Raw genomic sequence first — 54,037 nt, 5'->3', positions numbered from 1 at the left:
CGGCGCGAGATCTTGGGCTGCACATCAATGAAGGCAAGACAAAATATATGGTGGCAACGTCAGCACCGAAGACGAATCAACCAACAACATCAAACCGCACTGGTCAAACACGAACAAGAATAAGGATAGGAGAATACAACTTTGAGACCGTTGACAATTTCTCCTATCTAGGGTCGAAAGTCACAACCGATAACAACTACGATGATCAAATCCGCGCACGGTTGTTGTCAACCAACAGAGCCTATTTCAGCTTACAAAGACTGTTCCGCTCCAAACGTCTCACCATAGGGTCAAAGCTCTTACTGTACAAGACTATGATCTTGCTAGTCCTCATGTATTCCTCGGAAACTTGGGTTCTTAGCAAGAAAAATTGCGAACTCTTGGCCGCGTTCGAGAGAAGAATCCTCCGAAGAATTTTTGGCCCCCTACATGAGGATGGACGATTCCGTAGCCTACACAATAACGAAGTCTATGAGCGATACCATGACCGTCCGGTTGTGGATAAAATTCGGCTCAATAGGTTACGGTGGGCGGGTCACTTAATCCGTATGGATGAAGATGATCCCACCCGGAGAGTCTATAAGGGCAATATCTATGGTAGAAAAAGAAGACGAGGAAGACCCTGCCTAAGATGGAGCAATGGCGTGGGCCAGGACGCCAGACAGCTTTTAGGGATATCGAATTGGTGGACCTCGGCGCAAAACCGGGATGTCTGGAGTTCCTTATTAAGGCAGGCCTAGACCGGATACCGGTTGTTGCGCCGTTGATGATGATGATGAAAAAGTAACAAAACTATGGTAGAGAGTTTAAATCACCCTCAAAGATATAATGGGCAGAAGGGAGTCCCCAGACAAAATTACTCACATCATAAACTCGTGGGGTTTAAAATATGACGGCTCTGAGGGATCGCTGCCAATAGAGAAGTTCCTTTTCAGAGTCGAATCTTTGACTCATTCGACTCTGCAGGGGAACTTTTCTCTTCTCTTGGAGTTCGCCTACACTTTGTTCTCTGGGGAAGCGGCTGACTGGTATTGGGAGTATCGGCAAAGCAACCCTGACGCACAATGGACGGATCTGCGGGACGCTCTCCGAGATCAATTCCGAGATCGTCTGCCGGACATTGATCTTTGGGAGCGAATGAATGAATGAATGAATTTTATAAGGACGTCCGACGTTGGGTGTCCCGACTCCAACAACCGCCTAAAGAAGCTGAGTTAGTGGAGACTTTACGGCGCAATCTCCGGCCGGAAATCATGCGGGCTATTTTCCCCATTCACCTAGCGACAATTCGTGAATTGCGTGAATGGGTTGAAAAGTTCGAGAATGAGCAAGACCGCTTGGCCGTACGCCAATTGGCTAAATTTTCGGGTCCGAAGCGACATTTGTCGGAAGTGGACGCTACCGAACCTTCTGGCGTACGCAGCAGCTTGAGTCGCCATGACATGCTCGAAGCAGAGGTCGAAGAGGTACAGCCCAGGGGTTGTTGGAATTGTGGGGAGTTAGAGCACCAATGGCAGGATTGTATGGGGGAGTTGCGTCGATTTTGCTACGGTTGCGGAACTCCTAATATCATGAAGCCACAATGTCCTCGCTCCCTCGGGGAAGGGAGTCGCAAACCTCATATGCCACCACAACATTAATCTCCTCGACTCTCGGTCCGCCTATCGTGTTGAAGCGTACCGATAAACCAGATTTGACCTACCCGGATTTGACCCCACCACCCATTGTTTCAAGGAAACCGATGCTTTCGGTTCTGAGGCCGTTGCACGTAAGACTGCAACAATACCAAGCGGCCAGAGAACGGATTTTCGGAGTAGCAGAGATGGCGACGAAAAAACCGAAGCGTTCAACTCTTCGCTTACGCCACTATTGGATGCGAATAATGCGCAACCGTCGTCTTTACTACTCTGCCATTCTCACGAGTCGGCCCAATAATGATATTCGCCCGTATGCGGATGTCACAGTCCTGGGTGAGCGTGTTTCAGGACTGATTGATACCGGAGCCACTGTAAGTTGTTTAGCTTCGGATTTCGCCCGGAAAATTATTAACGACGGTCGGTACAAGTGGGAGAGATTACGCATCGATCTCAGGACAGCTGACGGGACTAGCCACTCGACAGTAGGCAGAGTGTCAGCTGACATCACGTTTCGTGATCGGACGGAATCGATGTCGTTCCTCCTTATCCCGTCGTTAACGCAAAATCTTTACCTTGGAGCTGATTTTGTGCGCAAGTTCGATCTCGCACAGGACTTATTTGTACCTTCCATTTGTTCAATCGAAAATGTTGAGAACGTCAATCAACATCAGTTGACGACACACCAGCGAGCAAGGCTCGATGCTGTCATTGGCAGTTTTCCATCTTTCGAGTCGGAGGGCTTAGGACGTACAAGTCTCACGACACACGTCATCGATGTCGGCGGTAACAAACCGATTAAACAGAGACACTTCTCAGTCTCTCCCGCCATCGGAAAGCTCCTCTACGAAGAGATTGATAGGATGCTGGCTTTGGGAGTCATCGAAGAATCGCAAAGCGCCTGGTCTTCGCCAGTTACCCTTGTGGTGAAACCTGGTAAAGCGCGACTTTGCCTTGATGCACGTAAAGTGAATAGTGTAACAGTGAAGGACGCTTATCCCTTACCTCTCATCGAGGGGATTTTCAGTCGTCTCCCGAAGGCTAGATTCATTACGAGTCTAGATCTGAAGGATGCGTTCTGGCAAATTCCTCTGGATGAGGCGTCCAAGGATAAGACTGCCTTCACCGTCCCAGGTCGGCCACTCTATCAGTTTGTGACCATGCCGTTTGGGCTCTGCAATGCACCTCAAACCATGCAGCGACTGATGGATAAGGTTATCCCTGCCCACTTACGTCATCAAGTCTTTGTATATTTAGATGACTTGCTGCTTATTACAGAGACCTTCGACCAGCACCTGCTGCTCTTAAGCGAAGTGGCTCTCTGTATGAGACGCGCTGGCTTGACGTTGAACATCCGGAAGAGCAAGTTTGTCATGAAGGAAGTTCGATACTTGGGGCACATCATCGGTAACGGGACGATTTGTACCGATCCTGACAAGGTACACGCCATCAAAGATTTTCCGCGGCCGAAAACCGTCAGGCAACTGCGGCGGTTGCTTGGGATGTGTGGGTGGTATCAGCGATTTGTGCCAAATTACGCTTCGCTGACTGCACCGTTGACAGACATGCTTCAGAAGAAGCGTCAGTTTTGCTGGTCTGAAGAAGCTATCTCGGCCTTCGACGCTCTGAAAACGAGTCTCTCCTCGGCTCCAGTTCTGCACAGCCCCGACTTCTCCAAGCCTTTCGCCATACATTGTGACGCAAGTCAACATGGTATAGGAGCGGTGCTGATGCAGAAGACAGAGGAGGGACATGAAGTTCCTATAGCGTATATGTCGAAGAAGCTTACACAGCCTCAGCGAAACTACACTGTCACTGAGCAAGAATGTCTGGCAGCGGTGGAGGCAGTGCGCAAATTCCGAGCATATGTTGAAGGCACAACATTCGAAGTGGTAACTGACCACGCTTCGCTCAAATGGCTGATGAACCAGTCCGACCTTCACGGCAGACTGGCCAGATGGGCATTGAAGCTTCAAGGATTCTCGTTCATCATTAAACACAGAAAGGGATCACAACATCTGGTCCCGGATTCTCTATCTCGAATGTATTCACCAGCGGAGGTGGATGCTTTGGAGAGAAGTGGGAACAATGCAGACGTGGATTTTGATTCACCACATTTTCAGTCTGCGAACTATTTGCAGTTAATAGAGCGTATTAGGGAGAATTCCAACAAACTCCCTGATCTGCAGGTATGCGATGGATTGGTATACAAACGAACCAATCATGCTTCAGGAGATGAGATGCAGGAACAACAAGCTTGGAAGCTTTGGATTCCGGAGGAGCTGACGATGGAGGTGATCACCCGTGCCCATGATCATCCTTTGAGTGCACATGGGGGGGTTGGTAAAACCTTGGGTAGACTGCGGTTGTGGTTTTATTGGCCTAAAATGGTTTCATAGGTCAAGGACTATATCCGCAATCGTGAAACGTGCAAGACGTCAAAAGCTCCCAACCAAACACTCCAACCTCTAATGGGAAAAGCGCTCATCTCCGATCGGGTATTTCAACGTTTGTATATCGATTTGATCGGCCCATACCCCAGATCTCGCGCCGGAAATATCGGAGCAATAGTCGTTCTCGATTCTCTCTCAAAGTTTTCATTTGTGGAGCCGATTAAACGGTTTACCGCAAACGTGCTGACCGAATACTTGGAGAAGAGAATCTTTCATGTGTTTGGAATCCCTGAGTCGATCACATCTGATAATGGAGTACAATTCAAATCCGTGGCTTTCAACGATCTTCTGAACCAGTATGGCATTCAACACATTTACACCGCTTTATACTCCCCGCAGGCAAACGCCTCGGAGCGAGTAAATCGCTCACTGTTGGCTGCTATACGCGCTTATATCGGTCCTGATCAAAGAGATTGGGATAACAAGTTGTCATCCATCAACTGTGCCTTGCGTTCAGCGAAACACGTCTCGATAGGGACATCACCCTATCACGTCGTTTTTGGGCAAAGCATGGTCACCCATGGGAGTACCTACGCCCTTTTACGACGCCTGAACGGCTTACCTGATGCGACCATGGAGATCTGTTCTCAGGATAAACTTGCTATTCTGAGAGCAGAGGTTCAAGGGCGAATCCTCCAGGCAAGAGAGACACAGGAAAGGGGTTACAACTTGCGATCCCGAGCTCGTGAATTTCAGGTCGGAGATATAGTCTATAAGCGGCTCTTCAACTTAAGCAGTGCAGTAAAACGATATAATGCCAAATTGGATCAGAAGTTCGTGAAGGCGAAGGTCATCGGTCGAGTCGGAATGGTTCAATACGAGCTGGAGGACATGGAGGGTCGTAACCTGGGCATCGCTCACGCGAAGGACCTCAAGGCCTAATGTGGGTTTGGATCTCGTTCTACCTTTCCTCGTAAGCGCCAACACTCAGCCGCTATCAGCAGTGAGGCCCTCACTGGTCTTCAGCTTTCTTTCCTCGAGCGGGTCTCGAAAACCCAGCTGCCCTGTAGTGACCGCGGCTGCGCGACGGGAGCGAAATTTCATTCGGCTCTTTCTTAATTAAATTTGCTTAAACAATGCATTTAATAGTGTGCAATTGCCTTAATGTTCGCCGCAGATTGCACATTATTCAATGCATTCGAGCGAATTGATCTTGATAGGAGGCGAATGATTTGCCGCATCTGCAGGCGCATGCGCATGTTGCCGCAACATTGCCGAGTGAGAAAGGCTATGTAGCGGGAATAGAAGCGGTGCACGAACAAAGCACAGGGGGAATGTTGCTGGGTGAGTGTAGAAGAACGGGAGTGAGGCTTTATCTTGGAGAAGTTGGTCTGGTTGAGGTGGAGAAGGAAGGTGCCGCTAGGACGGAGAAGGAAAGGAGACGAGAAGAAAAAAGGGGAACTGGATTCGATGTTGAAAGAGGAGATGGGTTTTTGGGTGGCTTTTGCGTGAAAATAGAGAAAGAGGAACTAAAAGTGAATTTGGAAAATCTTGGGGAAGAAAAGAGGATCATTGATCCGAGAAGGTGAAGACTTTCGCGAGCGAAAGAAAATAGTTCAATTAAGAAATCTAACACCATTTCGTGCTAAACTCTAACGCGTGAATAAGTTAAAACCGTGGACGAATCGTTCAGTCGTTAATAAATGATAAATGCCCAGTGATTGAGAGCAAAAAGAAAAGTGGAAAAACAATGGAAAAGACCGTTATCGATATCAAATGAGTGAAATTAATATTTAGCGGCATAAGTAAAGTGTCGGAATTCCCGCGCTGTGTATAAACCATCACAAACACCTGAAAGTGAAGTACTGAATTATAAGATAGAAAGTGAATTAACGTTAATTTTTCTCTAAGGACTATATATAATAGTTTTGTTATTATTAATATATTGAATTGAAAAAAAAAAAACAAAGAAAATATAGATACTAGAAGCATCAATCCGAGCTCGGAGTGACATCAGAGTAAGTTATTCGTTTATTTTCTTTTCTTCTTCTATTTTTTTTTTATAATTTTTATTTTATGATTTTTATTTTATTTTACATTTTAGTTATTTTTATTTTAATTTTTTTTTGTAATAATTTTTGTCTTAATATGTATTGAAGCTGAACAAGTACAATAATGATTGCATAATCTGAAGTAGTTTGAGCACTTCCTCCCCTTAGTTCCTCCTTACTCCCGCAGAATTCCTATGAAAGGGACATTCTCTAAACGAATAACTGGCCGGAGGATGTCGAGGAAGGGTGGGAACCTCACAGGCCGCGCCTCGTACAAGATCTGAGGCGGAAGAGACGGCAATCGAGACGGTGATCCGTCGTGGATCTTCCCCTCCTTGATCGCGGCACTCGGGTCCGGAGACTTACGGCTCCACGCGCGCGGTCGAGCCGTTTTTTTTTTATTTTCCAATTTAGCTCGCGTTCTGGTTTTCATTTGATAGGCCGTCGCGAAATCCTACTTAAAATCGAATTTAAAATCCGGTGCGGACCCACGCATCGGAAAAGGCACGTTGTTTTAAGTAATGAAGCGTGAGGGATCAAAGCGCTCAAAGGACCCCCCCACATTCCCGAGCCTGGCTAGCACAGAGGCGTGCAAGAACGTGTCAACCGAGCACTTTGATAGAGTTTCAATCTTTGTGGGCGGACCTTCACGGTCAATTTTGCCAATTTGTTTAGCTTTTTGGGATAGCTCTGCCCTCTAGGTCGTTATCGACCACTCAGGATGATCGACTTGATCTCCTATTTCCACTCTTACCATTACAAGCTCCATAAATACTCAATAGCATTTAATCTGAAGACTGAGGTGGTGTCTCTAAAAGATGAGGGCAGTTAAATTTAAGCCAACATCTAACATCATGTGTGCTTGGGATCGTTACCTTGATAGAAGTAAAAATTACTTTCTATTCGTAATTATACCGTTCAATTATATGAAGGTTTCTGGCGCCTGCAGCTTACATAGAATCCCCCACCATCATAGAAACTCCACCATATTTTACAGTTGTTTTGAAGTTTGATGACGTGTAAGCGCTATAGTGCTAGTTTTGTGTTTTCACTGAACATTAAAACCATTAAACACATTAGCTGAAGTGTGGAAGTGTGAAGTGTGCCTTCAAGTGTGTTAGAGCACTTCATTCAAGACCATAACGGTACACTACAGGATAGCCTATAGGGGGCAATGTGGCCAGCATTGCGCTCGCCCGAGATTATTACCCTGATTTGACTCAGGTACTTATTCACAGCTCGACTGGTATCCGACGTTAGATTACGATACAAATTCCACTGGCATCAGTGAGATTTGAACCGCGACCTTCCGAACGACAACCTCGTGCTCTAACCACTCAGCTATCCGGATACATCGTATATTCGTACATTAGGGGTAAATCCTAACATTCCATATATGGTATTTAGGTTATGATTCAACCTATTGGCATAACATATAATTCATTATTGAGCCGTAAGGATTTACAAGCTATAATAGTATTGACGCAAAGTTCGTTCGTCTTACTACTTCCTATTTTGGTTCCAATTTCTAGATCTATAGCTTTTATTATTTTAATTTGTTCATTAAAGAATTTAATGTCCGGTATGTGGTTGAAGTAAGCACCGGGATATTGGATTTGCCTGACGGATACCTCCTCCGTTATTACTCTTCTTCAGGCAATTTTGATACTATAAAGTACAGTTTAACATTACATACATTAAACGTTTTTAATAGATTGTCTATTTGTACGGAATTTTTCCTAACATTTAAAATTTTCTAAGGACCAGTTCATTTATTCATGACTGTTTAGTATTTTTCTGTGGAATTAATACTTCTTAACCGTTTTCATAATGGTAAAAGTTGCCTTTTTGGTTCAAACTATAGCACTTTTTCAATAGCCGTTGGAGTTTTCAAATTTTACCTGATTGTGTTCTGTTGATAATATTCGCCGCATTAACATATTTAACGTCTTTTATATATTTCCTCATACTTTTCCAGCGATAACTTCACCTCAAAAAGTCTTCGAGGTTGTTTACTCTGCGATGTCCTCCTATAACACCTTTTTGGAGCTTGTTTGAGTCATTTTCTTCCACTTAGGACAGTTACGCCAATTATTTTGAGATTTAAGGAGGTCATCCCATTTGTCGGATTTTTGGAATCGAATTTTCACACATGTCACATGCTAGATTTATTTCGATCGCCATAATAAAGCTCGTATTTATCGATCCGAATGACGTTCGAATGACTTCGCTAAAAGGACAAAAATTGAAGCCAAGGCTGTATATGTGTTCCTTCAAGAAACCTAAAGTTTATGGATTAGGTATAGCAGATTAATGGTCAGTTAAAGTTTTATGGCTAAAAATCGCATTCTACTTTTTAAATGGGTTTTTCTCGAAATCGCATGTTGAAAATCGGCTGCTACAATAGCCCAAAATCTACCCAAAGAAATTCTTTGAAATTTCGAGGACTTATTCAGAACATATTTCTACGGTCGGCAAACTAGGATAATTGCAATTCATTCAGTAGTTTTTTTTTATTCATTGAAGAAACTTTAAAAAAACACCAAAATTCAAAAAAAAAGTTTAACAGGGCACCAAAAATTTAGTTTTTAATATTGGGTTGGAGAAAAAGTAATGTCGTATTTGTGACCGAATTTGAACGCTTTATGTTAGTATGTTAACTTAGAATTATCCCATTTAAGTCAAATATGCGCCGTTCGTTCGCAAATTTGTTGCCATTTAGAAGGCAACTCCATTATCCCCCTCTTATAAAACCCCCCTTCTTATTTGCAAAAAACTCAGACAGCCAGTTTTCGCAAGCCTCTTTTGAGGCGAACTTAGAAGCACCAAGAGCGTTTTGCATGGACCGGAAGAGAAGTTTTCATTACTTATCTCATAATGTTTATGTAGAATGGTCTTGAAAGTGATCCTTCTGCGTTTATCTGGCCGCGTACATTAGTCAAAGTCAACCTAATCAATCTTATCGGGATGCTGAATTCTACCATGCCCATGTACAGTTTCATCCTAGGCATACTCTCATAGGCAGCCTTGAAGTCAATGAAAGAACGATGATGTAATATACCATACCAGGTTTTCCATTGCTTGCCGAAGATAGAAACGTAGAACCAAAACAACATACTATAATGTTTTTACACCGTAATTATAGTATTTATTGTGAATGTACTCTAGGAATAAGAAAATTAAGAACATTGCTCGAAGTGACCTTTAGACGATTGGGCCTTTTGATATCCCACCGCACATTTCAATCCTTTCCTAGACGAGTCGATATTTGTGCGTCATTTTGAGCACACCAAGGCCTCTAAAACTAACCACAATTTGCATTCCTGTGGATTAAGATCTGGACTACCATTGTCTGCAGAAATAAATAAAACTAAACGGCTCCCAAAATAACTGCATGGTAAAATATTTGCGATGTTTTCACTCCTTTTTTGTAGAAATAGATGCTGGTAATACAATCGTAGCTAATACCCCACCAAACCTTTCCTGAAGGAGGGTGATGACCTCGGTGAACTCTTGGTGCAAGTTTTGAAGCTTCTTTTGATAATTGTGCATAAGCTCTGTCGTCCTGCTTATTATAGGGCGAAAAGTTATTCGTCAAAAAAGGATCGTTTAATGCTTGCTATTTGCGTACTCTTGGAAAAGCCTTTTGCACCCTATTTTTCATTAAGCCTTCTCCTGACTCGGCCGACAATTGCACTGCCTGGACGCCCTATTAGGATCCGTTGAGTGGCCTTAAAAAGTTCCGCTGGATAACATAGTTCCGGCATATTATTCTGTACCCATCTGCTGGCATTTCCAGTGCTGATTTGAATCAACCTAGCAATGTCTTGCTGCAGTCACGTGCACATATTGCGAGAAGCGCTCGACGGATCTCTAATGCAACAAGGGGCGGTGAGATGTTGTACCTGCCCCTGCCGTTATTTCGTAGTAGGAGCGGATGATAATGACGTTGATTTTCTCAGTCCACTTCATGCGGTCCCCATGATTAGCGATTTCGACACCGTGCTGTACATTACAGGAGTCCAATTTCAAATTTCTACCTTTTCTCATTTCTGGATTTGCATTTTATACCAAACTGCCAGGAGCGTTGATAGCTTCCTCAGAAAGTAATCTAAGGCGTGATCTTCTGATTGTGTGTTCTGCAATGGAGTGACGAACGACCCCGAGCACACCTCTTGTGAAAGGTACCGTCCGGCTTTCGTCAGCAGCTTTATTCAGACATAGGGGAGCTCCCTTCAGACAACATTGTCAGATAGATACTGAAAAGCACTGGCAGATGTGTTCGTGCCGCACATTATGTTAGGCCTCTTCTTATTACGAAGAAGATTGAACTCGACCGGCGAGGAACTGGGAAAGCTCACGCATACAGTGAATTACATCTTTTTAAGGAGGGTCCCCATACATGCAAAAAGGGTATGCAAATTCTTTTTTCTTCAAATATAGCCAAATGAAAGGTCCCGGTTAGTATTTTTCGAAGCCGGTCTTTTCGATCCCCCGGACTCCCCACCTTTGCAACAAATGTGCACCCTCCTTTTGCATGTTAAATTCGACGTAAAAGAATGTAACTCACTATATATGTGAGCGTTCACAGTTCCCACTTTTCTACCGAATTTGGTGTCAATCGCTACAACCGTCTCCAAGAAAAATGCGTGTGACGGACAGACAGACAGACAGTAAACTGATTTTAATAAGTATTTGTGTTTACACAAAACCTTAAAAAGCCAAATCAATATATTCTATTCTATTCTATTTTTGAGAAACCACAATTAAAAAATACTCTAATAATTGTACTCACCGTGTTACCATATCCGTTGAAAAAAAAAACAAACGCGACGCTCATTTATTAATTATAATGGTTTAAAAATTTCATTCTCACGAGCGAAATGGACTTCACGTGGCGTCACGGAGCGAAGAATTTGAATCTTATTTAGGTGAAAGTGTATGGTTTAGTGTTTGTTCTTGTTATTTTTAAAGTAATCAGTTTTTTGCAGAAACCCGGAAAATTGTTGCGTGAAAGGACGATCCTTTAATTTACCTTACATTTTGGCAGTAAAGCATATATAGCAAATTTTGACCAGTGCAACGTCTTTGAAAAGAAAGATGTCAAAACGGAAAGTCCAATATGCTGTTTGCCACATATTAATTATACTAAGTAGAATAACATCTGTCACAATCGATTACTTCAAACATATTTTCTATTTTTTAGCGTGAAAAATTAAATTAATGCAAATCTTCGCCATATTGCTACATAATTGATTTACAGGTGCAATCGTGAAAGTTATAGAGGCAATGCAGTGAAGGGAGTGCAGTTAATGTGCAAAGACAATATTTGCATGGCTTTAGCGGAGATACTGCCCGAATACAGGTGCACAAGAAATTTCACTCGCATCTTTATCTGGACAACGATAAAACGTGCGTTTCTGGAAGATTTACAGGTCGCAAAAAAATTGAATTGCACCGAGCCGGATTCGAACCTCGGCGGATTGAGTATTCTACAGTCTTCTCTTGTGACTTAATTTGAATTATGACCTAAACACAACAGTGGAGTGACTGCCTCCGTTCGCAGTGGGAAAGCCGTCAAATGAAATTCATTACACGGACTTGTATGAGGCAATATACAATAAATCGGGTGCGCAATGCGGCACGCCGAAAAGTTCGGAAAATCGAGTTCTTGCGATGCGTGAGAGAGAGTTTGTTACGCCATTTGCAATATGGCGGCGCTTTTCGTTTAGGAAATTATCGTAACCACTAATTGAATTTCAAAAGCCAATTAAGAATGTCACTAGCATTATTTCCGAATCTTCCATTCATAAAAATTGAATTTAAGACGGAGGTAAGTGCATTCTTGGCGGCATCAATTGCATGATTGAATTAACATAATAAATGCATACAGGTCCATCTTCCGCGTACAAATTCGTTACATTGCAAATAGTATTCACGTTTATGCAATTATCGAATGCATCTTACTACTGGTTTGTCTGCGCTGCCCGCTTCCCAAGCACCGCGCATAGTACGCGTCAACATAATTATGTTGAATTGTTAAATGGTTGAAGAACTTGTAAAACAAATTACAAATAAATATCTAAGCCGAATTGAAAATCCCAGAGGTGGATTCTAATGAGAACTGCACAAAATTCTCAAGATTTTCTTCCAACTGAAACATGAACAAGTCTAAAAAGCGGAAGCTGAACGCTTCAGATATAAAAAGGTTTATGTTTCCCTATCTGTGGAGCTTTGAGTGCGTGGCAGTTGCACTTGTATAATAATTTAAAATTGAACTGCGTCAGCAGCTAGCGACACAAATAATTTGCTTTGCAGAGAACTCTATCGATTATAGCTAATTCCATGCGCTTCATACTAGCAGGTCAGCATTATTAACAAATGTGAAGAAGTTCAATAAAAGCAGACATAAAAAGGGCTCACCTAATAACAGCAAAGTGGTAAAAGGGCTGGGGAGAAGTAACTTGGAATGTCAATTATTTTCGTTAATTATGACTTCGGCATCTTATTTGCATGGCTTCAGGTACAGTAAATTCGCGCGAAATTGACAAGTTCGAACTGCTATAACTTTGACACTAATGGCCATAATTTCATGAAACGCATGCGTATGCTAGACATTGTCCTATATGCTGCTGCAAATTTGGTACTTACTTAGGAGATTTTTTTTCAGTCAATTTCTATTATAGAAATTGGTAATATACTATTAGTAAGTTTATTTGAGTACATATCGAAATGGGACATATTTTGAGGCCTAGATTTGATATAACCACAGTAGTTTCCGAAAATGAGTGACCTGAATTAGGAGGTAGTTTGTTAGCCGAAGTCTTAAAATGAAAGATTACCTTCGAAGATATTTTTCCTTTTTTTTGGCTTAAAGTATTTGGTAATATGTGCAAATACGTGAAGATAAAACAGAACAGCAAATAAAACACTGAAGAAGGGGACAGTTGGTCCCCGAAATACGTATTTGTATATATTACCAAATACTTTTAACCAATAAAAAGGCAATCTTTCATCGAAAATGAGTCCTGTCTCACTTTAAGTGTGCACATTTTGACTCCTTACTCGCGCACATTTCAATTTACATCAAAACTAAACCAGATTCTTAAAATGCTATTCGAGACCTTTCATTTGATTCCTCTCATGCCTATATATTTAATGAAAACAATTTTTATATCAACTTTTGCATTTACGGAGAGCTCCACTTTAAACTCCACGTAAATTTATGTCACTCACTGTATGCGTGGGAGTTCATAGTTCCCAAATATCCTCCAAATTTCTTTCAGTTCGGTTTACCCATTTTGGAGAAAAATGTGTGTGACAGAGAGCCAGCCAGACAGACAGTGAATCGACTTTAATAAGGTTTTGTTTTACACCAAACCTTAAAAATGAACAATAGTGATATAAAATTCTGAATTTTAGAATAATTCACTCATATATCAGTAATTAAGATTGTTTATTAAATGCTAACTCACATTGAAGTGATCTTCACAACATCACAAACCTGACCGCAAAGAAACCAGGGGTGGGGCGGTGGCGATCCACTTCTTCCAAATATCTCCTTTCGGAATAGTTAAAAAAACTTTCAGAGGGGTTTTAGTAGAATTATTTGTGCAGCAAAACGCGAAACAATATTCTACCGTCTTCCTTGACATTTTACGCGCGAAATTAATTTCGACACTTTTATATTTTTATGAGTAAGTGCCAGTTGTCGGTTTACTGAACTTTCTTGGCACGACTTGAGACGTCATGCAATATGGCGCGGGCTTTTCAGTGCGTTTGAAATTTGTTGAAATTTAAAATGCTGTTTTTTTTTAAGACGGTTTTTGTGAATTTTGTTAGATTACCCGATAGAAGTGATATCCGTCTGTTGTAATGCTCCTGAATTTGGACCGAAATCTGGAAATTGATCTTTTGTCAGAAACGGGCCCTGAGATCAAGAAAGCGCGACTTGCAATAGTTGACAGCAATATTGAAGTTCATACAGAATCTCTTCTTCATGGTTGCAGAACGAGATTTCGCGGTACAAAGAAGTTGATATTGCTTTTGCGAATATATGCCCGTAATTACGATTAATTTAAATAATTTTGAATAGAACTGTGGCTAACCTATTTCGCCATCTGTCTTCAGGTAGCAACATTGCGATTTTATCGTTTATTCAGCAAATATCCTTTGCTATGGCACCACTTGCGAGTTTTAATTTGTTAGTCAGGTCGTCGGTACTTCTGCTGCTTTGTAGCGCTCATTATAAGTGTTTATTGTAGGAAATTGCCGGCTAGACCCAAATATTTGAAGAGTACAGTTCGTTAGAACGCAAAGATTAATATGTCTGGAACTTCGCAGAAGCACCGCAATTTTGTTGCTGAACCGATGGGAGACAAGCCCGTGACGGAACTAGCCGGCGTGGGAGAAACCCTTGGTGGACGCTTAGAAGCCGCGGGATTTGATAAGGTGAATCAGCATGCATCCTTAGCTTTGCTTTAATTATTTGATTTTGCTGTTGTGCGGATTTCGCAGTGTTTTGTGATACACACTCTAGTTCGGACTTCCATGAGACCTGTCACAGGAGTCTCGTGTTGATGGTTTAGTTGACGGTTAATTTCAAATATCGGGTGATATCATCGTCAGATGGAGTCTGTCAAATATTTTATATAAAAACCAAACGTGGGCCAGGTCAACACTTGAACGATTTCTAAAAGCTAAATATTCCTTCTCCTTTACCGCCCGTAATTATCGTAGAGTTCCATGTTGTTCTCTATTTTCAGTCTTCATGACTCGACCTTGAGAATCTGAGCTAAACCAGTACTACTGCTTTCTCCGGACGTTTCGAAATCGGGCAACAAGCAATTTGCTTATACTGCAGGAATTAGCAACATGGCTCGTGTTTCTTATCCGTGCCTCAGGGAATTGCAGAATTCGCCTGCTAGTACGAACTAACGTAACGAGTTCAGTGCCTTGGAAAGCTAATTATATTTTAATTGGAACTAGCTGCGCTCATTCGAGGTTACCATTGAAGTCAATTCAGACCCTTCTGTCGTTATGAATTTCAAATTTTCTAATTAAGCCCATATGGCCTAAAATTAAAGTTCATTCAGAATTTCCTGACGACTTTTTTGATACTATCCACTTTTCGCTCCAGGAAATTGCTAACGATTCATTTCGGGATGACGCATAAGGTATTCCATAGTTTCGGTGTTTGAGGGATTCAAATAGGTCGTGTTCTTTGCCCTTTGGTCTCGTAGATGCAGTTTGGCAGGAGAAATAATCATTATTTTTTAACGAACACTAGATGTTGCAGTGAAATTTTGGTGTAACTACATTCTATCCAATTAAAAGGAATAATGATCAGTATAGAAGGCTTGTCCATTTAGAATTAATTAGAAGCGGATGCCGTCTTAGGAATTTCACTAAACATCCGGTGATGTCTTTTGCGATGAAAAAATATCGATAAAATCGTCCTTTTGAATCCGATTTTCGGGTGTCATTCTAAAAAAAAAATCGTATTCTAAGGTTCGGATTTCAGTTTTTCATTACTAATTAGGCGAATAGCAACGTTCGATTAAAAATTCAAAATTTTTAATAACAAATCTGTTTTAAACTGAAGTATGATATTTTTTTATTTTCCACCCCCATTTGAACCCCCATACTGTAACAAAAAATTGCTGTTCATTTAATGTAATTTTCAAAACTATGTGACATCTGGTATTCGTTAATGAAAAGACGGTATGATCAGTTTACTGAACAAAAAATCTCTTTTTGAAGTAATTAATCAGGTCATTGTGAGCGAAGACTTTACAGTAAACAATTATCGAATAATCAATTGGTTATTTCTTTACTAGTGCGCTGACTATCGTCACAGCTCATATCCCGAAGGCAGGCTCTCTCACGCTCCCGCTCGAAAAGAAAGATTCCGTGTGGATTATAATGACCAAATTTTAAGAGAAGTTTTAGGGAGGGTGTAAACTTTTCGGATAAGGTACTATGGTCGGATGAAAGTACATTAAAAAGGATGGCTTTATGAACATGTGTATGTATAATTATGCATTTGAAAATTCCCATTTCATCCGAGAAGAAAGGTCCCAATACTGATTCAAAGCTAACATTTGGACCGATATTTTGAACGGACTTGTAATTGATTTGTTGGAATTACCAGAAAATCTGAACTAGTACTTAGCTTACGTTTTTTTTACAAAATGATCTTCCAGATCTTTTAGAAGATGTTCCTTTGGTTTCATTCCGCTCTATGTGGATAATGGCTGCCCAGCCCATTATGCTCGTGAAGTCTGCCCTTTTCATATCAAAAGTATACCCTAGATTTCTTTTACTGGGGTTACATTAAAGAAGAAACCAATAAATATTATCAATGAATTACATCAGCGAATAACTGATGCGTCCCAAAATTTCAATGATGGAAAATAAGGTACTTTTTAAGCGGGCGCGTTTTTAGTTGGTGTTATTTATTTTTTGTTAGTTTATATAAAAACCTTCAATTGCGTTTATTTTTTTAAATGATGTAGACTACGTTTATTCTTTACTGCAAGGATCACATGCACTTGCGATCAACCGCCTTGGCGGGCCGCTATATCTTATGCAAGAACTGAAATGAAACCAATTGCAATTCAACATTTTATTGATATCCCTTAAATACTAATCAATAACTTAAACTTTTTGGTTTCCCACCATACTTTGCAGAAACTTATCGTGTAAGAATTCTAAATGAACTAGTCTCATACAATTCCGGATTGTGCTAAATTGTGAGAATTGGATATCATGAAACGTACAGAAAATGAAAATTAAATTAAAGACATTGAATTAGAATTTTGAATATATATTGAATTGTATATCGAAATGTTTACCAAAATTTTTTCCCCGCATTTTTCATCCCTTCCTCTACAAATATATCAACTATTCCTGCACTATAATTATTTTCATTACTGCTGTTTCAAATCCCTGTATCCCTGTCCTTATTTATTGCCGCCCGTTGTTGAACATCAACTCTTGCCCCAGGATCGAAGCTGACTGCGTACTACAACCGCCTAAGGCGTATAGGCAAGTTGGCGGTTAGCCGCAAGTCCGACCTCATCTCTCCATTCAACTGCCGCTTTTGAAATTTGGTCTAGTATGTACAAATATGCACGATTGTATATTTAAATGAAAAAGCGTGTGGTCGGCCGCCTACGCGGTTAACCGCAAGTGCCCTAAGTGATCACCACTAAATTGTTTATTAGAACGAGTTCTTTGTTTAGTAAAATGGTGGTGTCGGCCAATATTGCATAGTTTTGAAAATAACATTAAATGAGCAAACTTTTCAAGTCACTGACCAAGTTGGCACAGTAATTTTTTTTAAAGTAGGGGTGGAAAATAAAAAAATGTCAAATTTCAGTTTAAAACACATTAATTATTAAAAGTTTTGAATTTTTAATCGAACATTGCTATTCGCGTAATGAAATCGCTAATTAGTAAAGAAAAACTGAAATCAGAATCTATGAATACGATTTTTTGTTTGGAATGATACTCGAAAATCTGATTCAAGAAGATTTTATCAAATTCCATTGAATTGCCAATATCTCGAAAACCATTAACCTTTTACTAAGGCCATTTAATATTTTTTTGGATGTTTGTGAGTTATTCTACCAGCCCCTTAAATATTATTGTTTCCATGCGCATATCGTCGGGGGTAAACCTTTGTGCAATCTCAATTAGTTCAATATCATTTCCAGTCAATGGAGGTCACGGGCTTATCACGGGCAATTGATGTTTTTAAGGTTTTGTGTAAAATAAAATCTTATTAAAATCGGTTTACTGTCTATTTCTGTGACATTTTTCTCGGAAACGGTTATAGCGATTGATACTAAATTTGGTGGAAAAGTGGAACCGGTGTGAACGCTCACGCATATATTGAATTAGATCATTCTAGGCGAGGGGGGAGGAATCTCTTTACATGCAAAAGGGTTCACCAAATATGGTCAAGCGAGATATCAAATTAAAGGTCTCGGTTAGTAGTTCCCGAAGCTGGTGTTAGTTTTGACATTTGTTCGAAAGGCGGGGAGTGTGACAATTTATTTCACGGACCCAACAAAAAATCTGAAAGAAATCAGGAGGCTGCCACTGTATGCTACCTAGGCTTGGAAATAGCCTTCATATGGATATCTGTTCAAGTAAACTTAACAGTATATTACTATAATTTTTAGTAATTGACTGTAAAGCCCCCACCCCCTTAAGTTCTTCCTAGAATCATGGAATTTTGCAGCAATGTCGGTTATAATATAGAGCATGATTGTACCAGTTTGGTAGAAATCGGACTATTATTAAATTTATAATAAGTCAAAGTTGTCGCTTCTGTGCAGATTCCAATTGGATATTCTTACGTAATATACGCATATGTATATTACGTGCTAGGTACTAATGAGACAAATGTCCACGCGAATGTCTTTCTAACAGAAATACACAAAACCATTCATACCTGAAGGGTCCAGCTTGCGGATTCCCGAATTGTTTTTCTTTTTTAATTTTTATTAATTATCTCTTATGTTATTAAGCCGGTCATCTATTACTTACAGGCCTACACTGTTCTTGGACAATACTTGATCTTGAAAAAAGACGCAGAATTATTCAAAGAGTGGATGAAAGATGTTTGCCATGCGAGCTCAAAGCAAGCATCAGATTGCTATCAATGCCTTAACGATTGGTGCGAGGAGTTTTTGTAAGATTAATTTGTTACTCATTATGTTAATTTACAAAAATTTGTATTAAAATAGTTGTTTTAATAATATCAAATGAACAATATTTTAATATTAAGTGTCATGTTTTAAATATCTACACATTGCTTTCTTTAAATTCAGTTGAGTGAAATAGTGATTTTATTTTTTAACTTCACCGTTCAATGTAACTTTGTACTTTGTGTTCCCTCCTAAAGTTTCTTCCATATAACCGCGAAATTGTTTTTCTAACTTTTCCGAAAACATTTTTTTAAATATATATCTGTAAATAATACTTGCTAAGTGTTTCATTCAAACATGCTGGTAAATATTTGAAAGGGCATTACAATGGAAAGTCACAATATCTTCTAAAATCAACTCCCATTAATCATTCCGGATACAAAATGTTATCAAAGATGAATGTAAACATAAATCACGAATATAGCAGGAAAAAAGCAGCGGCAACAAAATTATTTTATTCAAATTTTTGCATATAACATGACTCGATTTCCATTCCAAAGGAAGTAAAGACAAGGTTATAACTGCTGTTGTGAACGAGCTTAGAAAAAAGAAAGGAATTTTCATACATTCTAAACTACCAAGAAGTACTTAGTCAGCTGGGTGTATCACGGATACCGTTGCTTGCAGACACTTAATACAAAAAAAACACTCAAAATATGCTGCTTCTTGTTTGAGGTGGAGTCACTTCGATCTTGCGTGAGCATGTGATGAGAAAACGTAGTCTTGATGATCCCCATGAATTAAGTGGACGTTTTCTAGACTTTCGCAACATCTACCACCTCACAATATTTGGGTTCGGAAGTTATTATTAGGTTTGTTGGGCTTCAATTGAACTAGATCAAGCGTATTACAGTCAAAAATAGATTAGGGGGTTGCGTCGTAGGTGCCATTTTAACTGGTGATGTAGATTTCTTTTCTCCTAGTGTACCCATGTTGGATATCAAATGAATGGTCTCAGTTTATGTTTTCAGATTTTAGTTTTTACGTTTGCTAGAGTAAGGGTTCAAAATGCGCAAACTTTAAAGTTTCCACAAAATTACACTAGCCAAAAGTCTGAAAAAATGATATGCTTATTGAAAATCTAGGCCTCGAAATACATCACACTTCGATATCTGCTGAAACTTACAAATAGTATAGCACCAAATTATGGAAGAAAGCCCCCTTAAATTCATCCTAAGAGTAGCAAATTTCCGGATAGCATAGAGGACAGTATCACGCATAATACTAGAAAGTATCCTGCTACAAAAGAATCCTCTGAAGATTTCGTACGAAACATCAGGATTATCAATCATCGAGAGTACAAAATAAGGAAAATTAACCCTGGAGGTCGGCAAATTTGTACGAATAAACGATGTACGAAGTATCGGGATTCCACTGAAATTGTATTAAACTTATAGCAGTTAAAATTTATCAATTTAGCGCGAATTTATTGGGTCTTAAGTTATAGAAATAAGATCCTGACGTCATAATAAACGAGAATAATTGACACACGAGTAAAATACTAAAAATATATATAAAGAAACTACTTTTCCCCATTCCTTTTTAAAGTTTCGTGTAAAAATGCAAAACGGGTTGACGGATCCAAACGAAATTTGGTGGAACTATAAAATACCAAAAGGGCAGTCAATTTCACACGAACTTACTGCATCTTCAGCAATGCAAATGAGTGATGGACGTCATAATTAACGAGAATAATTGACTTTCGAGTGGAATATTAAAACGCCATATATGAAGAAGCTATTTCTTTCTAGCCATTTTTAAGGTTTTGTGTGAAAGAAAATATTTTTAGAATATATCTATCTGCCCGTCTGTCTGTCTGTCACACTCGTTTTACTCGGAAACGGCTGAACCTTTTTTTGTTTGTGATATGAGGGATCTTATTATTACGAAATGTCATGAGAACATGTGGTCAGTGAGTCCCTTTACTTCCGATCAGTGGCACCATTTTGCGCTTGGTTTACATGCGAAAGGGAATGTACATTTTTTGTCTTCACAGAATATGTGAATTAAATGATGGGGCTCGACCAGTAATGAATGAAAAGGGATATTTCGAATTTTTAGGTATGTTCGAATGGAGGAACGTGCATTGGAAATTTCTCATTTAAGATGAGCACAAAACCCTTACACACGAAGAATCTAGCTTCTGGTACTCCAACTTTGTTTTGGGTGAAACTTGCTCACGTTAATTATGTTATTTTCTTTCTATCCCATCGCGTGCACTTTATTAATAATAATAATAATCGTTGGCGCAACAATCCATGCTGGATCAGGGCCTTGAAGTGTGTTAGAGCACTTCATTCAAGACCGTAACGGTACACTAGGAGGCAATGTGGTCAGCATTGCGCTCGTCCGAGATTATTACCCTGATTTGACTCAGGTAATCATTCACAGCTGAGTCGGCTGGTATCCGACTTCAAATCACGATACAAATTCCACTGCCACCAGTGAGATTTGAACCGCGACCTTCCGTACGACAGCATTGCGCTCTAACTACTCAGCTATCCGAACACTTTATTAATATTATTTAAACCATATATGTTTAGATCGAAAAAGATAATCCAAGGTATCTAGCATTCAATAATTTAACACGATTTTATTTTGATATATGCTGTTGTTACCTTTATGTTTTATTTTTTAGGTAAACATTACCTAAATGTCCTGTGTTGCTTGGAGAAAAAGTTAGTAAGCAATTAGTAATTGCTTTCAAGGATTTACGTGAAACGGAACCTTATTAAAATCGGAACAATGTCTATCAGTCTGTCACAGCCGATTTACTCGGAAACGACTAAACGAATTGTCATGAAATTTGGTAAAAACATGTCTGTGTGTTCCATAACATGCAACAAGTAATATCATTTTGCGTAGGGGTTAAAAGGGGCTCCCCATATATGCGAAAGGCTCCCTCTTCCGCACATTTATTTCACAGAAGGTGGTCATGTGGGGTATCAATTAGTGAAAATTAACTCATTTCTAACATTGGATGAGACAGACATCGGAATGCATCTGCTCAAATATAGTTACATTTTAGAAATTTGCATGAAACCCTCTGGCTCCAGTATAATTAATTATGCATTATTAATAATGCAATCCAACTGTTACTAACAAAGTTATAGAAGATCGAATTCGTATGCCAGTATTTCACGTGGATTCATTGTACTTCGACATTTGTGACGTCATCATCATTTAACTGAACTGACATCACATGCCATTTACTGAATGGCCGCCGCACTAATTTAAGTAGCAACTCGCTCCGCTCCGCTCTTCAGTAGATCGCGTGCGCACGACCACTCATCAGCTCAAACCAGTCTAGGTACAAACCTGGCGCTTTCGAACAATAATTTATATCCTTGTCGAGTTTTGAATTAAATAAAGTAGAGCAAAATGCCACCTGCAGTGAGTTTCGGTCACGGTGTTCTTCAAGGTGGAGTCACCGTCGGATGAGAGGAACTGGAGGCGACTCCACCGATCGAAACCGACCAGCCACAAACATTTTTTTGCGGGTAGTTCCATCCAGATGTATGTATTATTCTGTTAAGGGAAAGTCGCACCGCGTCCTTGAAGAACTATTGTGTATGTGTATATAGTTATATGTGTGTATGTATGTATAGTTACGTTAATACCAGCTTTATCCATTTGTACTTATATATGTGCATACATATGTATACTTTGGGGCATGCAGTAAAGTGGAAATATTCAATATAGATGCGTATATATAACATATGTATGTGTACACACTCGTATGCGGTAATAGACAATGTTTATTTAGAATGAGCATAATATTTATGGCTTTAATGTGTATACATATCTGAAAGTTTGAAAATACATATATGAAGGAATATCTTGAATTTGTAGCTATCTGCGAAAAAAAAACGTGCAAGTTTCTCAGATAAAACGAACACAAAACCATTATAACTTAAGCGTTTGTTCATTAAAATGTATATTTTGCGATGCTATTAATATATTTTGTCAGTTTTGCTCGTTTTTTATTTTATTTTTTTATGTTGTATTTGATCTATACTCCCGCCATGCTGTTATGCTTGAAATGTGGGTTAGAGATTGTTCAAATAAATTTCTTTCGTCCTCATCACATGCTATTATAGCCCTGTTCAAATCTCCCGCTTCTCATCTCATCTTATCTCTGCGTTAGCGCTGACTGTTTGTGTAAATTTACAGCGGTTCTCTATCAAGATCTCCGCTTGACGTTTATTATCATTTTTCGCGCGCAATTCGCTTTTTTAATGTTTTCACGCTTCTCGTTTCGTTTTTTTCGTTTCTTTTTCTCATCCTGCTTTGTGCGGGCAATAAAATTAATCAATTAACACTAATCTTTGTGTTTTGTTTTGATATCAACTCGTTCTCACCCAACCGTGAATTTGGTTGAATCTCGAAAGAAGTCCGGTCCCAGTATTTTCAAAGAACACGTTTTTCGAATATTGTTTTTAAAGCGTTTCTCGAACAGAGATGAATGCAAAACCTCCGCGATTTCAGATTGAATCTTCTTTCAAAAAACTGAAAAAAATCTAAATCCAATTAAAACAGGTGAAGAATCAAATTTCTGATTTCACTTATAATAGAATTCTTTCAAGATTAAACCTGAATTTCTTTCTCAGTCTACCCTACACCATCGCTTCATCTCAGGCAGGGTCTGCCCCGCCTTCTTTTTCTACCATAGATATTGCCCTTATAGACTTTCCGGGCTGTATCATCATCATCCACACGGACTAAATGACCCACCTACCGCAGCCTGTTGAGCCGGATTTTATCCACAACCAGACGGTCGTCGTATCGCTCATAGATTTCGTCGGCCAAGAGTTCGCAATTTTTTTCGGTAAGAACCCAGGTTTGCGAGTGTTCGTCTTGCCTTCATTAATGTGCAGCCCAAAATCTCGCACCGCCTGCTCGATTTGGATGAAGGTAGACTGTAAATCTCGGGTTGTTCTTCCAATAATGTCAATATCATCAGCGTAGGCCAGTAGTTGGGTGGACTTGAAGAGGATGGTGCCTGTCGCATTTACGTCGTGAACCACTTTCTCCACGGCTAGGTTTAAGAGGATGCATGATAGGGGATACCCCTTGTCTTAAACCTTTGTTGATGTTGAATGGTCTTGAGAGTGATCCTGCTGCTATCTGGCCCCGCACATTTGTCAGGGTCAGCCTAGTCAGTCTTATTAATTTCGTCGGGATACCAAATTCTCTCATGGCCGTGTACAGTTTTACCCTAGCTATGCTGTCATAGGTGGCTTTAAATCGAAAAAAAGATGGTGCAACTGATGTTCATTTTCTAGCAGTTTTTCCATCGCTTACCGCAGAGGGAAAATCTCTTTGGTATGTTCCAATGATGTACAAGGTATATGGGGTTATCCGGCCTAGCAAGATAGCGAAGAATATCTTATAGATGGTACTCAGCAACGTCATATAATTGCTATAATGGTTGCACTGCGTGATATCTCACTTTTTATGTATGGGACAGATAATGCCTCGTTGCCAGTCATCAGGCATTGATTCGCTGTTCCACTTGGTGGGGTTGCTTCCTGTACTTTTTGAGTTCACAGACTTGTTGATTCTTCCAGGCTTCCTTTCTCCGTCTTCGCTTCTCCGTTCGACGAAGTTCGCGATAAGTCTTTGCGCGTGGCCGCGCTCTTTCAGAATGCAACATACTCGTTATGCAGCATTCTTCCGTTCCGTTGCTAGCTTACATTCATCGTCGAACCAGCCGTTCAGACTTTTCTTGCGGCTGAGGCCAAGTATTTTCTTGGCCGTATCAATGATGACGCTCTTCAGGTGGTTGTGAAGTCCATTTGTTGATGCTTCATCTCCAGGACATCTATTGACTGCAGTTATTGTGGCATCCATTTCGCTCTATAGGTGTTGCAGAGGGCTATGTTGTGAATGGCGTCAGTATTCATTCTCACCCGATTATCAGAGGGGGTTCTAGGTGGTGTTGTAATTCGAGCTCGGAGCACTCTGCCAACGAGATAGTAATCCGAGTCTATATTGACCTCCTATATGTTCTGACATTCATCAAGGCTGAGAGGTGGCGTCGTTTAATCAGCACGTGGTCAATTTGGTTGAAAGTGTTCCCGTCTGGAGAGGCCCACGTATGTTTATGGACCGCTTTCCGCGCAAACCAGGTACTTCCAACAACCATTTCGTGCGATACTGCTAACTGAATAATCCGCAGTCCGTTATCAATGAGATTCCTAAGTAAACTATGAGAGCCGAGGTATCGCTTGAATACGGGCTCCGTCCCTACTTGACTTAATTTTATATAGTACTTAGGACAGGCTTCGACGGTCCGCTCAACTGCCTCGTAGAAGGTATCCTTTTCCGACTCTGCAGTCTCGTCTGTAGGGGCGTGGACGTTTATGAGACTTATATTTCTAAATTTGTCTCGCAAACGCAGGGTTCATAGCCTTTCACTTATATTTTCAAAGCCGATAACAGCAAGTTTCATGTTTTGGCTGATTAAGAAACCTACTCCGAGCACATGGTTTACTGGATGGCCACTATAATATATGGTGTAGTGGCTCTTCTCCAGGAAACCGGTCCCTGTCCAATGCATTTCCTGCAACACTATAACATCAGCCCTATATTGGGAGAAAATGCGCAAATCGTTATTCCACTGTCGTTGCCGGTTTCGCCATTTAAAGCCCATCCTGTCCGAGACTCCTTCTGTGGCTTCGTAACTTCAGTTTTCCGTGTAGGGTTGTCAGCCCTACCCAACCCCCAACCTGGTGGACTCGTTGGTGCAATTCATCATTGGTGGCTCCATCCTTCTCTGTCTGCAAGTTTTTGTTAAGAAAGAGTTCCGAGCGGTCACCACGTGGAGGTGGAGACAGGCGTTTCCCAGGTTTTATGCTCCATCGTCGGTACCAATCCACGTTTCGCCCTGGGACCTATACTACCCTTTCACCGAAAATAAACAAGTTATGTGACATTATTCAACTGAAGGTCATAACTAGTGGAAGTTTGATCAGTAGGTGGGTCGACTTGATCAAAATAATAAGATAATAACCCCAACGGTAGCAGGGATTATTAACTGTGGAGAAGGTTTGAGGAAAAAATAAATTACGATTTGATCGTATCGACCTTTATTTTCTCTTCGAAACTTACTACTACTTTACAAGGTATTTATACATTGAATTTTACTTATAAAATTAGAGCATACTTCCTATATTCCAAAATAGATAATCTTTTTACTCGAGTCGATACATATATTGTCATATCACTTGATATTCACCAAGTTCATGAATGAACTTTCTCATAGAAACCCCATGCATATCGGGTTTCACTTGTGTGCTTCTAAGTGCTTCTAGAGAAAACTCGCACAAGTACTTGGAGTAAATTTCCATATAAAACCTATGCATATGGGTTCCACTAATTGTTAATGGGTTACGATAAATTATGATTTCCGACGTATCACATTTTTTCTTAGTAGCACACCTTGCCTATGGTCAGTCATGAGAAAGTTTTTTACTGCATGAATTAAAATATTCTATGTGACTAATAATATTGCTGGTTAAATTGATTGATAGTTTTTTAATTACACAATGTATCAGATAAGACTGACTAAGCTGACCCTGACCAATGTGCGAGGCCAGATAAAAGCAGCAGGATCACTCTCAAGACCATTCGACATCAACAACGGTCTACGAAAAGGGGATGCCCTATCATGCGTCCTCTTTAACCTGGCCCTCAAAAAAGTGATCCATGATGCTGAGGTAAATGCAAGAGGTACGATCCTCTTTAAGTCCACCCAACTACTGGCCTATGCTGACGATATCAACATCATGGGAAGAACCACCCGAGACGTACAAACTGCCTTCATCCAGATCGAGCAGGCGGCGCGAGATCTTGGCCTACACATCAATGAAGGCAAGACAAAATATATGGTGGCAACGTCAGCACCGAAAACCAACCAATCAACAACATCAAACCGCACTGGTCAAACGGAAAGAATAAAGATAGGAGAATACAACTTTGAGACCGTCGATAATTTCTCCTATCTAGGGTCGAAAATCACAACCGATAACAGCTACGATGATGAAATCCACGCACGGATGTTGTCAGCCAACAAAGCCTATTTCAGCTTAAAAAAACTGTTCCGCTCGAAACGTGTCACCATAGGGTCAAAGCTCTTACTGTTCAAGACTATGATCTTGCCAGTCCTCATATATTCCTCGGAGAATTTTTGGCCCCTTACATGAGGATAGACCGTCAGGTTGTGAATAAAATCCGGCTCAATAGGCTACGATGGGCGGGTCACTTATCCCGTATGGATGACGATGATACGGCCCGGAAAGTCTATAAGGGCAATATCTATGGTAGAAAAGGAAGACTTGGCAGACCCTGCCTAAGATGGAGCGATGGCGTAGATCAGGACGCCAGACAGCTTTTACGAAACCCGAATTGGTGGACCTCGGCGCAAAACCGGGATGTCTGGAGTTCCTTATTAAGGCAGGCCTAGACCGAATACCGGTTGTTGCGCCTTTGATGATCATGATGATGAAGGTATCCTAATTAAACTAAAGCTAATCCTATTTGCTATATCTTAGCAATGTTGGCTGTTAAGATAAATCTTAACAACTAGAGTTCCACAACTTCAGGACGTGTAACGACACCAATTTTTGTCTGAGAGCGAAAAGGTTTTAGTTTTGCTTTATTAACTTATATTCTAAGAATATAGGCCCCAATGCAGTTAAAAATAGCCAAAATCGAAAATTTGGTAGATGTTCAAAAAAAAAAAAATTCCGATTTTCACATTGTTTCACTAATTATGCAAAAAAGGCTCCCTTAAAAATATGATATCATCCCAAATATTGTATGGTCATATTCTTCGTAATTTCATAAGTTCTCATACCACCGGATTTCATAATGAACATTCTATTATTTTTTGAGTTAGATTTTGCGCAGATGTGAAAAACGTCATTTTGAGAAAAACCCATTTGAAAAAATATTACTGGAAAATTCGTCTTACGGATTTGAAGACGTTTCTTACTCTTAATTGCAAACAACATGCAATTATAATACATACAAATACACTCGTACAAAGAACTGACGTCAAGTACTTATAAATACGCTATTTGCATAGCGCTACAAGATTTCGTAGGGGCGCAGAACAGTAGACGAGTGCGAGCGTCTCGGGAAGTCATGGGGGGAGATGAAAGGCATTTCAGGTTACCGCAAACGATGGCGGGTAAGTATGGTTGACGCGCTATACCGCACCAAGGGGTGAATGGCAATCATATATTACTTTCAAGCATACCGTTAAATAAATTATTAAATCAAAGTAAAAGGAAATTGACGTTAGATATGTTGGCCCCTTGAGAAGGGCTTACCTGCACAGCCCATATGGATAATAAATAAACTGCAGAGTATTTTGAATCTGATTCTGATCCCGAAAATAATGCAAAACAAATTTTCGTTTGAGTTACAAGAGGAATGTAATTATACGATTGATTAACATAATTATACAATTGAAAATTAATTGAACAATGTATAAATAAATAGATTCAAATTGAATTAAATTAATGGTATGATTAATATGTATTTTAATTTCTCAAACTGATTAACTAATGTTATCATGTTTTTATCAAACACCACATATTTGTACATGATTTTACGTACAAATTAGTGTAAGTCAAGCTATTTTCACTGAATATGGAAATTCTCAGAGCGTGTTATAGGGCGGTTGATGTGGGCGTGGTCAGATCTCTCCGAAATTTTGACTTATATATGACGTTATTATTTAATGTGCCAAGTTACAGTTCTATAATTACATTTTGTCAACCCCGACCACTGTGCAACATACATGTGGAATTTTCATGGACTCAATGCTCCTATAAGACAACACACTACTTTTCATACCTGAAACGTCCAGGGTACGGTTTGTCCACTTGTATCTGCTCCGCAAATCTAGCAATTAGCTATTTTCCATTTGGACGCATAGTGTATAGTAGATGAGTCTGAGTTGAAATCTGCTGCTTCTCGCCATCTACCCATCACGGCACGTCTTTCGATAAGTGTCGCCCTTATTATTATAAGAAATTTGGAAGTTATGATTTTCAAATAGTGTTTAAGTTTGAAAACAGATTTTCCATTAAAATATTATCTACCCATAAACATTATTAAAACAAAAAAGTGTTTGAGCATTTATATTGCTAGGCAAGTATTATTTTTGTTTACTTAATTAGTGCTGGTGTCCAGTAATTAGTTATTGAAGGACCAGGTACTTCCTTAATTTTGTATGTTAGATTTTCCATGTTTTCAATTCAATAACGATTCACTGTCGAAGGGTAAGAATGACGACACATTTAAACCAAATTGCTTATAACATATGAGCACGGGGTCGGCGACCACAGAAGCATCGCAAAAGGTTGGAAACAAGTCGAGATATCGGAAGCTATTCGTGCATAATTAAGAATACAAAATATTCCGTCATATTTTGCTAAACTCCAAGAACATATGTACATACATATCACCGACATAAATATTGTGTTTTTCCTAAATAAACAAGCATCTTCACGCATTTCCACTTTACTCGGTCCACAAAAGCGTACATATATGTATATGTTATGTGCGTAAATTAAAAGCCGCTGGTAACCAGGTATACGCTTGTCTATTATATTAGTTACTACCCGCAAGCTTTATTAGCACATACATATGTGCAGATACACATGTCTACCTCCAGTAATTGACACTGATATGTATATAACTAAAAAAAGCCCAAAAAAGGAAATTAAAACGAGCACAAAGCTGTCGTACGGAAAGTCGCACTAAGTGCCAAGCATTTAGGCTCGGACGATCCTACCTACTTAAAAACTAAAGGGGCGCTGGTGGCAGGCGGTAAGTCAATGGGAGAATCCGTCGAGTACTCCCCGCAACATCGAGCACGTATGCACGTATGGTGTACTTCTGCATGGTTCGAACCAAACTGTGCGAAAGTGCCAGGATATCAAGGGAAGCCGTGAGGGATTTAGGTACAATAGCTGACAATATTATGAAAACAACAACCACCCGCTCGAGACGCCGAATTTCTTTGATTTCCCGAGCCAATGGCTCATAGTTCACCTTCTTCTCCACGTATTTCCGTTCAATGTTGCTATTATGGAGGATAGCAACATCAATAATATACGCGGAGCGACCCGTCTTGTCAACTAACAGTACGTCAGGCTTGTTGTGTGGAGTATGGCGATCAGTCAGAACTTGCCGTTCCCAATACGTGCTGTAGGCCTAGACCGGATACCGGTTGTTTCGCCGTTGATGATGATGATGATGATGAATACGTGCTGTAAGCAGAATTATCAAATACTGCTTGCAGCTCATATCGGTAAACCCCACATGCTCCCGTCATCAGCCCATGCTTGTATGCAAGGTTTTGATGGATAACCTTAATAATAATAATCGTTGGCACAACAATCCATATTGGATCAGGGCCTTGAAGTGTGTTAGAGCACTTTATTCAAGACCGTAACGGTACACTACAGTACACTGTAGGAGGCAATGTGGTCAGCATTACGCTCGGGATAACCTTACATACAGCACTATGTCTGGTGATGTATTGCACCGGTACTAAAACAGTACAGCCAGAAATGAGGTGGTCTGAACCACACATTCTGCACTGGTCGTTCCCCACTCATTCTTTTATGATGAGCTTTCTATAAGCACGGGTAGCGACCACGCCGTCCTGAATGGTACACATGAACCTCTTCGTCTCAGCAAAGAGCTCCCCAGCACACAACCATCTGTTCAACAAATGGCTGCCAAAAACAATTCACGTGTTTACCGTGCATTACCTTCGACTTCCATTCATCGATCCGCTCTTGGTCCGATTTCACCCCACTCAGAGGATTGAAAGATCGATCCTTCAAGTTAAGAGGAGTCAGCCCATAGTCTACCTTACAGTGCCTTACAGACAGCCGCATGCAAGGGACTCGCCTGCTCTTTGCTGTAAAAATAAGCGCGCAGCGAGTCGAATTGACGATGAGGTTGTGTCGCCACGTCAACCACACCCCTACCTGCGATGTTACATGGCAGGTTTATCGCCTTCACGGCAGACTCTGGATGATGCATTCGGAATTTGGACATAGTTGTCTGTATCCGCCGCTAGACGTTTTCCAGATCGGTCTTCGTCCACGGCAATGTTCCGAACGCATAGGCCAGCGAAGGGTAGCGAATACATTCCACGCGCTTATTTTATTCATTCCCGCGAGATGCGATTCCAGCACCAGCTTTACACGTTCCTGCTGGGCGAGTAACCCCCAAAGTCCATCCCAGCCCAATACTCTTTCGCTTCCGTCACTGAAAACTGTACTGTCTGGACGCTCTGTTGGGATTCGTTGAAAGATCTGAAAAAGCTCCGCTGGTTCCTCGCGTATGTTGCATTTTGCACACATTTGGAGTGACTTTCGCCATACCGTCGTAACTGACTGCATATGACAGAAAGTTTCTGTTTTAGTGTGTCCAGAATTTCAACTATGGGTGCCTGCGGGGGGGGGGGGGGCATGGTTCCGGTAAACCCTCGGCACTTTATTCTTCACCCGTCTGCTGGCATTGCCAATGTTAATCTGAATCAGTCTAGCAATGAGTCTAGTGAGTCCCGCCGACGTTCTAGACGAATTTTCCATGGTGGACCTTTTTAGTCACTCAAACAAATAACACGAAAGCGAATCTTCTGACCGTGCAATCTGATAGCTGCAACTGCACCACAATGCACAAGTGATTGTAGTTACAGTAGCGACATATCAGTACACAGCCGAGATGCAATCTCATCATTGACTTGAGATAGAATTCCCGGAGTTGCTGGAGATGCATAGAGCCTGGGAATACCTGGTCTATACAAAGAATCCATATCCGAGAATTCTATACACGCTCTTTGGAATTCGGCCCGAACCTCAGCAGAAACCTCAGCTGGACGGTGGAGAAGAGTGCTTCGGCGAGTACTGAAACTGTTGCCTGCAGTGAGGCGTGGTGTTTTTGATGCCGCCGCCTCTGCCCCCACCGACTCTCGGTCGCCAGTTTCCCCGATAACCTCCAGTCGAACACGCTCCCTAATGGTGGCCGGGATTGTGTCGCTGCGAGTAATGCGAGCAATGAGTATTATTATTATCGCCTATGCTGATGTCGAATTTTATACATCTGGGGTGAACTTACGGGGGGTTGTCCGATAAATTTCTAAAACATGGTAATATACACTATTAACTTTATTTGTGAAGACATCGGAACGGGATGTATTTTGAGGCCTAGATATCGTATAGTTGCATCACTGTGTTTTTTTCAGATTTGACCCTACGTGATCAATTTCGAAAAGTACTGATATTCCACATGACCATATTCGGTGAAAAAAAAATTACATCCCTCTTTCGTATGTATGGAAAGCCACCCTTAAAACTCAACACAAAATAGCGCCACTCCTTGCTTGTAAAGAGACACACAGACCACTTCTTCTCACCAAACTCCGTGACAATCTGTTCAGTCGTTTCCGAGTAAATCCGGTGTGTCGGGCGAACCCACCAACTGGAGAAGGTGGTGGGTTCGCTCGATTTTCCAGAAAAAAAGTTCACAATGATTCTTCGAAACAGCAATGTAAGCGATGAAAGCGCACGACCACGGAATGTATTCCAAGGCGATTACAAGGGAAGCTTAACAAGCTTTCGCGGTGAAAGGCTAACCAACAAAAATTACATAAACAAAAAACAATTATTATTATTATAATCGTTTGTGTAATGGATACTTGGCGCATTGTGGGCCTCGCTATATTTACACTTGAAAAGTTAGGATTTCGCTTTCAGCGTGGGTAGTATAATCAAAGAGACATGCGAAGTTATTAGGAACGAGCTACACCCCATATACTTGCACTTCCACATCAGCACGAGGGAAATCACGACTAGTTATGAAAGTAAATGGAGGCTCGTTTCCTTTTTAAGGTTTTGTGTGAAACAAAACCTTATTAAAATCTATTCAATGTCTGTCACACGCATTTTTCTCCAAAAGGCTAAACCGATCCGAACGAAATTTGGTGGACAGATGGGAGCTATGAAATCCCACGCATACAGTGAGTACATGCAAAGAGGGGATTCAAAAATTTTTTTCACCGGATATAGTTGTGTAGGGTATCAAATGAAAGGTCTCGATTTGCACTTTCCGAAACTCACATTCGTTTTGGCATAGATTGCAAAGTGCGTGAGTAAGGAGTTAAAATGTACGCACTTGCAGTGAGACAGGACTCATTATCGGAAACTGCCCAACTTAAAAATCCGAAAAAAAATCAGAGTGGTGCGCCTAGATGAAATCTAGGCTTCAAAATATGTTCAATTCCGATATCTGCTCAAATAAACTTACTAATAGTATATTACTACTTTTTAGAAATTTACTGAAAACCTCCCTTAAATTCATCCTAGGACCTCCAAATCTACCAGCATAGAGGATAATATTTCGTATATACTTGCTAAATTTCGTGGAAATCTGGCAATTAATGCCCAAGTTATAGCAGTTCAAACTTAGCAATTTCGCGGGAATTTACGGCTTCCAAAGCCGTGCAAATCAGATGCTGACGTCATAATTATTCGAAATAATTGACATTCGCGTGAAATATTAAAGTCGCATTTATGAAGAATCTATTTATCTGCAGCCCTTTTTAAGGTTTTGTGTAAAACACTTATGTGAAATCTAATCTTCGAGAGATGTCCCATTCCGATATCTGCTCAAATAAATTTACTAATAGTATATTATCAACTTTTAGAAATTGACTAAAAAACTGCCCTTAAGTTCATCCTAGGTGTACATTTTGCACCGAGATAGATCCAACTATTAGTGTCAAAGTTATAGAAGTCCAAACTTATCAATTTCGTGCTAATTAACAGCATCCAAAGCCATACAAATCAGATCCTGACGTCATAATTAACGAGAATAATTGAAATTCGAGTGAAATATTAAAATTCCATTCAAGAAGAATCTAATTATCCCTAGCCCTTTTTAAGGTTTTGTGTAAACACAAAACCTTATTAAAATCGTTTTACTGTCTGTCTGTCTGTCTGCCCGTCACACGCATTTTTCTCGGAGACGGTTATAGCGGTTGGCACCAAATTTGGTAGAAAGGTGGGAACTGTGAACGATCACGCATACAGGGAGTTACATCCTTTTGCGTTGAAAATCCAACTATTAGTGTCAAAGTTATAGAAGTTCAAACTTATCAATTTTGTGCTAAATACAAAACCTTATTAAAATCGTTTTACTGTCTGTCTGTCCGTCACACGCATTTTTCTCGGAGACGGTTATCGCGATTGGCACCAAATTTGGTAGAAAGGTGGGAACTGTGAACGCTCACGCATACAGTGAGTTACATTCTTTTACGGTGAATTTAAGGAAGGGGGGTCTACAGCATAGAGCATGATCCTGTCAAATTTGGTGAAAATCACACTATTACTAACAAAGTTATACTAGGTCAAAACTGTCGCTTCTCTGCAAATTCAAGACTATTAATGTAAATATTACTTGAAAGTGGAAATTTTCACATAATATATGCATATTTTACGTGCTACATGCTAATGAGACAAATACTCAAATCTCCTTATAAAGGAAATACACAAAACCTTTCATACCTGAAGCGCTGAGCTTCCGGTTTCCCGACTTGTTTATATTTGATGTTGGTTAAATTCTTGGCATTTGCTAATATTATTAAACTCAGAGTGTGTAGCGTATGAGGTTGACTATTATCAATACTGGGGTTTCCATCAAATGATTTATTTAAATCGCTTTCTAGAAAATAGAGGGCAATCGAATTTTTAACTATGTGACACGGAGGTGTCGTGCCCTCGTTGCTCCTCGCATCTTTTTCTTTTTCTTCAGCCTTCAGTTCACAAGCGGGGTCGGCTCGTCGTGATCGGTTTTGTCATTTTATTTTATCAAATGCCTGATCAGGATGTAATCGCGAGACCTTTAAATTCCTATACAGTGTATCAAGCCACCATTGTTTTGGCCGGTTTTTTGGTTGCGTACCATTGACTTCGATGTTCTGACCAATACTGGTTGTTGAATTCTCGTTAGCGTGAATTACGTAACCACACCATCGAAAACGCCTCTATCGCAGTTTTTCCACGATCGGTACAAACCCATATCGATTGCGGATATTCTCATTTCATACGTGATCAAAACGTGTCACGCCACCAGTGCAATGCAACATCCTCGTTCCCATTACCGCAAGATGCCGTTCATTGTCTTTTATAATCGGCCAACACTCATAACTATAAAGACCGGCAGACGAACGGCATTGCAGTAAATTTTAGATTTGGAACGTGCGCTGATACGTAGATCACAAAGAACACCAATTGGGGAATGCCACTTCATCCAGGTTGTGTTAATGCGTGAAACAATTTCATTACGCAGTTCTTCATTGGCTGATAGCATTGACTCGAGATATTTAAATCGCTCAATTCTGGCAATGGCGATTTCAATATCTCGGGTCAATGCTATAAACCAATGGAGAACTACATCATGCTCCTCACATAGGGAAACACAAAACCTTTTATACCTGAAGCGTCAAGCTTCCGGTTTCCCGACTTGTTATTTGTTCGCGATAGCGCTTTTCCTCTGCGTGACCATTTCCAGGTAATTAATAAATTTTCTGTTTGTTTTTGTAAAAAATTACTAGTAATTAAAATGAAACTTGCTATTTGCAGGCAATTGTCTCACGGATGCAGAAAAAATTCCAACCGGAAGTTGTGGAAAGCACGAATCAGCATTAAGAACACATTCCGCATAATAGCGGCGAGGTGAAAAATATTACAAAACGACATACACGCGCTACCGAGGACTGTTGGTATCATAGTGAAAGCGGTCGTCTTGCTGTATAATTACTTAACGCTGCTTAAAGTGTGCATTATTGCCCTAGTTATTATGGACAGTCACTGATTAATGGTCAAATAATTCATGGGCAATAGCGACGAGAAATGACGCGGAGCGGTATGAGGACCATTTCGCCATGCAGAAGGCGCAATGTGGCGAGAAATATCGACAGCCTGCGGAATAAATTAGAAACGTATTTGCATAAAGTAGCGTGAAAATTTAATAGAATAGTGATTTACAGTTCATTTTTTATGGTAAAAAACCTTATTAAAATCGGATTGCTGTTTGTCTGTCTGTCCGTCACATGAATTTTTATCGGAGACGGTAGTAACGATTCGTACCAAATTACATAATTCTATATCGAATTTAAGGGGGGGTACCCATACACGCAAAAGGAGTGTAAGGAGTGTAATTTTTTTTATCAAATATAGTCATGTAGGATATCGAATGAAAGGCCTCGGCTAGTACTTTCCATAATTTCGGTCTTAGTTTTGGCATTTGTAGGAAAGGTGGGGAGTGCGACGGGTCGAAATGATCAATTTTTTAACGGACCCATTCTCAGAAACTACCCAACCGAAATATCTAAAAAAAATAAGAGGCTGCTACTATATGGTGCCGAGGCTGCGAAATACCCTCCATAACGATATCTGTTCAAATAAAGTTAATAATAATATATTACTATAATTTTTAGTTATTGGCTAAAAATCCCCTCTTAAGTTCATGTTATCGCCACGAAATTATGCAACAATGTAGGCTATAACATAGAGCATGATCCTACTAAGTGGTGGTGGAAATCGCATTATTTTTAACAAAGTTATAATAGGTCAAAGTAGTCGCTTCTTTGTAAATTCAAGACTTTGAATGTCAATATCACATGAATGTGGATATTCTCACATAATATTTGCATATATTACGTGCTTCGTACTAATGGGACAAATGCATACTCAAATGGGTTTATAAGAGGAATACACAAAACTTTTGATACCTGAAGCGTCCAGCTTCCGGTTTCCTGACTTGTATTAAATTCCTTAATGTATACAGCAATTTGAATTTCAACCATGTGGTCAATCCTCAGATTAGTTAAGAGCACTCACTCCAAAATGCACTAATTATTAACATAATACTGATCCCACACTTGTACTAATAAACTTCTTCTGCGAAACAATAAATTTTTGTTTCTGTATTTGTGAATTTGCCATTGGTAAATTCTTTTTCTGTTTTGGTAACTTTCCTTATTTTCTTTCTGTTCCTATATAGAGTGCATTGCGATTATATTTTAAATTAAATTTAGTTTACCCTAACATGTTGTGCTAAGGGTCTACTGTTTATCAAACTCATTAATGGCAATGCCATGATAAAATCATATATGAAACCATTTTCTCTTGGAGCCTCATTCGATTTGTAAGCGCCATCTTGAATTACTCCATTTCAATTTTATTCGAACATATCTGTATTTTTGTAACTTCTTTCTGCTTTGATAAGACTACTTCACATAGTTTTTATAGGGTCGTGTGTTTTATAGATTCTACAGCAAGTACGGGCGGAATATGTTGTTGTTCTTTAACATTGTCCCCCTAAGAAAAGTATAATCCACACGTTCAATGAGAGACTTCATGGAAAATAAATCTACTTAAGTTTCAAGATGGTACCATAAAAACTTTTTTAATCGCCTTGTTGACGTTATAGGTTTGTTGCCACGAATTTTTCTGGTCTTTGGATAGACCGCAGCCAATGTCAATCCCTGGCCCTTTTATGATAGTTCAGTATCTTTTCCATAAATCACATACTTCCTTCTTATTGCAGCTAGCTCCTGTCATACATTATGGGAACCCCTTCCGCTGCAAAAATGCAGGAATGTTAATTTCAGCAAAAATGGCAATTCGTTATCTCCACTTTGTACTCGTATAATTCTCTTCATTCTCTTCAACTTTACATAGGATTACCTTCGTAGCTTCTCTTTTTCGTAGTATGAAAAACAACTTTATTGTCGATGTAATACCTAAATCAAAGAAACCACAAAGAAAAATAACGCACTTTCGTATAAGGTATATTTAAAAAAAAAAGCAAGTCGGGAAACCGGAAGCTTGACGCTTCAGGTATGAAAGGTTTTGTGTTTCCCTATCTGAGAAGCATAACGTAGTTTTCCATTGGCTTATAGCATTGACCCGAGATATTGAAATCGCTCAGTTCTGGGCAGGTGACTGCCATTGCCAAAACTGAGCGATTTAAATATCTCGAAGGGCAGGTTACTGCCATTGCCAGAACTCAGCGATTTAAAAATCTCGAGTCAATGCTATCAGCCAATGGAGAACTGCGTAATGAAATTGTTTCACGCATTAATGCAACCTGGATGAAGTGGCATTCCCCAACTGGTGTTCTTTAAGATCAACGTGTCAGCGCAAGTCCCAAATCTAAAATTTACTGCAATGTCGTCCGTCTGCCGCTCTCTATAGTTCTGAGTGTTGGCCGACTATAAAGGTCAATGAACGGCGTCTTGCGGTAATGGGGACGAAGATGTTGCATTGCACTGGTGGCGTGACACGTTTTGATTACGCCTGAAATGAGAATATCCGCGATCGATATTGGTGTGTACCGATCGTGGAAAAACTGCGATAGAGGCGTTTTCGATGGTGTGGTCACGTAATTCACGCTAACGAGAATTCAACAACCAGTATTGGTCAGAACATCGAAAGCAATGGTACGCAACCAAAAATCCGGCCAAAACAATGGTGGCTTGATACGCTGGATGTAGATTTAAAGGCGTCCCGATTACTTCCTGATCAGGCATTTGATAAAATAAAATGACGAAACCGATTACTACGAGCCGACCCCGCTTGTGAACTGGAGATGTGAGGACCGACGAGTGCACGATAGCTCCGTGTAATATAGCTAAAAATTCGATTGCCCTCTATTTTCTAGAAAGCGATTTAAATAAATCATTTGATGGAAAGCCCTGTATTGATAATGGTCAACCTCATACGCTTCACACTCTGAGTTTAATATTATTAGCAAATGCCAACAATTTAACCAACATCAAATATAAACAAGTCGGGAAACCGGAAGCTGGACGCTTCAGTTACGAAATATTATGTGAGAATATCCACTTTCGGATGATATTGACATTTATAGCCTTGAATTTGCAAAGAAGCGACAACTTTGACGTATTATAACTTTGTTAGCAATAGTGCGATTTCCACCAAACTTGGTAACATCATGCTCTATGTTACACCCTATATTTCGTCGTCCTAGCATGAACTTGAGGGGGGTTTTGCAGCGAATTACTAAAAATTATAGTTATATACTATTATTAACTTTATTTGTGCAGATGTCAGTGTGGAAGGTATTTCGGAGCCCAGGCACCATATAGTGGCAGCCTCCTGATTTTTTTCAGATTTTTCGGTTATGTAGTTTCTGAGAATGGCCCCCGTAAAGGAATGGTCACTTTCAACCCCCCGCACTCCCCACCTTTCCAACAAATGTCAAAACTAAGCCCGTTTTTGAAAAGTACTAAACGAGACCTTTAATTTGATACCCCACATGACTATATTTGATGAAAAAAAAATTATACCCCCCTTTTGCATGTATGGGGACCCCCCCCTTAAATTCGACGTAAGAGGATGTAACTCGCTATATGCGTGAACGTTCACAGTTCCCACCTTTCTACCAAATTTGGTGTCAATCGCTGTAGCCGTTTCCGAGAAAAATGCGTGCGACGGACAGACAGAGAGACAGACAGACAGACAGACAGACAGACGGACAGACAGACAGACAGACAGACAGACGGTCCTGTGAGGAGTGGCCAGATCTCCCATCAGGCGCGACCCCAGCTGGCGGATAGGGGCATACCTATTGATGTGTAAATATGTGTTCATGCACTTTTCTTTTTTGATTGTGCATGGGCTAGTGTTTGCTCATCTCTGGTGCGCGGACCAAAATGGCTATGGGAAGGATACCCAGAACATAAAACCACCATGGAAGACGAGAGAAGGAGGAAACTTACGGTGCAGGGGCTCGGAACCCCAGTACCGGCGGCTTTTGGGAGTGAGCAAGCGGGCTCCCGGTCGTCGATATCCCTCGACCGCAGTGCCTCGGTGGTGGACAACTTGGCCACCTTGGCATATAATGCTACAAGTGATTTGGATCTGGAGAAGGAAGTATTCAAGCGAAGTACGACTTTACCGAGAACACCAATAACAAGACCAAACAAAGATGAACTAAAAGCAGCTTTTTGGACAACAAAAACCGTGACAACACCCACCGCACATGTTCAAGATGCTCGACAGCAGGAGGTGCTCCAGGAACAAGGAAGAGATCCATTCAAAAGAAGCTCATCAACTTTGAGATCTCCACCAATGCCAAAGACGATGAAGGATAAAGTACAGGCCAAAAGTGAAGGACCATGTAAAAGAAGTAACCCTGCCGGGACTTATAGGGAGCAGAGTCCCGATCCGGAGGAATTACCCTTCACCCAGCTTGGGGCAAAAATAGTTGAGCTGTCCGAGTTTATCAAGGACAAGCACAACGTGCACCAAGCCATAAAGAATATGGTGAGGGCTATTAGAGTTCTCTATAATAGATCCCAGATGGAGGAAAAGAATAATAGGAACACGCCGAACCCCGCTGTGCCAACAGTATCACAAGCGACCCAAGTGACGCCTAACCGTACTACCATCGAATCCCAGCGAAATAAGCGAGTACGTGAAAAAGAGGGGGATCCTTTAAGTAATCAGCAGGCGCCTAAGAGAAAAAAAGGCGGACAGGACATCCGGAAAACCAACACCAACAGGCCAGAAGGAGGAAACCGTACAGCGAATCTAGGAAACTCGACCAGCGTTGCGAAGCCTAAGACCAGCGAAAACGATGGATGGACTAAAGTTACCAACAAAAAAGCGGAACGAAAGGCAAAAGTGCGAACTCGTCCAGATGTAATTGTTATCTCCAGTAAGGGCAATCTGTCCTACGCGGAGATACTCAAAAAGGTCAAAGCGGATCCCGACCTAAAAGATCTGAGCGGAAATGTAAACCGAATCCGAAGAACCCAGAAAGGGGATCTCATGTTCGAGCTGAAAAGATCCAGCGTGAGCAAAACTGATGACTTTCGCACTCAAGTGAAAAACTCACTTGGGGAGAATGCCGCAGTGCGTGCCCAAAAACATGAGATCTACCTTCAATGTAAGGATCTCGATGAAGCAACATCGAAAGAAGAAATTTGTATTGCTCTGAAGGAGCAATTCAAGTTGAAAGAACTCACCGAGGAGTCTATTGTGGGCTTACGAAAAGCCTATGGTGGTACTCAAACAGCCACAATACGAGTACCAGCGGAGGCAGCACAGATGTTATTGGCTGCCGGAAGGGTTCGGATTGGATGGGTTGTCTGCCGTTTAAGGGAACAAATTTCACTGAAGAGGTGCTTTAAATGCCTCATGTTTGGACACTTCGCGAAGGCATGCACCAGCAGCATTGATCGATCCGATCGATGCAGAAGGTGTGGGGAGAAAGGCCATATTGCCAGAGAGTGCAATAGGGACCCCAAGTGCCTATTGTGCGAAGTAAAAGAGGGACAGGATAACCGGCATATTGCCGGGAGTGGTAAATGTCCAGAATTTAGGAAGGCGCTCACTGCAATGAGAAAATGAGGTTTATTCAAATAAATCTGAATCATTGCAGGGTCGCTCAGGATTTACTTGAGCAGGCCACGTTCGAATCTGAGATGGAAATCGCCATCATAAGCGAACCGTATAGACACCGTCATGGTGGCATATGGGTCAAAGATTCGACTGGTGGAGCGGCGATATGGGCTTGCGGTCGACAGGCCATACAATGTACTGCAAGTCAGGCAGGCAGTGGCTTCGTGTGGGCGAAAATAAGTGGTGTATATGTATACAGCTGCTACGCCCCGCCAAGGTTGACACTGTCTGAATTCGAGCAAATGCTTGATAATCTTGTTCTCGACGCGAAAGGACGAAGTCCAAAGGTGATTGCTGGTGATTTCAATGCTTGGGCCCTAGAGTGGGGTAGTAGGGAATCAAATGCTAGGGGGCGCAGTTTATTAGAAGCTTTTGCGCAGATGGACATAGTTTTGGCTAACGAAGGTGCTGTAAACACCTTCCAGAAAGGGGGATCAGGCTCGGTTGTAGACCTGACCTTTGTCAGCCCTTCGCTGGCGCGTGGTATGTCCTGGTGCGTCAGCGAACGCTACACCCACAGCGATCACCAGGCAGTTTTCTTTGAGACATGTGTCGAACCTGAGGGCAATGAGCTATCATGCCCGAAACCGAAAAAGATTTCAGGCTGGTCTGCAAAATCTTTGGATGAGCAGAGCTTCTTAGAGGTGTGGTTGGATCAACCTGATATAGCAGGCGCCTCTACGGAAAGAGCTGTCCATCTGGCTCAATGCATCGCCAAAGCATGTGACGCGTCCATGCCTAGGAGGTGCGCATTCCCCCGTAGAAGACCAAACTACTGGTGGAGTGATGAACTGACCGGCCTTCGATCAGCCTGCCACCGAGCGAGAAGAGCGGCTCAGAGGGCGGTAGGTAGAGTCGATCAAGGGCAGAAAGAGTGCGCCTACAAGGTAGCCCGCAGAACCCTCAAGCTCGCCATCCAGCGAAGCAAGAGGAAATGCTTTAGGGAGCTCTGCTCAGAAGCGGACGTAAATCCGTGAGGGAGAGCTTATGGAATCGTGATGGGACGATTTAGAGGCCGTTCGTCTCCGCAGATCACGTGCCCCGCCCTCTTGTTGAAAATCATCCAGGGGTTATTCCCCCAGCAAGAGGAGAACACCGACACATTCCAACCACCTCTGAATGTGACGGCAATCCCGCCAGTCACCAGAGACGAGCTCCTGGAGATCTGCGGAAGAATAGGAGACAATAAAGCACCGGGTCTGGATGGAGTACCGAATAAGGCCCTTAAGCTTGCCGTGAAATCCAGGCCGGACATGTTTGCTGAGTTGTTCGAAGCGTGCATGTCCGAGGGAATATTTCCAGCGGTATGGAAGCGGCAGAAGTTGGTGCTTCTGCCTAAGCCTGGTAAACCACCAGGTGAACCATCCTCATACCGACCCATATGTCTTTTGGACACGGTGGTGAAAATGCTAGAGCGGGTAATCTATAATAGATTACTCCCAGTAGTTGAGAGCCAAGGCGGCCTTTCAGATCGGCAGTATGGATTCCGTAAAGCCAGATCAACCATTGATGCCATCAAATTGGTTACTGGCTTGGCCGAAGATGCAATCCACGGAAAGGGTAGTACCAGCAAATATTGCGTGGTAGTAACCCTGGACGTGAAAAATGCATTCAATTCGGCCAATTAGAATTTAATCCGGAAATCCCTAGCGAAGGTTGGTATTCCCGCCTACCTCGCCGCAATTGTCGATAGTTATTTAACTGAAAGGAGGCTCTGGTACGACACTGATGACGGACCGCAGGAGTACGTCGTTTCCGCGGGTGTCCCGCAGGGCTCCGTATTGGGCCCACTACTGTGGAACATCATGTACAACGATGTACTTAATCTTCCCCTTCCGGAGGAAGCCACAGTGGTGGGTTACGCTGACGACATTGCACTGGTTGTTGTCGCAAAGCATCTCGAAGATGCTGAGTTATACTCAAGCGAGGCAATCAGTGCTGTCAAATGCTGGTTGGAGAGCTCTGGTCTGACGCTTGCGGAGGAAAAAACGGAAGCGGTCCTCATCACGAAGCGCCGGAAGAGAAATTATGCCTGTGTTAGAGTCGGGAATCATATCATCACTTCCAAGCCGGCCATCAAATACTTGGGGGTGGTGATAGACAGGAAGCTCAGCTATAAGCAACACGTACAGTATGTTTGTGATAAATCATCCACTGCCAGTATGGCCCTGGCCAGGATGATGCCGAACGTGGGAGGGCCACGGCATACCTCTAGGTTGCTTATAGCCAGGGTGGTGACCTCAATCATGCTCTATGCGACCCCAGTTTGGAGCGAGGCATTGCGGATGTCAGTTAACACTAGCAAACTGAATGCAGTCTACAGGAGGACAGCTCTGAGGGTATGCTCTGCCTTCAGGACTGTCTCAGATGATGCAGCATTCGTCATCTCTGGAATGATGCCCATTGACATCTTGGCAGATGAGATGGCGAATATATACCATGCGAAACCAACCTCTCCCTTATTGCAGACGAAGAAGGCTGAGAGGGAGAGATCCATAAATAGATGGCAAGAGCGGTGGGAACACTCGGGAAAGGGTCGGTGGACTCACAGGCTCATTCCTGCCATCAAGGAGTGGTTGGAGAGACGACACGGTGAGGTTAATTATAATCTCACCCAGTTTCTCACGGGACATGGAGGATATCTCCAATACCTTCACAGGTTTAAATTGGAGACCTCACCCGACTGTCCAAATTGCGATGGAGTCCCAGAGGACCCAGAGCATGTACTCTTCCACTGTCCGAGATTTGTGGAAGAAAGGAGGAACCTAGAGGAGACTCTAGGAGAGGTGCTGGTACCAGAAAATCTGGTGCCGAAAATGCTAGCACATCAAGAGAATTGGGATGCGGTCAACTCCATGATCGCATCAATTCAAGATAAATTGCGAAAGGCAGAGGAAAGGAGAAAAACGCGGTCACGTGCGCCGCGTATAGAAGAACTGGGATTAAGCTAGAGTGAGCTGACTCCGCCCCGTGATGTAATACCTGATGGTGGTTCCGCGGGGCAGGGAGGGAGTCGGGGGTGGTTTTAGTGGGTAAAAATCCCACACGCTGGTGTGTCCAGACCAGTGTCTTTTGAAGATTTCCACCTCCTCAAAAAAAAAAAAAAAAGACAGACAGACGGTAAACCGATTTTAATAAGGTTTTGTGTTTACACAAAACCTTAAAAAGGGTTAGGGAGAATTAGATTCTTCTTGAATGGAATTTTAATATTTCACTCGAATTTCAATTATTCTCGTTAATTATGACGTCAGGATCTCATTTGTATGGCTTTGGATGCTGTTAATTAGCACGAAATTGATAAGTTTGAACTTCTATAACTTTGACACTAATAGTTGGATTTTCATGGAACTTGGCATGTGTATGCACGAGACTGTACACCTAGGATGAACTTAAGGGGAGTTTTTTGGTCAATTTCTAAAAGTTGATAATGTACTATTAGTAAATTTATTTGAGCAGATACCGGAATGGGACATCTCTCGAAGATTAGATTTCACATAAGTGTTTTACACAAAACCTTAAAAAGGGCTGCAGATAAATAGATTCTTCATAAATGCGACTTTAATATTTCACGCGAATGTCAATTATTCCGAATAATTATGACGTCAGCATCTGATTTGCACGGCTTTGGAAGCCGTAAATTCACGCGAAATTGCTAAGTTTGAACTGCTATAACTTTGCCGTTAATTGCCAGATTTCCACGAAATTTAGCACGTATATACAAAATATTGTCCTCTATGCTGGTACAAAATTCGGAAGTCCTAGGATGAATTTAAGGGGGGTTTTCAGTAAATTTCTAAAAAGTAGTAATATACTATTAGTAAGTTTATTTGAGCAGATATCGAAATGGGACGTATTTTGAAGCCTAGATTTCATCTAGGCGCACCACTCTGATTTTTTTTCGGATTTTTAGGTTGGGTAATTTCCGAAAATGAGTCCTGTCTCACTTCAAGTGCGTACATTTTGACTCTTTACTCACGCACTTTGCAATTTATGCAAAAACTAATGTGAGTTTCGGAAAGTACAAATCGAGACTTTTCATTTGATATCCTACACAACTATATCCGGTGAAAAAAATTTTTGAATCCCCCCTTTGCATGTATGGGGAGCCCCCTCTAAACTCCACCTAAATTTATGCCATTCACTGTATGCGTGGGATTTCATAGCTTCCATCTGTCCACCAAATTTCGTTCGGATCGGTTTAGCCTTTTGGAGAAAAATGCGTGTGACAGACAGACAGACAGACATTGAATCGATTTTAATAAGGTTTTGTTTTACACAAAACCTTAAAAAAACAACAAGAACATGTACAACTACTAAATTTGCAAGTATCCCCCTTAATTGTTTTTCTCAGCTGCTGTGAGCTCAATCAGCTTTTCCGAGACGGTATTCATCACAGCAAACTGTAAAGCAAGGAAGTTATCCGTTGAAAAGTGGTATTCCTTCACCCTCGTTGACATTAAAAACAAGAAGGCGTCCTGCCGATCCATTGTGTTCCCTCTCTGAACCGTTTGCAGCAAACTGCACAAAAATTCTTTGTAGTTTTCCAGATGTTCTGTTGCTAGTATCCTATGGTGTTTAGGTGTTGGTGACGTCAATCCTCCAGACGAAGACAGTGCGCTCACATTGCTGACGTTTACCATTGATTGTGATTGGGATGGGGCGCCATGGTCATCGGTCATCGGTTATTGCCGCAGAACAGGAGTTCACGAAAAAATCCGCACCGCTGACGCCTTTCCCAATACTGCTTCATCCGCCTGCAGTTTTGACGTTGTTGTGGAAATAATATATAATATTAATATACACATTATAACAATGTCAATTACAACTTACTTTCTAGGTTGCAGCGACTCTCAAAGGAACAACAACTTTGAATGGTGTTTGTACTTCTCGATATCCTTTGCCACTTGCCCCGTTTTCCCAATCAACATCTTCTCTACTTTTATAAATTGGCCCAGAAGTGAGCGCTAGGCAATTTCTGGAAATAGAAAAATATTGAAAATACGAGCCAATCATTCATATTACTATGTACTTACCGTCCACACCCAATCCCGTTGCAATCCGCCTCCAAACTTTCTCGTGCTCGCCTATTCTCTTGTATGATTTAATCCTCTTGTTGTACAAGATTGGATTTTCCTGCACAAAGTCAATAAGCTATTCGATTTGGCTTTCGTTGAGCTTATGCATTTCGACCTGCAAGTAGAAGGAATATAAGATTTAGCGATAAAGACTAATGACGCTGCAAGTGCACTCACCTTAAATTCTTTATTGATGAATACTGAGCTTCGTGAATATGATTGAGTGCCAATGGTGGTGCTGCAAATATAGGACCCCAAAGGAAACACCTAGAACAGCAACTCCTTGAGTAATTTAATTTACTAACATCAAATAAACTGAAAATACACTTACATGAGCTTGCAGACTGGTAGATATTGTAAAAACATACTAAACTTGGGCTACAGAAAATTTGAACACTAGCTCGCAAAGCTGAACGGATATAAAACACACGATCTCACCCTTTGGTAGTGAATCGATATTTAATTGAAAACATGGAATATCAAAACCTTTATGCACGCCGCGAAAAGAAGAAAGTACCTGGTCCTTCAATAACTAATTACTGGAAACCAGCCCTAATTAAGTACACGAAACAGAACAATATGTGCCTGGCAATGCAAATGCTCAAACACTTCTTTGTTTTAATAATGTTTATGGGTAGATAATATTTTAATGAAAAATCTGTTTTCAAACCTAGAGACTATTGGAAAATCATAACTTCTAAATTTCTCTGTACGTCACAAATTATTTTACAACCTACAATTTAAGTGAATACATATTGGCCGACACAAACAGTTGTCTACTGGATTCTCCAAAGAAGAAATGGTTGCGTGGTTCATTTGGCACGTAATAAAGTCATTTGTCCTGGGAACAACTCGATTTTTAACCTTTGCAACATATCCTTCCTAGCGGTGAACTCACTTTTATTACCTACCTCAAATGCCACATAAAGTTCTATGAAGTAGTGTACAGAGATTTTATGAAATTGCTTCGAATTTTGAGAATATCATATAAAATTAAGTATGGATTATATGACATACATGAAAAATATTAACAAGCAAACGTGATCTTCATTCTGCCTTCAATATTTAAATTCAATTTTAATGAATGGAAGCTTCGGAACTAATGGAATTCCTAATTGGCATTTGCAACTAAAATAGTGCCTTCCGCAGTTCTCAAAAAAATTCATATAAATTAATTGCATTCAAAAGTAACAGCCGAACGAACGAAAAACCCCGCCAAATAGCAAATGGCGTAATCATCAGAACGAACTTTGCCGACCTGAAATCTTCATTGTACATTGAAACTGCGTGCGGATTGCAGCTTCTCTCCTTCGCATTCCGCACGCATCTTAATTATATTTCCCGCTTTAATATAGCAGAAGTATTCGATACCCTGTGTGCGTTGGTTTCGGCCTTTGATAAGTCGATTCAGATCTTTCTTGATATCCCAAGTGACCAGTTTAACGTAAAGATCTTTGTAATCTTCTTCTCAAGTAAATTTACTTTCTTGCTTGACGCTTCACGTTCTCAACCGCATATATACAAGACTTAATAATAATAATAATAATCGTTGGCACAACAATCCAATTGGATCAGGGCCTTGAAGTGTGTTAGAGCACTTCATTCAACGGTACTAGTGTACTAGTGGCAATGTGGTCAGCATTGCGCTCGCCTGAGATTATTACCCTGATTTGACTCAGCTCACAGCTGAGTCGACTGGTATCCGACGTCAAATCACGATACAAAATCCACTACCACCAGTGAGATTTGAACCGCGACCTTCCGTACGACAGCCTTGCGCTCTAACCACTCAGCTATCCATACAATCTTAAAGGAAAAATAATTTTTGCGACCATCGACCCGATCTGTGCATACTACCGAGGAAGATATCATAAAAATCGTGGTGACAAACCCTCCCGCTCTCCGAAGAAGTATGTGCAACAAAACATCAATGTTTTTATCATTATGCCGATGCATTATGCATCCGTAGTGGGGTGAATTAAGGTGAAATATTGTAGCGATATTGGGAGAACTTTTATCGCCTTCTGATTCTTAGGTCCCCATACATCTGTTTGGTAGGAGGTATGACCGCGTTAAAATGGCTATAGATTTCTCTATTTTGGTAGTCCACACACTCAATACAGTGTTAGCATTGCCATCTTTGAGGGTTTCCGTGATGTCTTTAAAGAAGTCGAACGATTTAATGACCGGCTGATGAACCTCACCGTCATATCAGCTGATCACTTCTTCACCACAGACAGGTCAAGCTCATGCCGAGAACAAAGTTTTCTGGCAACTTCTAAATGCAAAGATCTATAACGTACCTGCTGATGATTATATCATCATCGCGGGACCTTAATAGTCATGTGCGTGAAAAAACAGACGTTCACTTGGGTTCGTACCCCCCTATAAGCATCCTGGACTGCTGCATTCCGTAAGCTCGCCCAGTATAGTTCCCTCAGCCATTTCTCTTCATTTTTTAATGTGATAGCTATGAGCTTATCACCGATTCTACAGAAGGTTTCTGGTCGGTGTAGTGGCGTCCCTGCTCCCTTCTCGGCTAGTTCTTATGCTGCCTTATTGCCTTCCAACCCAATATGGCGTGGAACCCAGAGTGGCAAGACCTTATTGTGCGAGCCGAGCGTATTCAGTCTCTCAAGGCATTCCCATGCCAGTTTAGAGTTCATCTGACTGGACCTAAGTGCCCTGATCGCCGCTTGGCTGTCAGTGAGAATAGCAATGCTCTGCCCCCTGTTTGGAGATTAAAGGAGGCCGTCATTGCACCAAGTAATTAGTTGCTGCCAAGTTCGCCTCGTTACTTCAATGTACATATTTCAAACTTCTTATCAAAGTGAAAGCTAGTTGTCATGTTATTCCTTGATACCAATAATTCGGGGTACCGCCTAGAAAGATTATAGATCTTCCGTCGATTTAAACAGCTGCCCGCCTCACTGATACTCCCGGCCATCCTGAAGATTGCCCTCTTTGTCTGCATGTGCAGGTGGAGATGGGTTTATCTGTGAAGGGTCTCCAGAGATGCCGTTGGGCATATCTTCATTGCCCCACTGAGACATCCGAAAGCCAGTTTTGGGAATTTGTGTAACTCCCCGGTTTGTGTGCTACCCAGATTACCGCCGGTAATAGTAGGTAATAATAAATAATTATTGGTCTTTGTATCTATTGTATCTTCCGGGTTTCTCGTTTCACCTCCATTTACGTCGTGACGGATAGATGGCGAGAATATTTTGAGCAGATCTCAACGCAAGAATATGTTCATCCCTTACTTCCACAAGTATTCCCAACATTTTGAGAAATTTCATTTATCAGCGCCACTGAAGTCAAGCAAGCAATAAAACGAATGAAACCGGGGGGGCAACAGAAAACGAAGAGCTGGAACCCAACACTGTGGCTTAGTGAATTTGTTTATCGGTTTATTCAGGAATGTAGAACACCATCTGACTGGCAAGAAAGCACCACCCTTCCAATATGGGAAAAGTAAGATAGCCTTGCAGAATGTTCAACTTACCGTCCGATCCGGCTGCTGTCCCATACTATGAAGATTATTGAATGCATTCTCGACAACCGTATTGAAGAATTCGTTCAAATAATCGGGAATCAAGTCATGTTAAGAACTACGGAACTACTGACGTGATGCACACTGCGCGGTTACTCATGGAGAAACACCGTGAGACAGATCGCCCTCTTTACATTGGTATTCTTTACTCTTTGTTCTTATTATGGACGTTATCACACGGGGCATGCAACGTCCAGTGCCCTATACACTGCTTTATGCAGATGATGTTTTCCTAGCGTCTCATAGCAGAAATGATCTTGGATGAAATGGATGAATGGATGGAATGGAATGATCGTCTCATGCAACACGGTCTCAAATTAAATCTGGTTAAAACACAGTGAATGGCAGTGACCTGCCGAGAACTGAGCCATTCAAATATCTCGAGTCAATGCTATAAGCCAATTGGAAACGTCGTTATGAAATTACTTCATGCATTAGTGCAATTTGATTGAAGGAGCGTCCAACAATTGATGTTCTTTGTGATCGATGGTTCAATGAACGTACATCTCAAATTTACCGCGAGGTCGTCCGCCTTGTCGTCTTCTATGGTTCTGAGTGTTGGCTGACTATATAAGAGAATGAACGGGGCCCTGCGATAATGGAGACGAAGATGTTACTTTGAACTAGTGGCGAACCACGCGCCGATCACCAAGATTGGTGTGAACATCGAAGTCGAGGCCAAAACCACGGGAGCTTGATACACAGGATGGGGATTTGAAAGCCTCGCGACTGCATCCAGATCAGGTCGAGCCGACCCCGCTTGTGCACGGGGCAAAGGCTTAAGAAAAACATGAAGATGAAAGATGAGTTCCAGTCTACACCGACGGCTTAAAAACGATAGGTTTTTGAAGAAAAAGTCTACCATTCAGATAAAAACAGGTCTTTTTCCTTGGGACAGTGTAGCACGGTCTGTCAGGCTGAATTATATGCGATGCTGAGAACAGTAATCTTCGTGATTGGCGATCGATTAAAGAACAAGCACGTCACGATCTGCAGCGATAGTCAAGCTGTCCTGAAATTTCTGAGCGGTTCTTTCATTAGCACAAAAATCGCCCAAGAGTGTAGAAATTGTTTGAACAACTACTCTGGGTACCCGGTGTATTAAAATGGTAGCATTGTCGTCATGTTGTTAAAGGATGGATCCAACTGGTGAACTCGCAGGATTTAACAATACTATTAAAAGTTTATGTGTCTAAGGAGTTGCGGCTCTGTTTAAGATTTGTATGTATCCACATAGGGAGTGGCGCCCTCTCGAAGGCTGTGTCTCTGCCCTATAACAACGAACTGGAAGCTGCTAATTCGACTTTGACAATGTGCATTTATTTATTAATTCCAAAGAGCGTGTATAGAATTCTCGGATATGGATTCTTTGCATAGACCAGGTATTCCCAGGCTCTATGCATCTCCAGCAACTCCGGGAATTCTATCTCAAATCAATGATGAGACTGCATCTCGGCTGTGTACTGATATGTCGCTGCTGTACCTACAATCACTTGTGTATTGTGGTGCAGTTGCAGCTATCAGATTGCACGGTCAGAAGATTCGCTTTCGTGTTATTTGTTTGAGTGACCAAAAAGGTCCACCATGGAAAATTCGTCTGGAACGTCGACGGGACTCACTAAGGCAAGACATTGCCAGACTTATTCAGATCAGCCCTGGCAATGCAGGAGACGGATGAAGGATAAAGTGCAGAGGGTTTACCGGAACTATGCCATCCCCAGTGAGGCACCCATAGTTGAAATTCTGGACACACTAAAACAGAAAATTTCTGTCATATGCAGTCGGTTACGACGATATGGCGAAAGTCACTCCAGACGTGTTCAGAATGCAACATACGCGAGGAACCAGCGGAGCTTTTTCAGATCTTTCAACGAATCCCAACAGAGCGTCCAGACAGTACAGTTTTCAGTGACGGAAGTGAAAGAGTATTGGGGTTGACTTTGGGGGTTACTCGCCCAGCATGCTGAGTGGATTACCGCCGAAGGCACCTGCCATGCCAATACGCTAGGCATGAATTTTACGGATGTTACCGAAGAGGAAGTTCGACGAGCCATAAACAGCTCGAAGAACTGGAGGGGCCCAGGTCTGGATCGGGCGCATAATTTCTGGCATAAGAAATTTACCAGCGTACACAGTCGGTTGGCACGCAGTATAAATGATGTCATGTGTCGAGACCAACAACATTCTGTGCGAAGAGCAGATGGGCTGCCAAGTTGGGTCAAGGGGTTGGAAAGAGCAACTCATTATCGACTCGGTAGTTGTAGGACAAGCAACTAGAGGCCAAAGAAACCTCTTTAGTAGCTATATTGATTATGCCAAGGCTTTTGATAGCGTTCCGCATACCTGGCTAATCGATATCCTACATCAGTATCGCATTGATCCGAAATTAATAAAGTTTTTGGCGAAAGCCATGGAAGGGTCACATACCACCTTATCAGTGCGTACATCTGAGGGTGCTAATACCTCAGAGCCTAATCGTATACGGAGGGGCATCTTCCAGGGGGATTCGTTAATTCCCTTTGGTTTTTTATGGCACTGAACCCCTTTTCATGGCTACTGAATGAAGCTAGAGGGTATGGTTTTGCAATAAAGTATAGCTTGCGTGCTAAGTGCGAACTGACACACTTGATGTACTTAGATGACATCATCGGTACTTAGGACATCAATTGATGTCATCTAAGTACATCAAGTGTGTCAGTTCGCACTTAGCACGCAAGCTATACTTTATTGCAAAACCATACCCTCTAGCTTCATTCAGTAGCCATGAAAAGGGGTTCAGTGCCATAAAAAACCAAAGGGAATTGATCTTAGAAGTCTGATCTTAGAAGTCTGTTGAGAATAATAGACATGTTCAGCCGTGATATTCGGATGGAGTTTGGATTAGACAAGAGTCGAATCCAAGCCATCCATAAAGGGCATCACGAGCCGCATGCCGGACGTGGTATTGGTGACCTACACATCGAAGCTATGACCGAGACAGACTTCTACAAGTACCTAGGAATTCTGCAAGGAACCCATGCCCGGGTTGATGATCTGAAGGAAGCTCTGCTGTCCGAATTCCTGCAACGTGTAAAGCTGATGCTGAAATCGCATCTTTCCGGAATGAATAAAATAAGCGCGTTGAATGTATTCGCTATCCCTTCACTGGTCTATGCGTTCGGAACATTGCCGTGGACGAAGACCGATCTGGAAAACGTCTAGCGACGTCTACGTCTACAGACAACTATGTCCAAATTCCGAATGCGTCATCCAAAGTCTGCCGTGGGGGCGATAAACCTGCCACGTAACATCGCAGGTAGAGGTGTGGTTGACGTGGCGACACAACATCATCGTCAAATCGACTTGCTGCGCGCTTATTTTTACAGCAAAGAGCAGGCGAGTCCCTTGCATGCGGCTGTCTGTAAGGCACTGTAAGGCAGACTATGGGCTGACTCCTCTTAACTTGAAGGGTCGATCTTTCAATCCTCTGAGTGGGGTGAAATCGGACCAAGAGCGGATCGATGAATGGAAGTCGAAGGTAATGCACGGTAAACACGTGAATTGTTTTTGGCAGCCATTTCTCGAACAGATGGTTGTGTGCTGGGGAGCTCTTTGCTGAGACGAAGAGGTTCACGTGTGCCATTTAGGACGGCGTGGTCGCTACCCGTGCTTATAGAAAGCTCATCAGAACAGAACGGGTGGAGAACGACCAGTGCAGAATGTGTGGTTCGGACCACCTCATTTCTGGCTGTACTGTTTTGGCACCGGTGCAATACATCACCAGACATAATGCTGTATGTAAGGTTATCCATCAAAATCTTGCATACGAGCATGGGCTAATGACGGAAACATGTGGGGTTTACCAATATGAGCCGCATGCAGTATTTGATAATTCTGCTTACAGCATGTATTGGGATCGGCAAGTTCTGACTGATCGCCATACCGCTCATAACAAGCCTGACGTACTGTTAGTTGACAAGACGGGTCGCTCCGCGTATATTAATGACATTGCCATCCCCCATAACAGCAATATTGAACGAAAATACGTGGAGAAGAAGGTGAATCAAAGAAATTTGACGTCTTGAGCGGGTGGTAGTAGTTCCC

At 41.5% G+C, this 54,037-nt stretch overlaps 2 protein-coding genes and 1 long non-coding RNA gene across 5 annotated transcripts; all 3 read left to right on the top strand.

Moving 5' to 3' along the window:
• The first annotated feature begins 13,839 nt into the window (after positions 1-13,839).
• Positions 13,840-14,384, top strand: LOC119661443. Its single transcript, XM_038070788.1, has 2 exons — positions 13,840-14,140; positions 14,209-14,384. Exons 1-2 carry the CDS (start codon positions 13,954-13,956, stop codon positions 14,340-14,342), a joined length of 321 nt encoding a protein of 106 aa, XP_037926716.1. The 5' UTR covers positions 13,840-13,953; the 3' UTR covers positions 14,343-14,384.
• LOC119661444 (barrier-to-autointegration factor) lies at positions 14,357-19,071 on the top strand. Its single transcript, XM_038070789.1, has 2 exons — positions 14,357-14,529; positions 18,639-19,071. The coding sequence occupies exons 1-2, from the start codon at positions 14,404-14,406 to the stop codon at positions 18,783-18,785; spliced, it is 273 nt and encodes a 90-aa protein (XP_037926717.1). The 5' UTR covers positions 14,357-14,403; the 3' UTR covers positions 18,786-19,071.
• LOC119661445 lies at positions 14,564-17,269 on the top strand. Of its 3 annotated transcripts, none has more exons than XR_005250586.1 (3): positions 14,564-14,804; positions 14,844-15,851; positions 15,918-17,269. It is a non-coding gene; the product is annotated as an uncharacterized LOC119661445 (long non-coding RNA). The 3 variants fall into 3 exon arrangements; XR_005250584.1 differs by having other exon boundaries at positions 14,844-15,857; XR_005250585.1 differs by having other exon boundaries at positions 14,844-16,105; positions 16,284-17,269.
• Positions 19,072-54,037: the final 34,966 nt, after the last annotated feature.

This window comes from Hermetia illucens, chromosome 1 (assembly GCF_905115235.1).
Source record: "Hermetia illucens chromosome 1, iHerIll2.2.curated.20191125, whole genome shotgun sequence".
NCBI lineage: Eukaryota > Metazoa > Arthropoda > Insecta > Diptera > Stratiomyidae > Hermetia > Hermetia illucens.
The sequence above is the reverse complement of the archived record's forward strand: the minus strand, read 5'-3'. Positions and strand labels throughout refer to the sequence as shown.

What these genes read in the sequence shown, in the direction of transcription:
- LOC119661443 (XM_038070788.1), top strand. Translation starts at nt 13,954, where the DNA reads ATGCTCCTGAATTTGGACCGAAATCTGGAAATTGATCTTTTGTCAGAA. An exon ending in GCTTTTGCGAATATATGCCC is followed by an intron (nt 14,141 to 14,208) that starts GTAATTACGATT and finishes ATCTGTCTTCAG; the next exon opens with GTAGCAACATTGCGATTTTA.
- LOC119661444 (XM_038070789.1), top strand. Translation starts at nt 14,404, where the DNA reads ATGTCTGGAACTTCGCAGAAGCACCGCAATTTTGTTGCTGAACCGATG. An exon ending in AAGCCGCGGGATTTGATAAG is followed by an intron (nt 14,530 to 18,638) that starts GTGAATCAGCAT and finishes TATTACTTACAG; the next exon opens with GCCTACACTGTTCTTGGACA.